We start from the raw sequence: 72,089 nt of genomic DNA on the forward strand, positions 1-72,089 counted from the left end.
TTTGCTATTACATGTAAAATACAGTTGATATATTTCACCCCCTTTTCATAGCGCAACTAACGGAAACAAAGGGAATTAATTAATGAGAGGAAGTCTCATGTTCAAAAAATTCGATAGTTGTGATGCTAAACGTTTTTCTAGTAAAGATCTATGTTAATACAATATAGATCATCTATAGAACTAATAGCAAAAAAATAGTTTGGTTCGATTTTTTGAACATCATATGTGTTGGTTTCAATTGCAACACATTATGATTTATAAGGTTATTTTTTATTATATTCCGAAATTTCTGTTGTGCTGGGGCTTATTCACAAGAAAAAAAGGTTTGATTATTTCCGAAGTAGCTCATAATAGTTTAAAGTTACTAATCAAAGAATAACTTTATATGTTTTAAAGATTACTTTAACTAGATTTTGCGTAGGCTTAACTCATTTAAAAATAACTTACCCCTTGTGTTGTTAACTATATCCCAATTAACTTATAATTTATAGTTCAACCTATATGTGATTTGAACCTACATTTTTGTGCTAGTATATGGTGCTCTGTGAGTTGAGCTAAGAAGTTCTTTCACAATCATCTTTACCTAATCCTCAAAACATTGACTTTCTTGTAGTAACAATGTGTGTCAAATAATTAACATAAGGACTCCCTTAATACAATAATAAGTACAATTTTATGTCTAGTTTAGAGTAGTCTTTAAAAAAAAGTTTATATGTAAGCCCTATAGGTAACGAGTGCTTATTGTGCAACCTCCAAATTGAACATTTTGGGGACAGGGAAGGCTTTGATTCAACATGTGTGGCCTTTAGGAATTAGGATACAACTGCAACCATTATCATTAGATGCCCCACTAACTAAAAATACAATAAAATGTAATGCTAAAAATTGCAACTAGTTAAAGTAAGTTAATAGTCCTCATATTAGACTTCTTTATTTAATACTTAGTATCAAAAAATCATCTAATAAAGGCAATTCAAATTTTGCAAGGATATCAAAATTTAATAGTTTCAGGTTTTGACGAACATATGCCACTCTAATATTAGCAATAAAAACCAGAGAAAATAAGAGAATAAGATCATAAAATCTATTTTTATGGAAAACTTTAATAGAATATTTAAATCTTATGAAAAACGGTTTTTTCAGCAAATACCGTCGACAAATTAAGATATTCACCATATACCCTCATTGTTTTAGAAATGCACCGTATACCCTTGAGTTTTCGAAAACGTGCACCAGATACCCTTTTTCTAATTGTCGTTAACCCACCGTTATCTTTATTTATAATTTTGCCATCATTAAACACTAACCCTAATTTAACCTAACCTAACCCTAATCTAATCTTAACCATTACTCTAATCCTACCCCTAAACCCTTCCTCTTACCCTGACCCTAACTCTTTGGCAACCCCCACCCCAACCCCTACCCATCCCTCTCCCCCACCGTCGGCCTTCCCTACCACCGGCCTTTACCACTTCCTGCGTGTCCATCACCGCCGGCCTCCCCTCACCCTTTCCTTGCTGATTTCCTTGGCAATTTCCTTGCCCCTACCCCTCACAGCCTATTTCCCAGCCGCCGACTTTCCAGCCTCGCCGATTTCACAACCCTTAGAACAAAAAACCCCCACCCCTCCCCCTCGAACGCCAAACCCCCACCCCTTCCCCTCGAACGCCAAACCTCTACCCCTCCCCTTCGAACGCCGGCAACCATAGCAAGGTGATTTCTGTTCGAATTCGAAGGGATGGCAACGGTGGAGCGATTGGGAAATCAACAGGGGGGGTGAACGAAGGGAAATCGACGGGGAGGGTGGGTGGAGTAGCGATCGAGGGGAGGGGAGGGGTGGGGGAGCGGAGTGGAGGGAGGGGTGGGGGAGCAGCGGTGGAGGGGAAACTAATGGTGGGGGTGGAAGAGCGGTAGTGGAGGGGAGGGAGGGGGTGGGGGCCTGGGCTGGGGTGGAGGGGAAGGGGAGAGGTTGGGGGTTGGTAATGGGGTTAGGGTTATGGGTTAGGGTACTGGTTTAGGTTTTAGATCAGAGTTAGAGTTAGAGTTAGGGTTAGATTAGAATTAGGGTTTATGGTTAATAATAGCGAAATGGTAAATAAAGCTAACAGTGAGCTAACGGTGAGTTAACAGAAGTTAGGAAAAGGGTCTCTGGTGCACGTGTTCGAAAACTCAAGGGTATACCGTGCATTTCTGAAACATTGAGGGTATATGGTGAATTTCTTAATTTGCCGAGGGTATTTGGTGAAAAAACATATGAAAAATTCAATCAAGGGTTCGCATTTTCACATATATGGAAAGTAATTTCGTTAAAACTTTAGCATGAGAGAAAAAAGGGACTAATACCAATTTGAAGAGAGATAAATCAAAGTATGACAAAAAAAATACTGAGTAGATCTTTAAATTTAAAAATTAAAATAAACGAGGAATTAAAAAGGCTTCAACAATGTCGATCAACTCAACGTAAAACTTATTTACTAGGTATGAGAGAAGTAAATTAATTGAAAAACTACATTATTAGATGAAAAAGAGGAATTAAAAAATCTTGAGGATATTGGGGAACAATAAAATTATATAGGGTAATAAGAAAATTTATGATATCAATTAACTTCATAAACACTTTTTTTGTGTCGAAATATAGGATAAAATAAAATTTAGGATGTTAACCAATAACATTAAAAAAGATGACTAATCGATATTTAAAACTTCAATTGCTTGTTCAAATATGAAGCGACTCAATCTATATGTCACATCATACTTTATGTATATTAACTTAAACAAGTATAATTAATAAATAAAAAGATATACTTAGAGTCATCACTATCCAACTGTTTTGATGGAAGGTCTCACTTGGACCAAAGAATCATATGAAGAATTAATTATTAATCATAAAAACACTTATTCTGCATTTTTAATGTAGTAATTCCATACTACCTCCGTTTCGTAAAGATCTTCCCTCTTTCCGTTTAAGTGCGTTTCCAAAACATCTTCCCTCTTTTACTTTATTCCTTATTTGGAAATTTTTTTCCTTTTTTACCCTCTCATGACCCTATCATATGGTCCATCATTACATTATTAATTCAATTTTACTCCCTTTCTCTCTCCTACTTTATCCCCCTTTTATTTGTTTATTTATCTTAACCCCTTTCTCTTTCCTACTTTATCCACCCCACACCTCACACAAATTAATTCTCATTGATATATGTAGTAACAGTAACAAGGAAGATCTTTAGGAAACGGAGGTAGTATAATCCTATAATAAAGGTCATTCCACATACACACAAAAGTAAAATGGTTATGTAGTTTGTCATAAAGAGGAAGTGATTCTATATTATCAATTGTAAGATAGGATTCCACCCCACACGAACAAAAAGGTAAAGTAACTATCCTTTCTCCAATTTTTATTCATTTGACACTTGTAAATGTTTTGCATTTCTTAATTTTCTTAAACTTTTATACTTTATCTGTTCCTAAATAAGTATGACATTCACTTTTTACATAACCTAATATTCGTATATGATCATTAATATTTTTAATGGTGCACAAGAAAATTATGAATAGTTGATAATTTTGAAAGCATGCATGAGACGAATCTAACCGGCCAGATCTATCCCACTTGACCATTTTTTAGGCTTATATAATAGTGAGAAAATAAATTCACAAGTATTTGATGAATAGTGCCAATTTACTCAACATAGTACCTTTTTAGAGACTGTGAAGTAAACTAATTGATTAACTCCATTATTCCAGCAGAAAGAGGATTTACAAAATCTTGAAGATATAGGGAAATAGAAAAATTATGATATTGATTAAACCATTAACATTTAATTGAAAATTCCATTAACACTTATTTAGGAGCCAATCGATTCTTAGACTTTAGTGGTCAAGATATAGGATAAAATGAAATTTTAGATTTTGATCACTAACATTCAAAACAAAAATATAAGCTACCATTATATAAAACTTCAATTTCTTGTTCAAATATGAGGCACTCAATATAAATTTCACAATCACTTTTTATGTATATTATTTTAGCGTGTATAATTAATAGCAGAGATTATATATTTAGCGTCAGTTTTCAATTGTCATTGATGGACGAATTGACTTGGACCAAGAGCATCACATGAAGAATCAATTAATAATTAAAAAAATATTTATTCTACAATTTTCATAAAGTAATTGCATATATTGGTTCAAAAAAGGTCATTCCACATACAAAAAAAAAACGAAATGGTTTGTATTTTCCCATCAAAAGAAAGTGATTCCATTGTATCGAAAGTAAGATAGGGTCACACCTGAAAAAATCAATAAAGAAAGAAAGTAAAATATATATATAATGAGTTTCATTTATTCTGTACTATACATATATAGCTTTGCTCAAAAATTTCTTCTCAAGTGTTAGTAATAATATTAGCAATTTTTTTTCAAATTTGCTCAATCACATATCTTTTCATGTAAAATATAGTATTAAGGTTTTTTTGTTTACTTCATAAAACCAATGTATGCTGAGGGTGCATATTGATTCATATCTGATATTATCACCTTAGAATCCACACCCATAGAACTATAAGAATGATGATTTTAAACATATGAACTATTAAAGATAAAATTATATCAAATTTTGACCTTGAAGATAATTAGTGAATTAAAATCTTAGAGAATGAATAAAAACTTTTCACATATTACTATCAATGATGCATTGCCTATTGTCAATCTTTTAAATTTTTGAGAATTATATGAGAACAATTCTAGATAGTTTTAACTAAAACTTAGCTTGTTATTTCAAAGTTTATAATCTATTAGTATTGAGAATATGATTGAAAAATGGTTTACACGTTAGTTTTAGATCTTCTAGAAATGTGATTGTTTCTAGTATTTGTATGTATTTGTATCTTTTGTTTCACTTGAATATGAGAGTGTGTAGGACGATTTTAATTTTAGTAGTGAGAATAATATTTATTAAAAGAGGGTTGTTCCTAAAATAAGAGTGTACACTATTTGCGTCGGATGTGAGGCGCCTATTTGCGTCGGACATGGGTGCGACGCCAAAGCCTTCGACGCAAATGACTTGGGATCTATCTGCGTCGCACAGGAAACGACGCAAATGGCTGAGCAATGTGCGTCGCACCTAAATGTGCGTCGCACCTAGGCAATGTGCGACGCACATTGCCCCTTCCCTTGGTGGAATTGAAGCAGGGCAAGGCAATGTGCGACGCACATTGTGGTTAATTTGCGTCGCACATTTTGCCTTGTGCGACGCAAATGTGTCATGAAATAATTTTTTTTTTGGTTTTTTTCAGATTTTCTGTTGGTTTGTTAACTAAAATTTAATGATTCAAAACTAAACAAACATTCATATTAATAATTGTGAGGGGAAATTTCGGCAGAGTCTCCTTTGTAATATGGATAACCCAAGAAATCGTTGGGAATATATATATATATATCAAAACCTGTTTCAATACATCTCAAATAATCCCAAGCAAGCAAACCAATGTTGTCATATACTCAACCAAGGTTGCAATAATAAACCGTCTACTACACTTACTACACTAACACTACTTGGCATTTTCTGCTAGCACGAGATGTTGAAAGAATTGCGCAAAATTGTCTCTGATTTCGTTGATATCTTCTATGGTGTATGGTTCAACGCTTTGAGGAAAATCCTATAGATATGTTAACTTAGTTAATAAACTTTAAAGTAATATAAATAAAGTAACCAATTTACAACTATACATACCTTCTTCAAATCATTTGACTCATAGAGATAGCGGACGATTTGAAACATGTTTTTCATAACGAAATAGCCGCATTCATCTCCTCCCGTTTGTTGAGCACACTACACCACATTGAAATACACATATTAGAATCGAAAAATTAAGAAATATTAAATAGAACTATAAAATGCATATCAAATACAAAACCATAAGACTTTTACCTTCATAGATATCCAAGACAATTTTGTTGCCTTTTTCATACCTTCAAGGAGCAGGAATGATGTATATGCGCTACAACAACAACAAATGATGTATATGCGCTAAGTACAATAAAAGAATTAAAATAATCATAAAGATAAAAGGGAATTATAAGAATTATTAACTTACATATGCAACGATTCCTTGATAGCTAAGGATCTATCTGATCTCCTAAGCGAATCAAATACATATACCGTTTTTTTGTGTTGAGAAAGGACGAGAAGAATCCAATGTTGACTAAAACATGCAACAAAATGTGATAAGTTAATATAAAGATAAAAGGGAAGTATACTTTTCAATGTACGGAAGTTGGAAAATAAACATATATACCTTTCAATGTATGGAAGCATGATGAATTTCATATTTCGATTGGTTCTCAATGTCCTTGCATAGTTGATCGCGGCATCTGGTTCATGGCGTAGCATGGTCTCCGAGATCATACTAGGACACATGAAACCAATATTTGAATCTCATTCCTATCACTTTCATCTGACAAGAACCTACACTCCAAATATTATAGTTAGATGCCAATAATAAAAATAAATATCAAATTTGATTAGTTTAGAGTTTGAGAAATCTCACATCATAAATACTTGCAAAACAGATACATTAAGCCATTCTCCCGTCAGTAGTTGGAAAACATCTTGTCGGGAGAGAATGATCATCAATCAGAAGGATAGTTGAAGCAGGAACTCCTACTAACTTCGATACTAAAAGGCTCATCTGCAGGTTTTTGGCAAAACAAACGATGCATCTCCTTGACCGCATCAGACATATCCTCAAGTGACACGCTAATCAATGAACTATGTGCTATGTGCAGACTCATCGGTGCAAGGATCATTAGCAACTGTTTTCTTTTTCTTTCTTCGCACTTCTTTAATATATGTTCCTAATTCAAATCGACTTCTTTTTAATTCATATTATATATAAAATAAAGATTGCTTGGTTATTTATATAAATCAAGATTTCTAAGTATATGCATTTAGATTTCTTATTATATCTAAATCATAATACTAAACATAAGTTACTGATTATCTGAGACCAAAATATCAACTCTTTAGGCCATTCTATGACAGAACCCTCGGCTTGACTGAGTTTCGTGATGAATGGAGTAGAGACTGGAACTGGAACATCTGCGTAATCCACATAAAACTCATCAACACTCATGTCATGGCAGTCGTAGTGTGTGATGATGGCTCCTGTCCTGGATGAACGGTACCCACAGCTACAATGATCGGTCCCGAGACATCCGCTATTGCCAAGCGACATGGAACTTGACTCTTAACATCCAATAAGAGAAAAATGACATCAATTAAGTGTTTTAGAAGCATAATATAATAATAGAAATATAAAATGACAATATATGCAAGTCCGCAAATGGATCATTGCCCCCATTGACAGCTAGTAGGAACGACTGGAGTGGAAGGAGTCGGTAATGGAAAACCCATTTGCGTCGCATAAGCCATAACCTTTGTTGAACCATACATCTATCTTCGAGTTCATCTCTTCAATAGTCTGCTCTCTAACTCTTTGACTCACTCTAGCCTCCAATGCCTGAATCTCTCATCATCCATGCCCTTACCCTTGGAGGCACTACTCCTCCGATCAGGATCTCCCCAAACAGATGTAATCCCAATGCTATGCCCAGCTGTTAGCACACGCCCAGGTCGGTCTTTCCTCTGCAGAGCACGTGAAAGAGCATCATCCATCCGACCTGGAACAAACTCTCCTTCAGCTTCTTTCTTTTTCCAATCATCCTGCGTTCAAGTTAAAAAAAAGTCGTATGATTAGTAGTAGACGAGTAAGGAGACAAGAAAAACGTTATAATATTTGAACAATGCTTACAATGGACTCTTTTATCTTTTGTGTTTCTTCATTAGGAAAGAATAATTTTCCATCCTTATCTTTTTTCGATCTCGCGAGAAGCCAAGGCAATGTCCGATCCGGCAAGGAGGTAATCAATGATGATGTAGAAGAGTCAACAGATGATGTTGTAGCAGAAGGGATATACCCTCTGCTTTGCCAAATGGGAATCATCTCCGCATATGATTTTTGGCCCAAAAAATGAGGATGCTTGTTAGCAGCCTGAGAGATTCTTGCTTTTGCACTTTTAGCCTAATATAGAATTTAGTAACTAGTCAATATTTAAAAACGTAATGAAATATAATTTCATATTATATATTACGTACCTGGAACTCCTTAGTGCTACATTTTTTTACAAACTGGTCCCATATCTCTCGCGTGATGTAAGGATACATCACGTATGGCTGCCTATCATGTTAGCCACCTTCCTCGTTTTAGTGATCCATCTAGTCACCAATCTTGACTTGAAATCTCTCCACCGTTATCACATGTAGTCAAGACATCTCGTTTCTTCAACACATCCTCTTCTATCCAAACTCTCTCTTCAATGACAAAAATAAACCAATTAATAATAAACGATTAAAATAATAAACATAATCTCAATTAGTTTATTAAAAGAATAAGATTACTTACTTTAGCATCTTCCCACAAAGTGTTTTTGGTGCCTTCTGGAACATCATCCCAAGGTCGTACAAGATAGACATTTGCTTCTACTGATCTCCCCACAATAAATCTTGTACTCACTAGCATAGCGCCCAATCGGACGTATCCACTCATCCCAAGCAAGAACTCTCTGAATGCCGGGTTTGGAACGTATCCCTTTTGTAGGACCTCTTGGCCTACTTTTCTTCTTCGTAACAGCTGCATCAGTAATCTGGGGCTGCTCATCAGATACATCACGCATTATCTCATCATCTGCCATCACTACACCTGAAACCATGTACATGTTAGATTAATCAATAAATTAATCTCTATTATATAAGGCAACTATAGGGGGACACCAAAATATTAAAATCCCATTCTACCCTTAATAAATTAAACAAATTACAACCAAAAGAATACAAGGAGAGAAGAAAAACGAAAAAAGGAAAACAAAAAATCTAAGAAAACAAAAGAATCGTAACTCAACCGCCTATTCTCACAACATTTAAAAAAAAATAAGAGTAAAAATCAATATTAAGCATATAAAACTAGTACACAATTATTGAACATGCAAAACGCAAAATAAATAATTAAAGATTATAAACATTAGTAGTTGTGTTAATATTACATAATTTACCTATTAATCAGCCATTTCTTTGCCAACGTAAAATCCTCATTGTGCTCGACGAATGTAATTTGTGTCTAGATCTTCCCCTAATGTACTTGGAATAACTACTGACGAAGCAATAACTTCATTGAATTGTGCATCGTAATCTTCTTCATCGTGTACATCATCAATTCCAAGTATTCTCCTTTTTCCTTCCATGACAACAAAACCATTTTGAATCGGCAGGGTCAACCATGTAGAATACTTGTTTTGCTTGTGATGCCAATACTAAGTTATCTTCATGATGTCCTAACCGGCTGAAATTGACTAATGTAAAAAACTCATGTTCATCTTTCTTCACACCACGACGAATATCAACCCACTTGCATTGGAACAGCGGAATCTTGAAGTCAACATAGTCAAGTTCTAATATCTCTTCAATGAACCCATAGTAAGACTTCATTGTCTCAACAACCGTTCTATCTGTTTTACTTTTATACTCTGATGACAAAGCCCCCATCGTAACACCACTGTTTTGCATCGTGGATTTGTCATCTTGTCGTTTAGTATAAAATGTATAACCATTGATGTCATACCCCTCATAGGAAAGAACTTGCGTCTTTGACCCATATGCCAACCATTTCAATATATCCGATACATCGTTAGGAGTATCAGATAATTGGTTCATAACTCGTTCTTTAAACCAATCAACGAACGTCCGATTATGCTCAATCATCAAGTCACGTTCATTAAACAATGGATACTGAACAACTAAGCACATTCATGTGCTCATTAAGTAAGGATGAACTTGTTTCAGATTTTGTAACACAATCAATTCTGCTTTTCTTTTCAACTCTCCATCAAGACACAATCTTTTTTCCCAATGGTACCACAACCTTCAAGCCTTCCTTCATGTCTAGATTTTGGCAAACCAATTGCTTGTGCACGTGCTAAATACTGACTTGCATATTCAGATACTTCCTCAGCAACTGTTCTTTGACACAATACTTGCTTCTGGTCTAGCTGGATTCATCACTTTACCCTTCAGAGTACCCATATGTCTTTCAAAAGGCCACATATACCTCATACAAACGGGCCCACAAAGTTTAATTTCTCTAACAAGATGGATTATCAAATGAGGCATGATGTCAAAGAATGATGGTGGAAAGTACATTTCAAATCGGCACATCGTCTCTATTACATCGGTTGCAAGTTATCTAGAATGTTAGGATCAATCACCTTGTAGAGATAGTTCTGAAGAAGAAGAAACACAACTTTGTGATTGTATATCTTACTTGGGAAGGCAAAATTCCTCGTATTGCAACAGGTAATATATGCTGCATCAAGATATGACAATCATGAGATTTCAAACCAACAAGTTTCAAGTCCTTCAGTGAAACAAGGTTTCGGAAATTTGACGAGTATCCAGCAGGAACCTTTAACCTATGCAGGGACTCACAAAAACTAGTTTTCTCCTTCTTAGACAAAGTGTAGCAAGCTGGTGGAAGATAATAGCGTTGTCCCCCTCCTGAGGTGCTAGTTCTGGTCTGCCCATCTCAGCCATGTCTTTCCTAGCTTTAACTCCATCCTTTGTCTTCCCGGGCATATTCAACAATGTCCGACAATGGCATCACAAACATTTTTCTCAATGTGCATTAAATCAAGACAATGTCTGACTTCCAAACATTCCCAATACGGAAGGTCCCAAAACTTAGATCTTTTCTTGTATAAGTTCTTTGAGACACTTTTGAAGGCTTGCCAAAAATTGTTTCAATATCCTTTACCCTATTAGAAACCTCTTTTCCACGTAAAGGTACAGGGGCTTCTCTCATCTCCACTTTTCCGTTGAACAACTTTTTCTTCTACGGAATGGATGATCTAAAGGAAGCCATGTACGATAATGCAGGTACACATTCTTCCCACAATGATGTAACCGCTTATCAATTAAATTTTTCATCACAAATAGGGCATGCCTTTGCTCCTTTAACCGTATACCCTGACAAATTCCCATAAGCCGGGAAATCATTAATCGTGCAAAATATCATGGCACGCAATGTGAAGTCAGTTTTCGCATACGCATCGAACATGGAAACACCTTCATCCCACAACAATTTCAGATCTTGAAGAAGCGGGTCAAGATACACATCTATATCGTTTCCGGGTTGCTTAGGACCGAAATAAGAAGCGATAGCATAATAAATTTACGCTTCATACATAACCAGGGAGGGAGATTATAAATTGTCAGTAGAACCGGCCAAGTGCTATGTTGGGTACCTAGTGTGCCAAATGGGTTCATCCCATCTGTACAAAGTCCAAGCCTAAGATTTCGAGGTTCTTTACCAAAACGGGAAACTTTCGGTCGATATTTCTCCATTGCGGAGAATCGGCCGGATGTCTAAGCATCCCATCTTTCTTCCTCTCGTCCGCATGCCATCTTAGTAATCTAGCATTATTTTCATCCGAAAATAAACGCCTAAATCTCGGAATGATTGGTAGATACCAAAGAACTTTCGCCGGAGTTTCTTTCTTCTCTCATCCCCTCATCATTATTCCTTTTTCTTGTATCGAGACTTTCCACACCTAGGACACTCACGCAAATCCTGGTACTCGTTTCAATACAAAAAAAAAAATCATTTTGACATGCATGTATCTTCTCATATTCCATACCTAATGGACACAACAATTTCTTTGCCTCGTAGGTAGAGTTGGGCATTTCATTCCCTTCAGGTAGCAATTCTTGTAAAAAAGTGAACAACTCACTTAGACTTTTATCTGTCCAACTATGCTTCGATTTCATATTGAACAATGTAGGATTCCAGAAAGTTTAGTGAAATTCTCACACCCCGGATACATAGGTTTTTCCGCTGCACTTAAAATATATATATATGCGGACGATCGGTTCTTTCATCCTCCAAATTGTGCAACATCTCATCTACTCTATCATGTTCATCATCTACCATGTCATTTTCATCATCTACCTATCATTCTCATTATAACCATCTCCTTCAATCTCAACCTCAACCTCATCAACATGCAAATCATCACACAAGCTAGTGGAGCTCATACCCACATCATAAAACTCTCCATGCCATGTCCACCTAGTATAGTTACTCTTAAACCCACGACGAATCAAATGATCTTTAATTTGATCCATATCACGATACCCCCTTGAGTTATTGCAATCACAACAAGGACACAAGACTAACTTTGACCCATTCTCCGATTGATGTTCTAACGCAACTCTGATAAATTCATTAACCCCTTGTAGAAATGTCGTCGAAATTCGATTACCATACATCCAGTTTCGATCCATATTCATACACTAGAGACACCAAACAAGAATACAATCGATCACATCATTCAAAGTAGTTTATCAAATGCAGTCATGACCATTTGGGTCCTTATCACTCCAACCTAACCCATCCTTGAGTTTCTCATCTCACTAGTGAATGAACATTTGGTTTTCAATTCTAAGAAAAATCCGGCAGCACTTCCCTACAGTTCTCCAAGTACACGATGAAGATAGTAGTTAAACTATCAACATATGTACCCAGAGAACGCTTAGGGAAATGAGCCGGATCTTTCTTAGAATCAAAAACCAAACATTCATTCACATCCTAAGTGAGATAAGAAACTCAAGACAATCCCAAACCGGGGACTATTCAAGACTTACTCCTAATGAGTAAGCCTCGAACGGGTATCTAGGCAAATGATGCACATTGCAATAAAACAACACAAACCAATCCATTCCTTAGATTTCCCTCCCCACCCCATTAAGGTATGTCCATATAGGTTTGGTTATGATCAACATATATTTTCCCAATCACATAATAAACCAAACAATTCACATATATACATTCCTAAATCCAAACTAATGGTTACATTAACATACATAAAAAAAATAACAAAAGCTATAATACATACCTCTGCTCTCAAGGAGCAGGAAGACAAGCACAAAGACGCGGGCTTGGAGGGAGCAAACCGATGAGGACTAAGGTGGCAACTAAACTACAATGTAAAGAAATGACATAAGTTTCAAATTCTAAATTGAGCATTCAAGAATTCTAACTCATAATTGAAGCACATGATTCTAAAAAGAGCATTCAAGAAACTATATACTACACAAACTATACAAATTCATAAGCTACGAATATCCGAAATTTAATCTCAAATTATTTCACACATGTTTATCATGATTTGAATTCTAATTTTAACCCCTTAACACAAATTAGAACTTAGATTATAAAACAACCCCTAAAAAAATTAAAATAACTTGAAAATACATGATTTATATACATTAATACAAAGAAAAACAAAAAAAAACCAAGAAATACCTACATTGCCGGCGGCGGGACCGACGGCGGCAAGTCAGTCCGTGAGAGAGAGAGAACCGGTACGGTGCAGCAGCAACGTCGCCGGCGAAGAGGGTACCGACGAGAGTAAGGAACGAGAATGAGAGAGACGGGGAGAAAGAGAGAGAGGAAGTCGCACCAGAATAGTAACGTCGCCGGAGAGGGGTGAGGGAGTTTGCCGGAGAAGTAACGTCGCCGGCAAGATAATGCCGGCGAGAAGTGTGTTTGTCGTTTGCACCGAGAGTGAGAGAAGAGAGAGTTAGGGCGAAGGGTTTTTTTGCATGGGCGAAGAGTTAGGGAGAAGCGAAGGTCACCGGCGAGATAATGCCGTTGGGAGAAACGACGGTCGCCGGCGAAGTTATGGAGGCCGGCAAGTGTGAGCGAGAGTAAGGGTGTGTCGCAGGAGAGAGAGAGAGAGTAAGGGTTTGTATTGATTTAGGGCTCGAAAAAAAAAAGCCGTTGCTGGGCTAAATTCTTATTTTCGAAAGCTCAATATGCGTCGCACGTGCCAGGGGTGCGACGCATATTACCTTTGTGCGTCGCACCCAACCCCTTGTGCAACGCACATTGTTCTCAAATCCCCTCCACCTGAGACGCACAATATGCGTCGCACAACGAGAAGATGCGACGCACATTGGTAATCTGCGTCGCACTTACATATGGTGCGACGCAGATTGCTCGTATGCTGATATGAATATTGATGTTTTGCGTCGACTGTTCTTTGGCATGCGACGCACAAAGCTAATTTGCGGCACTTCCGTGTCTGTGCGACGCAAATCCGGGGACGCAAATCATGCTTTTTCTACTAGTGTGTAAATATAATTGTACTATGGGAAATAGAAAACACAAAAGTGTCTTACTAAACAAAGGGAGTAATAATTTTTATTTATTTATGAATATTTAGGGTTGGGGACGTTGGTTACATGGTACATTATGGCCTTTTATCTCCTTCCACATCCTTGTCACTCTCAGCCTAATTTTGCATGTGCATATTACTTTCATCTTATAATTATGTATGGTGAGATTTGATCATAACCAAAGTTGTATTCGAGTTATTGATGATAAAAATTATACTGGCATGCAATCTTTTGTATAACATAACCCACATTGTTAATAGTTTGAGCATCATCGGTCATGTTAACCACATTATGGGAATTAATCAACATGTGATTCCAGTGTTCTTATTGAGGGAGGTGTAATAGTGCATAATTAAGAGTGTATGTATAACGTGATTAGTACTTATTTTAATATAAATAGAGTGTCGGCCATTCCTAAAAGAGTGATGAGTGTCACATTATCTTTACATTTTGTTTTTCTTTATCTATGTACCCAAAGATAAGATGGATATCTAATGGTTGTTTTTCATCTCCTTCAATTTGATACCTTTGTAGATTTGATTTATGGAATGTAAATAGGAAATAATGAAGCAACATAACATGAAATACTAAAACAAAATTTTTCTGAAATGGGACCAATGAATCAATAAAATATGAAGGATTCACCGAATACTATATAGACTTATAGAATTGTAATAGCTATACCAATGCCTCTTTTAGTGTAATAGTTTGAATTTTAAGCAAGTTTGATTAAAGGCTAGTTATATTTTATTAGCTTGATAATGTGATAATATTTATCTTTCTTAAATGTTATGAGAAATATGAATTTTATCTCTTGAATATAGATATTACTAATATTATATTAGTTTTGCAATCATAACCTTGTAATTATCTACTAAATGAGTTTTTCTAAATCATCTTAATTGTGTTTTGGGTTTTAATGAGCCATTTTTTAAGAATTTTAAGCTTTATTATGATCATATTATTTTATTAATGCGCCAACGGTTCCCTATTTTCCTTCACCAAATTTGACCACTTGTTCTTTCATATTCTCATTAATCATGTCTTTTGGACAGAGAAGCTGCCAAGCAATGGTACTTCATGAGTTGTCGAAAGTTCTAAGCTTAAGTCATCCATAATTTCCTAAATAGATTAAGCTATGTAAATTCAACATTTACATTAATTACCTGAATCGTCTATAATAGTGGTTGATCTAAAAACTAATTTAACCCAGGGATGGCTTAACATTAAACATTTATTATGGCGTAAATATTCAAAAAGAAATATTGAATAATATAGCTCATAAAAATTTTATTTAATAATTAAGAATATTAGTTAGAAATTTGATACCATATCAATATATATAACTCTAAGTCCCTAACCGTCCTAGAAAGTACATAATTGTATATATTATTCTATAAGCCTACAGTCTAACATAAATATAAGGAAGTGCAAAAATTATACATTGAACCAATTATATTGTAAAAGTACTAATATCACTCTTTCTATTGCATAATAAAGTTTATATTTATTATTTTTTCAAAGACAAACCTTATAGATCTTACAACACGAACGAGAGTATATGCAAAATGTATATTTGTAAAAGACAAAGATTATGTTTCAATTAATTCATGAAATGAATGAGCTTTTTAAGTTTTTTTATAGTATTAAACTCTTAATATATTCAAATCCAAAAACCACATGAATGAAATTGAAGTTTTATTATATTGTCACTTGAAATGGTATTACATTAACAGTCACCAAGTTTCAAATTGTTTTCATTATTTGAAGTAACGCAAAATTTTTGTTAGTATTGACAATATCCCTTGCCACACCTACATAATAGAAGTAGATTAGATTTTTTAGTTCTTTTTCTATTGCAACAATTACTACTTTGGGTAGTTTCATATCTATTGCAACATTCTCACTTTTGGTATAAAAAACAACTTTAGTTAACATTATTACCCTTACTTAATCTTACTAAAATCATTATTAATTACTCATCAACACACGATTTATAGTTAAATGGGTACTTTTACTTTGTTAAATGTTTATTTCTCTCTAATAGTCTTGAAATATACTTTTCCTTAAAGAATGCTATGTAGATATATATAAAAGTGAATGAAATAATATGGACATTAAATATTCCTTTCTCTAACTATACTTTTACTCCTTAAAAAACATTATACATAATATATTTTCCATTTGTTTTTTTGTCCTATTATTAACTTTCACACAATAATTTACATTGCAATTTTCATGTAGCAAGTTAAATCTTTCCACTATAATCACCAATTGTGCTATTAGACCCATAAGTTTCAATTAGAGTTTGAATCCCATTTTTTTTTAGTAACTAGTACTCACCCCCATCATGTTTTAAAAAGGCCTAAAGATTAAAAAAAGAATAAACTTTTGTTTGATCATATATTGTGTTACATTTATGATTTAACTATACTTCTACCCACAAAAATAATGCATATTTACATTCCCATTTTAAAATTACGCATAGTTATCCCATTCAATTATACTTTTTTTGTAGAAGATTAAGAGATAATACTATTTTCTTGAAATGCATAATTGTAATACTTTTGCCCATAATAAGCAAAATAAGTTTAAAAGATTCAATATGCCAACACCCTATAGAAAACAGTAACAAAATGTTTTATGTACATAAGATTTTTTTCAAAAATTTGTATAATTTCCAAATTATCATTATTGACCCTGTTCTTCTCAATTTATTTTGCTTATATAATCTTATTTGGACTTAGCTGAATCTATCTAAGAACTTATCTAAACTTATTACATCTTGTTAGTCCTTATTAGACCATATATGAACTTATTTAAAATTATTCTATGAGTATGTCAAATTTTATCTTTGCTTATTTTTTGCATTATAGAACTTATCTGAACTTGTTAAGCCATATTATTCAATACGTGAACTTATCATTTGAAAAATAAGTTGATCAGAGCTGAGTCGTTGTTCCTTAGATAGAATTATCTTTAGAATAATGAATGACATTTATATACAACTTTTATAGGGATACACAACTAACTACACAATAACACGATACCTATGTAAGCTTGAGTCACCGAAATTTCTTTAAACTCTGTCTATCTCTCAACCCCGTATATATAGCATGTAAACTTGTAACAGTAGATTAATCAATCGGACAAAATGAATTTCCTAAAAAAAATTTCCCACTTATTCGTTCTATATTATGGCATGAAGTTATATAACTTACCTGTGCAAAATGCATGGAGGAACTTTATTTATTTATTTATTTAACATAATACTTATACTTCAATGCTTCAAAAGTTAACGAATTAAGATAACGAAGTATATTCTATGATAATTGCTCACTTGGATAAAAGACTTAAATAAAAGTTGGACTTATCTTGAATAAATAACAATATATTCATATATATATTTTTTTACTTTCAACCATGTTTTTTTTAAATTATGAGATCACCATTCCATGTATATGCATCAAATCAGAAGCATTCACATTGACATAAAATGTAGCTTATCTTGTAAAGATATAAAATAACTACATGATTTTTTTTTCAAAAATAGAAGGTAAACTTGAGTTACATAAATCCAAATGCGTATAGTTATAAGTTGGTAGCATTATATTGCAATAATATTAAAAATGAATATTCTATATTTAATTGTTTAATATAAAATCTTAACTTATATTCCCTTCGTTTTCTATTATTGTTCCTATTTGAAATCTTTTTGTGAGATAAAATTGGTCAATAAGGAAGAACTTTTGGAAACGGAGTGAGTATCTTAAGGGGTTGTGTGGTTCACTATTTTTTGGGTTTCAAGAAACGAAATCAATTATCGATTCCTTTTTTTATTGTTTGGTTCAACCCCTCATCAATCCATTGCCATTACTTGATGGTAATGGATTTTCCCAATTTGTTACCTTCCCTTCCCCTCAAGTAACAAAATTCATTACTTGAAGTTAATGGTTACCCTTCATTTTCATTCCTTGGCTTGAACCAAACACTCAATAAAGGTAAACATCTTTGTTACCATTCCCCTCCTCTATTATCCATTCCCTTTGCATTCCATATCTTGAACCAAACGACCCCTAAGATTCAATTGCCCTTTGGGAAATTACGGTCAAGATTTCGGACATCTAGTTAGAAACTTTTACATTGGTACAAGTTAAAACGTAATTAAAATTAAGGAAAAACAATAACTTGGTAGTATGTATAACAAAATTAAATAGAAAAGTTATTCTTTTTATAACTTTTTATTTTTCAGATCCTAAAAGAGGAAATCACCAAAAGTATCTTTTAGTAAGTGATGAACAGTCAATCTCCCTTATATAATTTCCTTATTTTCTCTATGGTTTGTCACATGGAGAATCCCATTTGAAATTTTAAATGTCAATTTACTTGTATCTTTATATAGAGGATAAACATAATATATCTTTTAACTATACTCTTTTTTCTAAAGTACATATACATAAGTGTATATATACATAACACACATTTTCATTTGTTTCATACGACAACTAAGCCCAGTTTTATTATATGACTTTAATATATGGCAATAATACCCAAAACATATAGACACATGTATATTACACAAACTTGATGTTAAGTTTGTAGTTTTGCATTATTTCATCTAAGTTTAAAAGTTCATTAACTACATAATTTTCGTTGTGTATTTATTTTTATAAAGATCTTTATTTTCAAATGTAATAGTTTGTCTTCCTCTACCTATAACACAATTTGAATTACAAATTGAAAGACAATGAACAAAGTTGATTCCTCTTAATTTAATTTATTAAAACATAATTGAACCACATCCAAGAAACTTGTAAATGATTTATTAGTAACGTAATTTACTATTGAGATTCTGCTACATTTAAATATATATGATTTTGATGAGTTTATTACAAAAATCAATTCAAACTATAAAACAGAACTTGTTAATATAATCATACCTATGTATGTTAACATTAAATCATATTTTAGGGGGGGAAAATAAAGCAAAAACCAAGTTTATCCTTTCTCTCATGAGGCCAAGTTCATTCTCTCTCTTCACCTCTCTTTTGTGGCAAGCTCAAAAAAAGCCACAAAAATTGCAACAATGAGATGCCAATTTTCAAATTGAAAGTCAATCTAAATTTCATGCATGGATAAATTATGCACTCTTATTAAATTCCTAATTGGTTAATTGAAAGCTTGTGGAGACCTCCAAGCCCCTATTCTCTCTTCTCTGATGGGCAGAGATATTTGACGCTTTTCTGTCGGTGTTGCTGCGTCACCCTTCAGTTCGTCGCCATTGAATTAAATCTTCGGCCCTTTATTTTCTCCTATGCTCTCTACACGTATGGAAGACTTATCACCATGTTTTTTCAAGAATGGGTGGAAGATGATGGATTAACAAGGATTGACATGATTATTTTTTTTTTTGACAGAAAGACATGATACTTGTAGGATTTATGAAGATGTGATAGTTGTATAATTACCTTATTTAACACCTAATGGAAAGTGTAGCGAGTAAAAAGAAACGGAGGAAGTATAGATTGTGTTTATTTTTGTGTGTTAGGATGGCTAGCTTTGTCCTCCAAAGGACGATCTAGTTTAGGTTGACGTATCGTCGGTAAACCATACTCTGTAACGACCGCGTTGAAACTTATTGTGTGTTTCTCCGTCACTTCTCTGTAATTCCCTCTTAAGCTCCTCTCGAAGAGATTGTGCCATGGCTTCCATATCATGTGGGCGGGAGCATTAGAGAGTGACCTTGTGATTGTGGAAGAATTGTAGGCTTTTGTCACACCCAGATGAATACCACCAAAACCCCTCAAACGTCCATTGTGGTCCTTTCCGAAAGTCCCGTAAAGAGCATCTTTGTGGGCTTCGGGAGTGAACTTGCGGCTAACCTCTTTTTGCTTGAGCTACATCTACATAGATTATAGAAAAACAAGTGTTAGTTTTAAATGAGAGCGAGTGAATGAGAGCGAGTGTGCAAGGGGAGGGGGGGATTGTGCAACGGGAGTGGGGAAGCAAGAGAGGAGGGTGCTAGGGGGCAGGAGGTGGGGGCAGCAGTTTGGGAGGACAACAGCGGTGGGGAGGTTTGCAGGGTGGGGGGCAGCAAGGGGGAGGCCAGCAGGGTTGGGGGGGGGGGCAAGGGGGGAAGGTCTGCAGGGGTGGGGGCAGCAAGGGAAGAGGAGCGGGGGTGGGGAGGTCTGCAGGGGTGGGAGCAGCAGGGAGGAGGGAAGCAGGGCTGGGGGAGGTTTGCAAGGGTGGGTGGCAGCAATGGGGAGGGCTACAGGGGTGGGGGAGGTCTGCAGGTGTTGGGGTAGCAAGGGGGGGGGAAGCAAGGGTGGGGGCCAAAGGGGGAGGACATCAGGGGTGGGGGAGGTCTGTAGGGGTAGGGGCAGCAAGGGGGAAGGGGCAGGGTGGGGGAGGTCTGCAGGGGTGGGGGACAGCAAGGGGGAAGGCAGCAGGGGTGGAGGAGGTCTGCAGGGGTGGGGGGCATCAAGGGGGAGGGCAGCAGGGGTGGGGGAGGTCTGCAGGGGTGGGGGGCAGCAAGGGGTGGAGGGCAGCAGGGGTGGGGGAGGTTTGCAGGGGGGTCTAAGGTTGGGAGGGGAAAAAACCGTGGGAAGGAAAAAAACCGGGGGAGAAAAACAACCCGGGGGAGCAAAAACAAATCGGGGGAGCAAACTATGTAGCGGGGTTGAATAGAAAACCGGGGGAGCCAAAAAAAGACGGGGGGAGCAATTTAAAAGGAGCGAAGGTACTTACAACGGCGTTGGCTATCTTCAAGGTCCCCAGATCTGAAATGGTCATCTTATTGTCTGAATCACGCCTATGCATGGAGCACCACCAATCAGCGACATAGTCAACTTTGATAGATGTGGCATTGGAGGTAGAATCCATCGTCGTAGAAGGGTAAAATTTGTCGTCAATACACATCTGTCTCGCCCTCGCATAAGTGTAGGAACCTATATGATGGTAGCGGTTCCTCTATCTTGTACTCTGTGCATGTTTCTCACGCTAAGCCTATAAGATAACATGGTTAGTTCTAAAACACATCTAATTGTACTTAAACTAAATATGCAAATTATAATATAGCTTGAATCACAATATACTTACCACCATCTCAGGCGTAGTATTTTGGGAAACCAATGCCTCTCAATCTTCTCATTTTATACGCGTCCAAATCTCAAAAGGCATGCTATCCGGTTGTCGTGAATCTTCATCTCCCCCGTCCTTTCAATTTTACTTCTCTTTTCATTCCTCTTTCTCCGTTTCGTGATCCATCCACTGACTAGTTTGCTTTTGAAAGCTCTAAATCTTTCGGCCACCGCGGATCGAAAAAACGCCTTTTTAGCTTCATTAGGAGTAATATGGAACAAATTCTATAGTAACAAGAAATAAACTAGGAGTTAATTTCCTTATAAATATACATCAATGAAAATATGTGGCTAAATACAAAAAACAAAGTACATGGAACATGAAAAGCAAAAATCGACCAGAAATGACCTTTACTTACCCAAAATGGGTTTCATGTTCTCAAATGGGTTTCTAAGTATTGAATGCTTTTAGTTGCCTATAATGGTTGTATATGTTGTTATTAGAGCTAAATATGTCCTAACATGTTGCTAAATGCGTGAAAGTTAGTACATGGAATATGAAAAGCAAAAAGCGCCCCGATTTGGCTTTCATTTATGCAAAATGCGTTTTTAAACATGTGAAGTGAGTTTTTTTTACTCTAATGGCTATATATGTTGTATTATAGTTACATATGTCTTAACATGTGGATAAATACAAAAAACAAAGTACATGGAACATGAAAAGCAAAAATTCGCCCGAAATGACCTTTACCTACCTAAAATGGCGGGTTTCATGTTGCCAAAATGGGTTTCTAAGTATCTGAATCCTTTAAGTTGCCTATAATGGTTGTATATGTTGTTATTAGAGTTAAATATGTCCTAACATATTGCTAAACGCGTGAAACTTAGTACATGGAACATGAAAAGCAAAAAACTGCCTGATTTGGCTTTCATTTACGCAAAATGGGTTTCTAAGCATGTAAAGTTAGTTTTCTTGACTCTAATGGTTATATATGTTGTATTTATAGTTACATGTGTCTTAACATGTGGATAAGTATAAAAAAACAAAGTACATGGAACATGAAAAGCAAAAATTGGCCCGAAATGACCTTTACTTACCTAAAATGGGTTTCATGTTCCCAAAATGGGTTTCTAAGTATATGAATGCTTTTAGTTTCCTATAATGGTTGTATATGTTTTTATTAGAGCTAAATATGTCCTAACATGTTGCTAAAATGCGTGAACCTTAGTACATGGAACATGAAAAGCAAAAAGCGGCCTGATTTGGCTTTCATTTACGCAAAATGGGTTTCTAAGCATGTTAAGTGAGTTTTCTTGGCTCTCTAATGGTTATATATGTTGTATTTATAGTTACATACTCCCTCCGTTTCCTAAAGATCTTCCCACTTACTGTTCCTACAGGTACCAAGGAAAATCAAGTTGTGTGGGACATGGTGTGAGTAAAGTAGGAGAGAGAAAGGGGTTAAGATAAATAAACAAATAAAAAGGGGTTAATGTAGGAGAGAGAAAGGGAGTAAAATTGAATTAATAATGTAATGGTGGACCATATGATAGTGACATGAGAGGGTAAATAGGGAAATTTGTTTTGCCAGATAAGGAATAAAGCAAAAAAGGGAAGATCTTTTGGAAACACCCTTAAACGGAAAGAGGGAAGATCTTTAGGAAACGGAGGGAGTATGTCCTAACATGTGGCTAAATACAAAAACTAGAACATGAAAAACAAAAATAGGCTCGAATTGACCTTTACTTACCCAAACTGGATTTCTAAGTATATGTATGGCTTTTACTTGCATATAATGGTTGTATATGTAGTTACTATAGCTAAATATGTCCTAACATGTTGCTAATTATGTGAAACGAAGTACATGGAACATGCTTTGCTAAATGTTAAAAAGTTAACTTACACAAGTGTCTTCGCATATTGATTTCTTCATTGCCTTGGGCAGATCTTTCCACTTCACCAAAATGTTGAGTTTGTGCATACAAAACCCAACATGATGTCCATACTTTGCACGTCACTGACCACAAGGTTGACCCAAATCATAATACTCGAGGGTCATTTGGGTCTTAACATTCACACCCTTATTCGCACCCCTCCCTTTCCGCTTCTTTGTTGCAACACTCCTTGGAGTTTTGGTTGAAACTTGCAATTCTTTCCCGACTTTTTGGGTGGCACACTGAGCAATGAGACAGCTGGATAATATTCCCAAGCGTTGTTGTCAATGGGGGGAGCTTTATCGCCTATCTCCTCAAGGAGTTGAACCTTGCGCATTCCCTCATCTTGCAAGCGCTTCTCCTCATCATACGCTATATCTTCCGGTTCACCTTTATCCTCCTCCTTATCCACATCATACTCCTCATCATCCAATGACTTATCGTATTCATCGTCATTTTCTTCCTCCACAATCACATCATCTACGACGATGTTTGAAAATCCTGAAATATTTACAAAAAGATATTAGAAACGCGCAAGATCAAACAAAAACATGAAAGAAATTATAAACACGAAAGATAAAACAAGAACATGTGAAGCTTTAAGAAACGTGCATCCCTTCCCCCTCCACAATCCCCAACCCACCTGCCACTGCCTACTGTCCCCCTCCCTGCCATTGCCTACTGCCCCCCTCCCTGCCACCTGTCACTCCCCACCCCCTCCCTGCCCTGGCCACTGCACACTCACTCCCCGCTGCACTGTCTCCCCCCCCCCACACTGCCTCCCTCACAGCACAAACTCATTGACCCCTCCCAGCACTACCACTCCCCCTGCACTCCCCACACTCACTGCATACACCCCGTTCCTGACCTGCACTCCCCTTGCACTGCCTCCCTCCAGCACACACTCACTCCCCCCTACACACACTCACTGCACACACCTCCTCCCTGCCACCTGCCACTGCACACACACTAACTCCCCCTTGCACTGCCTCGCTCCTAGCACACACTCACTGCCTCCCCCCTACACCGCTTCGCCTTCTACACTGCCTCCCTCCCGGCACCCACTCACTGCCCCCACTCCCAGCACTACCACTTCCCTCTGCACTTTCCACACTCACTGCACACACCCCCTCCCTAACCTGCACTCCCCCCCGCACTGCCTCCCTCCCAACACACACTCACTCCCCCCCCCCTTACACAATCACTTCACACACCACCTCCCTCCAACCTGTCACTCCCCACCCTTTCCCCGCCCTGGCCACTACACACACTAACTCCCCCTTGAACTGCCTCGCTCCTAGCACACACACTCACTGCCTCCCCCCTACACCGCTTCCCCCTCTACACTGCCTCCCTCCCAGCACCCACTCACTGCCCCCACTCCCAGAACTACAACTTCCCCCTGCACTTTCCACACTCACTGCACACACCCCCTCCCTAACCTGCACTCCCCCCGCACTGCCTCCCTCCCAACACACACTCACTCCCCCCTTACACAATCACTTCACACACCCCCTCCCTGCCACCTGCCACTCCCCACCCCCTCCCTGCCCTCGCCACTGCATACACTAGCTCCCCCCTGCACTCCCTCCCTCCTAGCACACACTCACTGCCCCGCTCACACACTCACTGTCTCCCCCTCTGCACTGCCTCCCTCCCAGCACTACCACTCCCCCATGCACTCCCCACACTCACTGCACACACCCCTCCCTGACCTGCACTCCTCCCCTGCACTGCCTCCCTCCCAGCACACACTCACTCCCCCACTCACACAATCACTGCACACACACCCCCTCCCTGCCACCTGTCACTCCCCACCCTCTCCCTGCCCTGGCCACTGCACACACTAACTCCCCCATGCACTGCCTCCCTCCTAGCACACATCCATTGCCCCCCTCACACACTCACTGCCTCCCCCTCTACACTGCCTCCCTCCCAGCACACACTCACTACCCCCCTCCCAGCACTACCACTCCCCACCTGCACTCCCCACACTCACTACACACACCCCCTCCCTGCCACTTGGCACTCCCCACCCCTTCCCTGCCCTAGCCACTACACACACTCACTCCCCGTCTACACCGGCTCCCTCCAAGCACACACTCAATGCCCCCCTCACACACTCACTTTCTCTCCTGCACTGCCTCCCTCCCAGCATACACTCAGTGCACCCCCTCCCAGCACTACCACTCCCTCACTGCCCTGCCACATCTAGTCCTCACTCCCTCCTTGCCCTGCAACAGCCAGTCCCCACCCCCTCCCTGCCCTCTTATCACAACTCCCCACCTCCTCACTGCCCTCCATACCCTTCCATCCCTTCCCTGCCACAACCACTGTCCTGCGATGCCACTACCACTGTCCACCCCCTTGCACAGTCCCCCACCCCCGCTGAAATTTAGAAATAGGCTATAAACGAGTTTCATCTACCCAAATCAGTTTCTTCCATTCTGTGATCCAACTTTAAGTGACTCTACTGGTGATACATGTACTAATAAGAACAATACATGATATTACATGCGGCTAAAAGCGATAAATTAAAGAATTTTAGCTTGAAAAGCCGAAATCGGCCCACAATGACATCCACTTACCCAAAGTGGGTTTCAAAACTTGTGAAGCTAGTTTAGTTGATTACAATACATATATATATACTAATAAGAACTTTACATGACATTACATGCGGCTAAACACGCTAAATTAAATAATTTGAGCTTTAAAAGCCGAAATCTCCCCAAAATGACATCACTTACCCAAAGTGGGTTTCAAAACATGTAAATGATTACAATGCATATATGATACTAATAAGAACTTTACATGACTTACATGCGGCTCGAAGCGATATATTAAAGAAATTGAGCTTGAAAAGCCGAAATCGGCCCAAAATGACATCCACTTACCCAAAGTGGGTTTCAATACATGTGAAGCTAGTTTAGTTGATTGCAATACATATATAGATACTAATAAGAACTTTACATGACTTTACACGTGGCTAAAAGCGATATATTAAGAAATTGAGCTTGAAAAGCCGAAATCGGCCCAAAATGACATCCACCTACCCAAAGTGGGTTTCAATACATGTGAAGCTAGTTTAATTGATTGCAATACATATATAGACAATAATAAGAACTTTACATGGCATTACATGCGGCTAAAAGCGATAAATTAAAGAATTTTTGCTTGAAAAGCCAAAATCGGCTCGAAATGACATCCACTTACCCAAAGTGGGTTTCAATACATGTGTAGCTAGTTTAGTTGATTGCAATACATGTATAAATATTAATAATAACTCAACATGACATTCAATGAAACTAAAATTGAGAAATTAAGTCAAGTGACCTTGAAAGGCCAAAATCCGGAATTTGAAATTGAGAAGTCGAGCCTTTTGTCACCTTCCTATGAAGTTTCAACCATTATCCCTTCTCCATGATCTGCACGCATGTAATTTGTCGCTAACTCCACATCAGTGACATCGGCGTTGGGAATGTTGAAAGGCGAGGTGTTCAAAAGCATCATACTCCTCCTCATCCTCAACATCACCAACTCCATGTATACTTCTTTTTCCCGAGACAACAATTGACCACTTGTTATCAGAAGGGTCAGTTACATAGAATACTTGCTTAACTTGTGATGCAAGCACGAATGCTCTTCACTTTCACGCAACCGACCCAAGTCTACAAGAGTAAATCCACAAGGGTCATCTTTTCTTATGTAGCGGCGGTTATAATCAACCCACTTCCATTGAAATAAGCAGATCGTGAAACCGGAGTAGTCAACCTCCCAAATATCTTGAACCCCCCATAGTATATCAATGTAGCATCAATAGGAGACTTGTCTTTGGCACTTGCATACTTAAGAACTGCAATACAAATAAGTGTGCATGTATTCGTATTTCAACAGAACGTACCTTTACCCTCGAGTCTGCCCTCGTGTCGAGATGTAGGAAGTCCAATAGGATCAACGTTACTTAAGAACTCGGCCATAAAATTACCGACCTCTTCACTCACAATCCCCTGAATAATACTTCCTTCTGGTTGCGCTGGATTCCTTACTTTATCTTCAAAGAGCCCATATGCCTCTCAAAGGGATATCACCACCTCAAAAACGCCGGACCACATAGCTTAATCTCTCGAACTAGATGTACAACCAAATGGACCATAATGTCGAAGAAAGCAGGTGGGAAATATATCTCAAACTTGCACAAAGTCTCTATCACGCCAGCCTGGAGGGCATCAAGCTTCGACGGTTGTAACGTTTTGCTACATATCGTATTGAAAAAGAAGACAACTCTATTATGGTATGTCTCACGTGTTTGGGTAATATACCTCGAATTGCAATCGGTAAGAATGCTTGCATCATTACATGACAATCGTGAGACTTCATACTCGATAGCTTCAACTCACCGTCTAAGGTAACAAATCTTTCATGTTCAATGAGTACCCTGATGGAGCCTTAATGTTGTACAAAGACTCGCAAAAAAGGCGTTTCTCAGCTCTAGATAGAGTAGTGTAGCAAGCCGGAGGCAAATAGTTCCTATCATCAGTATTCACCTTTTTCTTTCCTTTTCCTTCAATTCTTGCAGCCGACCCTTCTTGAATTTTCTCTTTTTTTCCCTTTCCTTTTCCTTTTGCCAGACACTTTCTCTTTTTCTTTCTTTTCTTAGTGTCCCTCTTTTGAGCCCATAGTTCTGGTCGAACCCCCTCATTTTCCAGGTACATTGGCACTCCTTTGCTATCCTTTGTCTTATGTGGAATATTCATAAGTGTCCCCATAATTGTATCACATACATTTCTCTCTATGTGCATACGTCGAGACAATGTCTAACCTCTAGATCCTTCCAATATGGAAGTTTCCACATAATAGACTCCTTTTTCCAAAGTCCCTTACCACCATCACCCGCTCCTTTGTCGAATATCTTTCAATACCCTTGACCTGATCAAAAACCTAATACTGTCAATGGCCTACGAGCAACCCCTTCCTTAACTATTCCATCGAATGCCTTCTTCTTATTACGATAAGAATGGTCGCGTCGAAGGAACCTTCGGGTCCGCATATAAACTTCTTTGTGACAAGTAGAAATGTATTTAATTTCTATGTCATCGATGCAAATCGGGCATGTTTTCTTCCCTATGTTCTTGTACCCGGATAAGTTCCCACAAGCAAGAAAGTCATTAAGAGTGTATAAAAGCATGGCACGCAATGTGAATACCTCATAAGCATGTGCATCATACACAGAAACTCCTTCATCCCACATTTTTCTCAAATCATAACAAGTGGTTGGAGGTAGACATTATGTCGTTTCCAGGCTGTTTCGGCCCTGAAATAAGAATCGACAACATGATGTACTTGCTTTCATGCACAACCAAGGAGGAAGTTGTATATAACTAGAACAACCGGCCATGTACTATGTTGAGAACTAAGAGTGCTAATGGGTTCATCCATCCGTACATAAGCCAAGCCTCAAATTTTATCCTTGCACCAAGGTCTTATGCAGACGATTAATACCTTGACGCTCAGGAGCATCAGCCGGATGTTTGAGAAAACCGTCCTTTTTCCTTCGTTCTGCATGCCATCTCATGTTCTTAGCATCTTTCTTGATTGAAAACATGCGCTTGAATCGTGGTATAATCGGAACATACCACATCACCTTTGCTAGAGGCCCGTTATTATCACCAAACTTTGCGCGCCTATAACGCGACTTCCCACATTAAGGACACTCATCCATATTCGCATATTCATTTCGATATAGTACACAACCGTTCAGATAAGCATGTATCCTCTGGTACTCCAAACCGAAGGGACATGTCAGTTTCTTCGCATAGTAGTTCGACTTGGGTAGTTCATGGTCGTCCGACAACATATCACCAAATGCTTGCAGCAAGGAAGTGAAAGCTGAGTCACTTATACCGGTTTTTTTCTTGATGTGAAAGAGTGTTATCGCGACCGTCAGCTTGGTGTACCTCGTACAACCAGGATAAACGGTTTCCGAGACACCTCGGCCATGCACTCAAAAATATGAGGCCGTTTCCCAGCATGATCATCCACCCCCTACATCATCTCCTCGATATGGTCCCCATCATCATCATCATCATCATCATCCTACATATTCTCATATTCGTCCTCGAGGTTCTTGTCATTCTCAATGACATCAAACTCACCTCTTTCATGCACATCGTTAACAACGGCATTCCCACCATCATATATACCCTCCTCACCGTGCCAAACCCATATATGGTAGTCTTGACTAAACCCATGATGAAAGATATGCTCCCTCAACGACCCAATGTTACTAACCATGCCCATATTGCCACAATCAACTCAAGGACAATAAAACCCCTCAGTTCCAGTTGCAGCCTCATGACTTAATGTAGCATCAAAAAATTCAAATAACCCATCCATGAATTCACTTGTGTCACGACTAACATACATCCATGCATGATTCATTTCAATCAGACCTCTAATTAAACACAAGCAACAAGTACCTCACGTCAATAACGAACTTCATTACATGATTAGAGTTTATATATGAATGATATACATTCAATGAAATTATGCATGCTTTCCAAGGGTCCTTATCACTCCAACCTAACCCATCCTTAGATGTCGAATCTCACTAGTGAATGTATGTCTTCTTTTTGATTCTACGGAAAATCCGGCAGCATTTTCCTACAGTTCTCCAAGTACACGATGTAGATATATAGTTACTTATATCTACGTATGTACCCAGAGAACAAAAGTAGGGAAACGACGAGCCAATATTTTACTCTATAAAATCGAAATAAAGACATTCATTCACCACCTAAGTGAGATTAAACATCTAAGAACAGTCCCAAACCGGGGACTATTCAAGACTTACTCCTAATGAGTAAGTCTCGAACGGGTATCTAGGCATATGATATGATGATGCATATATACATATGTTTTTGAACAACAAAGCATTTTACATCTGATCTTAATTCAAGGATACATATATACATATTTGCACATATAAACAAATTTACACAAATCAACCAATTTACTAATATGAAATTAAAGAAAGTTAGTTATGAGCGACAACATACCCATATCAAGGTTGTAAATAGGGAAATGGAACTCAAACTATAAAAATAATAACCATATTCGTCCAACAACAAAGACCTAGTTTTTTTAACCTATAAATCAAACTAACAAACTAAAATTAAATTAACTCAAATCAATCAAAATTAAACCCTTTGACTATAATACAACCTAATTTCACTAACAATTATTCATAATATTACAATGAATTATAAACTTATGAGATTACAATTATAGTTATGAAATTTTAGTTACCTAGCTAGGAAAAGATGGAGGAGGAATAATGTAGTTGTTTAGGGAGGGGAGAAGGAAGAGCCACAATGGAGAGCAGCAGTGGGCAGTGGTGGCGCGAACCTAGGGCAGTAGTGGTGGCGCGCACAGCTGCTGGTGGAATCTTCAGGTGAGCAGGTGGCCCACGGTGGTGGTGCGCAAGAGTGAGGTGGTTGCCGGTGTGGTGTGGTGGTGCGTCGAGCTGGGGCAGTGGTGTGGAGTTGGCGATGGTGGTGGTGCGCAATGGAGAGCTGGGGCAATGGTAAGTGCTAGGGATTTTTTGAGCGTTCGCAAAATGAAACTAGACGCGGGATTTTTTTGGGAGGGGTTTACTAAGCCATTTTCGGATGCGGTCCAATGAACCGCATCAAGTTCATTAAAAAACCGCATCAGATTATGTTTGCTAAATTTCCCTCCCATTTTTTTGTTCATTTTCGGATGCGGTTTTACAAAAACCGCATCTGATACAAAGTGACATATAAGGTTTTCTCCATTGGTGTTTATGTTAATTAGCTAATTAGTACCCAAAATTATGGTTGATTAATAAGTAGCGTAAATATTGATAACTTAATTTTATTACCATGTTAAGAATTTTTTAAGAATTTTGGATACTATCAATTTAAATTAAGTGATTGATTGACAATTACCATTAACAGAGACAATAATTAAGATTGATTGATAATTTAAATTAATTTCCATGTTTAGTTGGTTAGTAAAATTTTCGAATATAACCAATATGGCAATTAAAAATTTCGGCCAAAAGTATATCAATTTGGGATTTTAATTACGTAATCGTAACCATAATTAACGTCAATCACGTTAATATATAAATGGGATATGCTTGATTTTCGAAAATCTCATATGATATCATGATATTAATTGCTTAAATTAAAAAATCAATCAACATAAATCATGATTTTTTTTTTGCATTTTTCATATTATTTTCGGCCATAATATTGTGAATTGCCACATGGACACCCGATTTGAGAGCTTTAGTTTCTGAAGCTCTAGAATTGCTCGGTAATTGTGAGCTTGCCACGTAGGATGTAGGATTTTGCTTTAGATAATAGTATAGATTATGTGAAATGAGGCTAGTAATTTCCTTATTCCTACCTCGTTCATACATAAGAAATATATCGTCTCGTCAACCACCATCTTCCTTTACCTTAATTTAAATTAACACTGATATATAGATTACTTTTAATTCAAACATGTCATAGTTCTAAATTATTCTTTTTTTAATGTGATTATATCATTATAATTATAAAGTATTGTGATCGCAGATTTATAATAACTTATTAGGACCTTTTTATACTACTATAGTTATTAACATTAAAAAATATAAATCAAGATTAATTTTACCAACAAAACATATATGTGCAGAAAAATAAAACCCACTGAACAATGAATCTAGAAAAAACAATTCAAGACAATACTATTGGAGGAGCCTGGTACCTTTAATTAACTTGCTTAAAATTGCTAAAACATTTAGAAATAAAGTATCTTACTTGACGTAGCGCCATGTCAACATATAAAGATGAGGTGATATGTGAAGGACTTCATTTATTTCTTACACGTTTTAATAATAGTTATAGACATCTTATTTGATGGGTTTGTATACTAGAGTATTACTACCAATATCTTTAAGAATAAAACGCCACAAAGATTCTAAGCTTCGTTAGCTTTTATCATTTTCAAAAATTTTGATATTTGTGAAGCTAAATGTTTTTCTATAAAAATATATGTTAATTCAATATAGATCATCTATAGAACTAGTAGGAAAATAATAGTTTGGGTAAGTTGTTTGAACATCATCTATATTAGTTTCAATTGTGACGCATTAGGATTTATAAGGTTATTTTGTATTATCTTCTGAACTTTCTATTGTCCAGGGGATCATTTGCAAAAAAAAAAATGGTTCGACTATTTTAAAAGTAGCTCGTAATAGTTTAAAGTTACTAATCAAAAAATAACTTTATATGTTCTAAAGGCGATTTTAACTAGATTTTGTGTAGCTTTAACTCATTTAAGAATAACTTACCCCTTGTTTTATTAATTATATCCCTCTTAACTTTTAAGCTATAGTTCAACCTCTATGGGATGGTGAACCTACATTTTTGTGCTAGTATACAGTGCTCCACAAGTTGAGCTAACAAGTTTTTGAACAATCATCTTTACCTAGGCCTCAAAACATTGACTTCTTGTAGTAACAATGTGTGTCAAATAATTAATATAAGGAATTCCTTATTACGATAATAAGTAGAACATTAAGTCTAGCTTAGAATAGTCTTTAAAATAAGGTTAAAATACAATATTACAAGTCCCATAGGTAACGAGTGCTATTGGGCAACCTCCAAATGGAACATTCTAGAACAGGAAAGGACTTGAATCAACATATGTGCCCTTTTATGAATTAGGATGCAACTAAAATCATTATCATTAAATGTCCCACTAACTAAAAATACAATAAAATGTAATGCTAAAAATTACAACTAGTTAAAGGAAGTTAATAGTCCTCGTATTAGGCTTCTCTATTTAATACTTAATATCAAAAAATAATCAAATGAAGGCAATCCAAATTTTGAAATACATAAAAATAAGGGTATCAAAATTTGATGGTTTCAGGTTTTGACGAACATATGCCACTCAAATATTCGCAATCAATAACAGAGAAAACAAGAGATCAGAATGAGATCATAAAATCTATGTCTATTGAAAAATTAAATAGAAGATCAAAATCTTACGAAAAATTCTATCAAGGATTTGCATTTTGGCATATCTAGAAAGTACTTTAGTTAAAAATTTTGCAGGAGAGAAAAACGGGACTAATACCAAATTAAAGAGAGATAAATCGAAGTATAACTAAAAAATACTCAATAGATCTTAAAATTTCAAAAATAAAATAAAAATGGGAATTAAAAAGGGTTGAATATTGTCGATTAACTCAACGTAATACTTATTTACTTAGGAACGAGGGAAGTAAATTAATTAATTAAATAACTACATTATTCTGGAAAAAAAGAGGAAATAAAAAAGCTTGAGGAAAATTTATGATATCAATTAACTTTATTAACACTTATTGAGTAATTGCCGAGATACAGGGTAAAATAAAATTTAGGATATTGACCAATTACATTGAAAAAAAAGAATATGATTGGTCGATATTTCAAAGTTCAATTTATTTTTTAAATCTCAAGGCACTCAATTACATGTCACATCACAATTCATGTATATTAACTTAGCAAGTATAATTAATAGTAGAAAAGATATACTTAGGTTCACGGTCTAACGTTTTTGATGGAAAGTCTCACTTGGACCAAGAAAATCATATGAAGAATTAATTAATAATCATAAAAAAATTATTTTGCACTTATGATGAAGTAATTCCATATGATCGTCTAATAAAGGTAATTCCACATACACACAAAAATGAAATGGTTATGTATTTTCTCATAAAGAGTAAGTGATTCTATATTATCAATTATTAGATAGTGTCCCACCCGAAAAATAGAAAAATAATAACGTAACTATCCTTTTTGCAATTCTTAGTGATTTGACACTTGTAAATCTTTTGAAATTATTAATTTTCTTAAGAATTTATACTTCCTCTTTCCTAAACAAGTATTACATTCACTTTTTTAAGTAACCTAATACTCCTATAGGATCATTAATATCATTAATGGTGCACAAGTAAAATTACAAAAAGTTGATATAATTTGAAAACATGCATTAAGACAAAGCTAACCACATCTATTCCACTTGACCTTTTTTTTATCTTTATGTAACAGCGAGCAAATTGATTCACAATTAGTTGAAGAATAGTGTCTATTTACTCAACATAGTACCTATTTAGAGACTGATGTATATTAATTCATTAACTCCATTATTCTAGCAAAAAGAGGAATAGGCTTGAATATTTAATCGAAAATTCCATTAACACTTATTCTGGAGCCATCGATTCTTAAACTTGAATGGTTACGATATAAGATAAAATAAAATTTTAGATATTGACCGCTAACATTCAAAAAAGAAAGAATATAAGCGACCAATATATAAAACTTTGAATTTTTGTTCAAATATGAGGCACTCAATATTTATTTCACAATCACTTTTTATGTATATAATTTTAGCGTGTATAATTGATAGTAGAGATTATATATTTAGGGCCATTTTCAAAGTGTCCATAATGAAAGAATTGACTTGGACCAAGAGCATCACATGAAGAATTAATTAATAGTTAAAAAAATTGTTATTCTAAACTTTTCATAAAGTAATTGCATATATTCCTTTAAAAAAGGTCATTCCACATAAACAAAAAAAAAATGAAATGGTTTTGTACTTTCCCATCAAGAGAAAGTGATTCCATTATCTTAAAAGTAAAATTGGGTAACACCCTAAAAAATTAAATAAGAAAAAAAGTAAAATAGGAAAAAATTAAAGTTTGTATCACTTTTCTTAATGATTAGCATATTCAACCTATTTATCACTTTTTTGTAATTTCTTAAATGAGTTGGAAAGAATAACTTTATATGTTTTAAAGACGGCTTACTAGATTTTTTTTACTTTCAACTCATTTAAGAATAACTTACCCCTTGTTTTGTTAATTATATCCCTCTTTACTTTTAATTTAGGCTTATGCTATATACAGCCCTTAGGGTTGCATATAAGACATAAATATACTAGTTAAAATGGAAATAAGTTGTGAATATATGAAAAAAATTTGCATGAATCGATATAATAAATGATCAATTAATGTAACTTATTATCATTTTTAGCTTCCACTACAACAAATTCCTTAGTTTCTCGACACTTTTGGCTCAACGCTTTTAGGGAGTGACGAGGCTGATTTTGAGCTCGACCCACTAATAACGTATCTAGACACTATTTGCTGTCGAGCATGTATTATTTTTTTAAAAAAAAAACAGAGTCAGTTTCCCTCATTTCACGGGCCACTAAAGGAAAACCTAACTCCTCATTCAATTCAACTCTCCAACACACGTTGCCCTTCATCTCCAACCTCTCTTCATCTGCATCTCAGGTCATCCACCTTTCGCTCTCCTCTTGGCTAATGTACGGAATCCACCAGTTGCTGCACTAGTTTGACGGCGAACCTTTTCCTTTCAAGGTGTTGATTGATCTTTCGACGAATCAGAGATTGAACCATCGACAACTCCCATGGAGAAGGCCCGACCTAAATCCCCGACTATGTAATTCATCTATCTTCGTTTTAGCTTAATTTCAGTATGAATTTTCTGCTCGTATGGTCAATATTTTCGTCAAATTTTTTTTTATTTTTTGGGCTTTAACTATGGATTTTCATGTTTCTATGCATCAGTTTCACTTTGTAACCTAATTTTCTATTTGTTTCTGAATGTTCTACTCATTTTGTTTTAGATGGGTGGTTATCTTATAATGGTAAGTTATAGAAATTCTATGCAGTTCTACTATATACTCAGACCTAAATTTTTGCATAAGATGGGCTCACAATTCAACTATTGCTTTGGAACTTCATTCATATCAACAAATTGTACTTTATTCTAGATTTCTAACTAGCATAGTTGAACACTCAGGTTTGATATGTTCAGTTTATTAGTTAATTTTGCGTACTTTTAATGGACAAATTTGTTCTCATTTTGATGTTATAGTGAACAAAACATGTAATTATGTGGCGTATTTGTTATTATACTATTTTATCTAATTTTTATTAGAGATAACTATACTGTCAATTTTAATAAAGCATTTTGTGATAACTATAATGTCATTTTGATACTTATGCTAATAATGTTGGTGTTTTCTGATGTATATTAAAATTTAGGGACAATATGAAGAATGCTTTTTCATTTGTGTTGAAATTTTTGTTAAAAATTCTAAATAGAATATTGTGAATTGCTTAATGGATCCGGTGTGTTCACAATTTAGAAGGTGATTCATTAGTTTAATTGGAGATTTGTACCTTGCTTTAGTATAAGAAGATTACAGTATCAAAGCTCTTTGAGTGTTGGCTAATGAAACCTTGATACTATAGATATTGTTACTTAAATTGAATGTATTAAAAGAAAATTCAGGTCTACTGTGTACTCAAACTGCTAATCTGATGTTGTGTGATTGTTGCACTTTACTTTTTAGTAATCTTTGATTTATCTCTGCATTTAAGGCAAAAATAGTTAGGCTGAACATTAGCGAAATTATTACTAAAACTAATCAACTACTTTTTTTGAGACCTCAAACTAATCTACTACTTCCCAATTCAGACTCGGGATGGCCAACCAATGTGAAATTTTATGCAAAGGAGGAGGTTATAATCAGAGGTATGAACTCATGAATGTTATTATGTGACTCTTTTTGTATCAATGATTCTCATCAAGTTATGGTGTTTTGGCTTCTCATATCATCTGAATAAAGTATTGTTATGGCTACTGCCACTCTTGGCTCATGTATAATGTACCCAATTCATTTTTTCCTCCTCTCCTGGCTTGCTGCCCACCCCTGCCACCCCCCTCCCCATGCTACCCCACTCCCGCCAACCTTTAGACCCCCCTCCCACAGCCTGCCACCCCCTGCTGTCATCCTCCCACCTACTGCCACCCCCACCTACTACTACTCTGCCACCCCCTCCCCTAGCTACTGCTAACCTGCTAACTGCTGCCACACCCTGCCACCCTGCTAGCGCCTGCAGCCCCCTCTCCTAGGTACTGCCCTCCCCCTGTAGCCCCCCCCTCTCTCTTTCTGCCAACCCTGCTAGCTGCTGCCCCCTCCCCCTTTCTGCCAACCCCTATCTATTGCCAACCTGCTCACACTTGACTCATTCTTGGTTTCATCTTTTCCTTGGAGCCTGTCAATGCTAAGGGAAGTGCGCTCTAATGATGTTTCTGACTTTTGCATACCTAGCACCATTTCCTTTTGCTTAAGCAGCAAAACCATCCAGTCGTTCTCTAGTTTCATCCTATCATTCTCCAGCCTCAATTTCTCAAGTTCACTGTCTTTTCTTGCTGTGAAACCTTAACCATTTAAGCCGCTGTTTCTCAATGTCAAGTGCCTCAGCCTGCAACCTAACCTTTTGCATTTCAAGTTGCAACATTCGATGATGAATCATTAATGTCTTTTTTTTTGTGCTTGCACAAGGTAGGGCCTTAAAGTCTTTCCCTTTTATGTTGTTTCTCTAATGCAGTTAAACATGACTAAAAGGGTGAAGTCTTGTTGTGCATTCCTCATCTTGTTTTTCTAGTCAAACTAAAGCATCAGCTGCTTTGTTGACAACTATCCTAGGAGATCCCTGCATTGCATTGCAATTATATTGTTAGTTGTGATTGATCATGTCCTTTTGTTTGATTACATCATAGCATACTTGCTGTCACTAGCTATCCTGATGGACTCCGTTTCCTCATTCATTTTGTAGGTACTTTTGTTATACCTGATAATTGGGTTCTTGATCGTGATTTAAAGACATCAAATTTGCTTATGAACAACCAGGGTGAGTTGAAGATATGTGACTTTGGGTTGGCTCGTCAATATGGAAGTCCATTGAAGCCATATACTCATTTGGTTGTCACACTTTGGTACAGGTGAGCAGCAAAATTCCACTTCTTGTGAGTACTTATATTTGTCAATTTGTATAGCTTATCTTTTATTTAGTTAATTATTCTTTTGTTTTTGTTTGTTTCATGTTCTATCTTTTGAATTTTTTGATTTCCTATGCATGTCCTATTTCTCTTATTTAGCTGACCTGTCTATGGAAAACTTGAACTGTAGTATCCCAATTTTTGTTCTCTAGTATCTGTGACCATTGATTATGATACAATTTATATTGTCACTCTCTTAAAACTGTTAACTCAGCCATTTTTCTGAGAAATTGTTTTGTGCTCCGAGCATATTGTCTATGTCCAGTTCATTAAGTTTGTGCGCTTTAGATGTTTAGGGATGGGTGATAATCGATTTGTCCAAGGGTTAACACTTCATTTATGCCTCTTATATTACTTTGTAGAGCGCCGGAGCTTTTGTTGGGGGTAAAAGAGTATTCAACCGCCGTTGATATGTGGTCACTTGGTTGCATTATGGCTGAGCTTCTATCAAAGGAGCCTCTCTTTAATGGAAAATCGGAATTCGATCAGCTTGACAAGGTACATCCATCCTTCAAGAAGTTATGTACTTCAAAATATGATCAGAACTGTTTGATAAATTTCATACAGATAGGGCTAGTTCTAGTTGTTGGTTGCTCCTTTATCTCATTTAATTATGGATTTTCTTATGATATTGTGCCTAGTGAACATACTCGTTCTGAATGAAAACCATTGGTTCAGTATTGGTTCTCACTCAAAGGACATGTACTTCTCATTTTACATCTTTTATAATTGGCTCTCACTATAATATATCACATTAATTATATAATTAAGATTACTTACGTCATTATTCTTTGTTTTTTTTCAAGGTTCAAGATGATGGTGAAGGAAAAGAAGCCAAGGATCCATCAAATTAGTACAACTCATAAAGCTATTAATGCTTTGAAAATGCCTTGTAAAAAATATATTTCTTTGGTTATGTTTTTTTTGTAAAGTTTGAAGAAGTTGATAGTAGACATTATGTAATTGACTTATTTTATTTGTGATCGAACTCAATATTTTACTGTGTATTTGATTAATCATTAGTTAATTAAGACAGATATTAATATTATTATATATTGGTCATTTCTACCTAAATATTTTTTTTATTGGAAAATTGCTTATAATATATTATATTTGATCCATACAATTAAATAGTGGCTATGATTATTATTAGATGTTTTTCTAGGCTAAAATCTCGATACTTTTTCGTGTTAAGAGTTCTTTTGGCTCCAAAAATTTATTTGTGGAGGTAAAATAATCTTGACACTGAAATGTGTCTAGAGCATATTGTGAGACGCAGAAAAGCGTTGAGAAACTCAACACAAAACAGCATCACAAGTCATAAGCATATTTCGAGACGCAGAAAAGCGTTAAGAAACTCAACACAAAACAGCGTCCTAAGTCATAACTTGACGCGTTTCTGCGTTGAGAATCTCAACGCAAGAAAGCGTCGAGAATTCTCCACGCCTAAAATCTCGACGCTTTTACAAAGCGTTGAGAATCAATTTCTCAACGCATTTTTCCGTCTAGAATATTGAGGAAAAGCGTTGAGAAAACACTCTTTTTCTAGTAGTGTTCTTATATATAGCCCTTAGGGCTGCATATAGCTTTTTCCTTTAATTTATAGTTCAACCTATATGGGACTTGAACCTACAATTTTGTGCTAGTATACATCTCTCCACGAGTTGAGCTAAAATGTTTTTGAACAATCATCATTACCTAGGCCTCAAAACATTGGCTTCTTGTAGTAACAATGTGTGTCAAAAATTTAATATAAGGAACTCCTTAATACGATAATAAGTACAATCTTAAGGCTAGTTTAGAATAGTTTTTAAAATAAATTTTAAATGCAACAATGCAAGCCCCACATGTAACAAGTGCTTATTTGGCAACCTCCAAGTGCAACATTCTAGGACACGGAAGGCTTTAATTCAACATGTGTGGCCTTTTAAGAATTCGGATGCAATTGCAACCATTATCATTAAATGTCCCACTAACTAAAAATACATAAAATATAATGCTAACAATTACAACTAGTTAAAGGAAGTTAATAGTCCTCGTATTAGGCTTCTCTATTTAATACTTAATATCAAAAAATAATCTAATAAAACCAATCCAAAATTTTAAATATATAAAAAATAAGCATATCAAAATTTGATAGTTTCAAGTTTTGACGAACATATGCCACTCAAATATTAGCAATCAAAAATAGAGAAAAACTAGAGAACGAAATCATAAAATCTATGTCTATGGAAAACTTATATAGAAGATTAAAATCTTACGAAAAATTCTTTCGAGGATTTGCATTTGACATATCTAGAAAGCACTTTAGTTAAAACATTCACATGAGAGAAAAAAAGGGACTAAGGGCCTGTTCTCCCCAGCTTATTTTCAGTTCAGTTCAGTTCAGTTCAGTTCAATTCAGTTCAGTTCAGTTCAATTCAGTTCAGTTCAGATCAGTTCAGTTCAGTTCACACCAGTTCAGTTTAGTTCAGTTCAGTTCAGCTCTTAACAATACTTTTACTCTCACATATCACTATTCATTTCAGTTCAGTTCAGTTCAATTCAGTTCAGTTCAGTTCAGATCAGTTCAGTTCAGTTCAATACAGTTCAGTTCAGTTCAATTCAGTTCAGTTCAATTCAGTTCAGTTCAGTTCAGTTCAGCTGTTTTATGCCGAAGAGAACAACCCTAATACCAAATTGAAGAGAGATAAATCGAAGTATAACAAAAAAACATACTTAGTAGATCATAGAATTTAAAAAATGAAACAAAAATGGGAATTCAAAAGGGTTGAATCTTGTCTATTAACTCAACGTAATACTTATTTACTTAGGAACGAGGGAAATAAATTAATTAAATAATTACGTTATTCTAGAAAAAAAGAGGAAATATTAAACTTTGAGGATATAGAGTAAAACCACTTATGATATCAATTAACTTTATTAACACTTATTGAGTAACTGTTGAGATATAGAGTAAAATAAAATTTAGAATATTGACCAATAGGATTAAAAAAAAGAATATGACTAGTCGATATTTAAAACTTCAATTTCTTGTTTAAATCATAAGGCACTCAATCGATATGTCACATCACAATTTACGTATATTAAATTACCATGTATAATTAATAATAAAAAAAAGATATACTCAGGGTCACTATCCAACTGTTTTTATGGAAGGTCTCACTTCGACCAAGAAAATCATATAAAGAGTTAATTACTAATCATAAAAAAAATATTTTGCACTTTTGATGAAATAATTCCATATAATCATCTAATAAAGGTCATTCCATATACACACAAAATGAACTGGTTATTTATTTTCTCATAGAGAGAAAGTGATTCTATATTATCAATTTTTAGATAGTGTTCCACCCTAAAAAAAAAAAAATTAATTATCCATTTTGCAATCCTTACTTGTAAATGCTTTGCAATTATTAATTTTCTTAAGATTTTATACTTTCTCTTTCCTAAATAAGTATTAGATTCACTTTTTACATAACCTAATACTCCTATAGGGTCATTAATATATTTAATGGTGCACAAGTAAAATTACAAGAAGTTGATAATTTTGAAAGCATGCATTGAGACAAAGCTAACCACATCTATTCCACTTGACCATTTTTTTTTTTATCTTTATGTAATAGTGAGCAAATGGATTCACAATTAGTTGAACAATAGTGTCTCTTTACTCAACGTAGTACCTTTTTAGAGACTGTGATGTAAATTAATTCATTAACTCCATTATTCTAGCAAAAATAGGAATAGGCTTGAACATTTAAACGAACATCCCATTAACACTTATTCAAGAGCCAATCGATTCTTAAACTTGAGTGAGCACGATATAAGATAAAATAAAACTTTAGATATTGACCGCTAACATTCAAAAAAGAAAGAACATAAGTGACCAATATATAAAAGTTCAATTTCTTGTTCAAATATGAGGCACTCAATATTTATTTCACAATCACTATTTATGTATATTATTTTAGCGTGTATACTTGATAGTAGATATTTTATATTTAGGGCCAGTTTCAAAGTGTCCATAATGAAAGAATTGACTTGGACCAAGAGCATCACATGAAGAATTAATGTTTAAAAAAATATATATTTCAAACTTTTCATAAAGTAATTGCATATCACTAGTAGAATAAATGTTTATTGCTGTGGTGATATTGCTGCGCTTTTACCCATACGCAGCAATATATCACGTAAAAAGAAAATATAAAATATAAAATAACGATATTGCTGCGATTAATGCCAAAAACCGCAGCAATAAGGTTTCAGCGGAATTTTTTTGAAACTTTTTGACCATTTGACGGGAAATATTGTTGCAGTTTCTGATCAAAACCGCAGCAATATAATAAAATAATATAAAAAAAAATTATTTAGATCTATTGCTGCGGTTCCTACTAAAAACCGCAGCAATAGGCTTTTAAAATCAATATTTAAAGAGGTCATTTAGGGTTTCAATCCTCTTTCTTTAAATTACACGCCTCACTCTCCTCTCACTCTCTCTCCTCTCTTCCTCTGCACGCCTCACTCTCCGTATCTCCCTCATCCTCATCTCACTCTCTCTCCTCTCAACCACGCCGGCGTCACCTTCTCACCCTCTCCTCTCAACCACGCCGGCATCACCCTCTCACCCTCTCCTCTCAACCACGCCGGCGTCACCATCTGACCCTCTCCTCTCAACCACGACGGCGTCACGAAACACGGACGCCTCATCTCACCCAATCAATCACGCCTTCGTCACGCAACCACGCACACCTCATCTCAACCACGCCGGCATCGCTTGTGAATAGATCTGACACGCCGCGATGACGCGCGACAAAGAGGAGAAGGATGGTTGCCGGACGATGCGCGATCGCTGCGAGGAACTTCGGATGGTTACCGGCAGACGACGCATGATCGCTGCGAGGAACTTCGGATGCTTGTCGGCCGACGACGCGCGAGATGGTTGCCGGCAATCCAGATCTAGTCTTGTTTTTTTTTTTAGTTAAATTAGACTAGGATTGTAATATTTTAGTTTTTATTTTTTTTATTTTTGTTTGTTAAGAATCAATGTAATGTTAGGGTTTCTGATTTTTTGTTATTTTTTAATTTGTGGTATTTTATTTTAAACTTACATTTTAGTTTCTTAATTTTGTAGTTTGTTAGGTTTTAGTTTTAATTTTTTTCTTTGTCTTTTTATTTCAGTTTTTGTTTGATTTTCTTAGATTTGTAACATATATTGTTGTAATTATGTTTATGTTATAATTGTATTATAAATATAAAAAAATTTATGGCTAGAGACATGAAAAAAAAAAAAAAAAATTTACCTGTCATGTGTCTATTGCTGCGGTTTTGGAAAGAAACTGCAGCAATTGACCTGTATTTTTAATATTAAAAAATAAGCATATTGCTGCGATTTTGCCTAGAAACCGTAGTAATATGTTGAGATTTTGTTGTGGTTTAAAACCGCAACAATATAATTATTACCTATTGCTACCTCCTTAATTATTGCGCACCCAAAACCGCAACAATAGGCCACTTTTTGACCGCATCAATAAGCATTTATTCTGTTAGTGTATATTCCTTTTAAAAAGGTCATTCCACATACGCAAACAAAATGATATGGTTCTGTACTTTCCCATCAAGAGAAAGTGATTCCATTCTCTCAAAAGTAAAATAGGATTACATCCCAAAAATTAAAAATAAAGAAAGCAAAATAGTGAAAAATTAAAATTCATATCACTTTTCTTAATGATTAGCATATTCAACCTATTTATTAAACAAATCTAACTTTAGCATAGCTCTAAATTATTCTTATTCTTATTTCTTTTGACTGTGATTTTAACATTATAATTGTAAAGTATTATGAAGATTTATAAAACTTATTAGGACCTTTTTACTAAATACTACTATAGTTAATGACATTGAAAAATCTAATTAAGATTAATTACACCAACATGACATATATGTGCAGAAAGTAGTACCCTCTAAACGAAAAATCTATAAAAAGAATTCAAGACAATACTATTGAAGGAGGCTGGTAGCTTTAATTAACTTGTTTAAAATACGAAAATATTTTTAAAATAAAGTATCTTATATGACGTAGCGCCATGTCAACATATAAAGATAAGGTGATATGTGACGGACTTCATTTATTTTTTTCACGTTTTAATAATAGTTATAGACATCTTATTTGATGGGACTTATATACTAGAGTATTACTACATTTATCTTTGAATATAATACGCCACAAAGATTCTAAGCTCCGTTATCTATTACCATTTTCTATACATTATAATTGGTCCTCTAAGCATACTTTGATAGAAAGGAAAAGATAATACATATAAGAAAGCATCACATGTGAATTTCATAGTGCAGCTAACGAAACAAAGGGAATTAATTAATGAGAGGAAGTCTCATGTTCAAAATTTTCGATAGTTGTGATGCTAAATCTTTTCCTATAAAAACATATATATGTTAATACAATATAGATCATCTATAGAACTAGTAGCAAAAAAATAGTTTGGGTCGGTTGTTTGAACATCGTCTATATTAGTTTCAATTGTGACGCATTACAATTTATAAGGTTATTTTTTACTATCTTTGAACTTTCAATTGCCTAGGGGATCATTTGCAAAAAAAAAAGGGTTCAATTATTTTAAAAGTAGCTCGTAATAGTTTAAAGTTACTAATCAAAGAATAACTTTATATGTTCTAAAGGCGATTTTAACTAGATTTTGTGTAACTTTAACTCGTTTAAGAATAACTTACCCCTTGTTTTGTTAATTAGATCCCTTTTAATTAAGTTTTAATATATAGTTCAGTGTATATGACATTTGAACCTACATTTTTGTCCTAATATAGAGTGCTCCACGTGTTGAGATAATAAGTTTTTGAACAATCATCTTTACCGAGGCCTCAAAAATTGGTTTCTTGTAGTAACAATGTATGTCAAATAATTAATATAAGGAATTTCTTCATACAATAATAAGTACAAACTTAAGTCTAGTTTAGAATAGTCTTTAAAATAAAGTTTAAATGCAACAATGCAAGCCCTATAGGTAACAAGTGCTTATTGGGCAACCTCAAAGTGGAACATTTTAGGACATGGAAGGCTTTGAGTCAACATGTGTGGCCTTTTAGGAATTAGGATGCAACTGCAACCATTATCATTAAATGTCCCACTTATTAAACTACAATAATGTATAATGCTAAAAATTAAGACTAGGTAAAGCAAGGTAATAGTCCTTGCCTTAGGCTTATCTATTTAATACTTAGTATAAAAAAATCATGTATTAAAGATAATCTAAATTTTGCAATGCATAAAAAATAAGGATATCAAAATTTGATTGTTTCGTGTTTTGACGAACATGTGCCACTCAAATATTAGCAATCAAAAACAGAGAAAATAAGAGAATGAGATCATAATATCTGTGTCTATGAATAAATTTAATAGAAGATTAAAATATCACGAAATATTCTATCAAGGATTTGCATTTTGGCATATATGGAAAGTACTTTAGGTAAAACTTTCGCATGATCGAGAGAAAAAAGGGACTAATACCTAATTGAAAAGAGAGAAATCAAATTGTAACAAAAAAATACTCAGTACATATTTGAATTTAAAAAATAAAATAAAAATGGGAATTAAAAAGGGTTGAATATTGTCGATCAACTAAACTTTAATACTTATTTACTTAGGAACGAGGGAAGTAAATTAATTAATTAAATAGCTACATTGTTCTGGAAAAAAGAGGAAATAGAAAAGCTTGAGGATATAGGATAAAAGAAAATTTATGATATCAGTTAACTTTATTAATACTTATTGAGTAATTGCCGAGATATAGGGCAAAATAAAATTTAGGATATTGACCAATTACATTGAAAAAAAAGAATAGGACTGTCGATATTTAAAAGTTTCATTTCTTTTTTAAATCTCAAGGCACTCAATCTATATGTCACATCACAATTCATGTATATCAACTTACCAAGTATAATCAATAGTAAAAAAATATACTTAGGTTCAAAGTCCAACTTTTTTGGTAGAAAGTCTCACTTGGACCAAGAGAATCATATGACGAATTAAGTATTAATCATAAAAAAATTATTTCGCACTTTTGATGAAATAATTTCATATGATTGTCTAATAAAGGTCATTCCACATACACACAAAAATGAAATAGTTATGTATGTTCTCATAAAGAGAAAGTGATTTTATATTTTAGCGTGTATAGTTAATAATAGAGATTATATATTTAAGGACCAATATATAGAACTTCAATTTCTTGTTCAAATATGAGGCACAAAATATTTATTTCACAATCACATTTTATGTATATTATTTCAGCGTGTATAGTTAATAGTAGAGATTATATATTTAGGGCCACTTTCCAACTGTCCCTAATGGGAGAATTGACTTGGACCAAGAGCATCACATGAAGAATTAAATAATAGGGAAAAATTAAAGTTTGTATCACTTTTTTTAATAATTAGCATTATAAACCTATTTATTAAAGAAATCTGGCTCCAAATTATTCTTACTTTTATTTCTTTTGTTTCTGATTGAAATATTGTAATTGTAAAGTATTAATTATGATGATTTATAAAACTTATTAGGACCCTTTTACTAATTACTACAATAGTTAATTACATTGAAAAATCTAATTGAGATTAATCTCTCCAACATGACATATATGTGCAGAAAAGCAGTATGCTTTAAATAAAAAATCTATAAGAATTCAAGACAATACTATTGAAGGAGGTTGGTAGCTTAATTAACTTGTTTAAAATTGCTAAAATATTTCTAAAATAAGGTATCTTATCTGATGTAGAGCCATGTCAACATATAAAGATAAGGTGATATGTGACAGACTTCATTTATTTCTTACACGTTTTAATAATAGTTATAGACATCTTATTTTATGGAACTTGTATACTATAGTATTACTACCACTATCTTTGAATATAATACGCCACAAAGATTCTAAGCTTTGTTAGCTTTTAGCATTTTCTATACATTGTAATTAGTCTCTGAGCATACCTTGATAGAAAGAAAAAGAAAATACGGATAAGAAAGCATCACATGCGAATTTCACAAAGAAAAAGAAAACCAAAAATTTGAAAGCATCAGATGCTAATGGTTGAATTGAGGATGAGCATGGCCACATGGATCGACTATGTGTCCCCTGATTTGCTACTTTGGTGTCCTATAAATAAGTAAAGATTTGGAGGATATTTTTTCAATCATCAACTACAACATCAATTTTATTGGTTCAATATCACCAAAATAAGGTAAGTATATAATATTTAAATTAATATTTGTAATTCTGTCGTACCATGAAATGATATTCAAATGACTTGACTCTCATAATATTGTCTCATATCTTTTACAAGTATTCTTATTCGTTAATACTAGTCCAGATTGAAGCGTCATAATAAATATTTACCATTGAGTTTCTTTAATAAGCAAAATGATTGGCATATATGTCACATAATCATAGTGCAAAGTAAGAATTTAGTTTCGTTTAATGGTAAATGGGTACACTCTAATCATGTACTACCGTATTCTTATGATTACACTTATACTCTATCTATGTTTTCTATATTTTATAATTGAGATCTTGACATTATTCACAATTAGAGAGAATATTTTAATTTTTTATTAATATTTAAGGAAAAATTATAGTAATGTCGGGTCTTATTTGATTCGTCTTAATGAGTATTTTATTAATATATAATCATCATAATTTTTACTAATATGTAGTGAAAGATATTTAAGGTTGAATAAGTGTAGTGGAAAAATAGTCAAATTAGGAAAGATAAATTAATACAGTGAAAGTATTTTTTTTTTCAAAATATTTGCAGTCTTTTGTTAATAATTAGTTGATTAGCTAAATCTTTTACATCATTGTCGTTATTATATTTCTATCTTTCTATCTACACAATAATACATTTTTCCTTATAACGTGCACAATAGGTTTACACTACCTCCTATGTTTGTTGTCTTAATATTTGTGTCTATATATTATGAAAGCCACCATAAAACCGGATCAAAGTAAGTCTGTCCAAATTCAAATCAATGATAGGGAAAAATTACTTATATTATTATTGGATTATCCTTTATCTTACTTTTCTTAGTTGTTAGGAAAATGGCATCCTACCAAGCACCAAAATCATCATCACGAATCAATGAGAAGCACAGAGATGCCATAGATGAGTTGAAGAAGGAGCTCGGGGCAAATGAAAGCTCCTTAAGCGATGTGCGAAATGCAAAAGCTCAGGCTACCACAAAGGCCTCTATGTTGAATAATGGCGTGGGAACCATAAAATTCCAGGAGAAGAAAGATTGGTCTGGTTCGATCGTCGGATCTATCCCTCCTACTGTTCAACTAAACAAGTCTGGTAAGTTTTCTCACAAAGGCACCCCTCCTAAGGACTCAAATGGATCCATGGGAGCTGTGGTGTACGTTGGTTCCAATGTGCAAGGTGGGCCAGATAATTATGCTTGGATCATGGCTTGGAGCACTCCTGGTGATGGAACCGAAAACAAGGCAAATTCTCTTCATCCATCTTTGTGTTATCATATTTCATCTTAATTATAGTCACTGCCATCGCATAACTTAGGGTATTCCCAATCCAATCATATATATATGTGCCCAAGTGTATAATACACGCATGCTTAATGGTGAACCCTAGTTTTGATAATGACAAAGAAACAAAGGAACAAACTAAGTAGTGAACTAATGAGTTATTTAAGTGTATGGTGTTTAAGGTATCAATAAAAGGAACTGGAAGAATACGAAGTCAAGGAAGAAGTCAAGAGAGGTTTTCAAAGGCTAAGTAAAGAAGTTTCTATGTTGATACTGGAGCAAGCATTGGATCAAGAAGAATAGAAGCTAGGCGTTTTATTTTCAAGTTCCAATGTAAAGGAACAAAGAAAGAATGGTAAGGAACAGTAGCAGTCTATTTGAGAATGAGAGTTTAATTTGTTCCTTTGTAAGGAACAAACGAAGTGGCACTAAACGAATATGTTAAAGGAACTTAGTTAATAAAAGGAACTAGACTTAGGCATGCAACATTATAATGGTTAAAAAGATATTTGAGTAAGTCATGCCTAAATTATAAGAAATTAGTTATATCTAATTTCAAATGATAAAATCAGTTTTAAAAAGAAAATCTGCTTTAGGAAAAAGATTTTATTTTTCGGAAAACTAAGAAAATAAATATCCGGTTTTTAGAAAGATTTTGTTTAAAAGATATTATTTTCTTAAAGATTAAAAATTCAGTTTTAAAGATAAAAAGTGTTTTTATAAAAACTGATTTTCGGATAAAGCTCAAGGAACTCCTATCTAGTTTTAATCCCACGTTCTTCATGATTATCACTATAAATATAGAAATCTAGATAAGTTCCAAAATGTGTCTGACTAAGTAATTAAGTGAGTTTAACTAATTAAGTGTCAGTGCCTTCATTCTCTCATAATAGCCATTTGTTCTTTGCCTTCTTACTCTAATTCCACTAAGCTTATTTCGATCAATTGTATTTTGGTTTTTGGGGTAAGGGAACTTTGAGTGAAGTTCTGTAAGAGAGAGGCTTTGAGTGAAGCTTGTATGTGTGAGAAAACTTCGAGTGAAGTTGAGAGGAACTCTGTTAAGGGAACAGTGGCTCAGGAACTTGAGTTTAGGAACTCAAGGTGTGGCTCGAGTTAGAATTAGGTTGTAACAAAGTTGTTTGGCCTAATTAGTGAAAGTGTTGAGTTTAAAATCCCTAGTGGTCGAGGTTGTTTCTTCTTGTTGGGCCCAAGAAGTTTTTCCTCGTAAAAATCCCTTGTGTTCCTTTAGCTTGTTTATTCGTTTAAGTTTTAATTTCCGCAAAAAGTTACGTTTATTTCTACACCTACAATTCACCCCCCCTCTTGTAGTGTTCCTAGGAAATAACAATTGGTATCAGAGCTAGAACTCACGTAAGATAGGAAACCCTATTGAGAAAAAGATCCAAGGAACAATGAATACCACCGAGAAATATGAAGAAGGTTATTCCACTCAAAGGCCTCCTATGTTCAATGGGAAGTACTACAACTATTGGAAGAACCGCATGGAGATATTCATCAAGCTGAAAACTATCAGGTATGGAGAGTCATTGAAGTTGGTGATTTCGAAGTCACAACTACAAATGACAAAAATGAGGTAACTCTAAAACCCCTCTCTGATTATGACAAATCTGATTTTGAAAAAATGGAAGTAAATGCCATGGCTATTAAATTGTTGCATTGTGGACTTGGACCCCATGAACATAATAGGATCATGGGATGCAAATCCGCAAAGCAAATATGGGATTTACTAGAAGTAACCCACGAAGGAACTAATGAAGTTAAAAGATCGAAAATTGATTTACTTATGAATCAATATGAACTGTTCTGCATGAAATCCAAAGAAAGCATCCGAGACATGTTTACTCGTTTTACTAACATTATTAATGAGTTGGCTTCTCTTGAAAGTTTATTTTCATCTGATGAACAGGTTCGAAAGGTTCTTAGGAGTCTTCCTAAGGACAGATGGATGGCTAAAGTCACTGCTCTTAAGAAACAAAAGACTTCACTAAGTTCAACTTAGAACAGCTGGCAGGGTCACTTATGACTCATGAGCTTCACCTTGATACTGAATATGGTGAAAGCTCCAAATCAAAATCAATTGCTCTCAAAGCAGATGATGAAGATGATTCGAAGAAGAGAAGAAGAAGCAGCCCTCATGGTTCGAAAATTTCGAAAGATGTACAGGAACATGAAGAATGGAAACTTCAAAGGTAAAACTAAGAAATTTTCTAACAAAGCTGCTTGTCATAAATGTGGTAGTACAGATCACTTCATCAAGGAATGTCCTCTTTGGGAAAATGACAAAACCAAAGAAAGGAACAAGGAACGCTTTGCTGAAAGGAACAAAGAATCAAAAGCACCTTTCTCTAAGGCAAATGTGCGCAAAGCTATGATAGCTGCTTGGGGAGATTCAGAGACGGAAGAAGAAGAGGAACAACCAACTGAAGAAACAGCAAACCTTTGCCTCATGGCAAACACTGAAACAACAGAGAAAAAAAGATGAAGAAAAGTTGAGGTAAGTCAACATGGTCTTGAGTCAGACTTAGATGGTAAAACTAGGCCTGAAATATATGATCTTCTTTATGATGCAATTCTTGAATGTAGAGATGAACGTGAAAAAACGTAAACAAACGGAACAAGCTTAAAGTCTGCAAGGAACACATAGAATGGCTTAAGAAAATGAGAACAGATGTCGAAACAAGATTTTTTGATTATTTGATAAAAACTTAAAAATCAAAGAATGTTATGAAAGTTTGAAAAAGAAAATTATCTAATTAATTTAGAGATTTCACACTTGAAGGAATTTGTCCCTGTTCTGAGTTCCTTTGATATAAGATCAACCCCTTTGAAAGGATACAGATCTGAGATTGAAAAAATGAATAAAGAGAAAATATTTTAAAGGAACAGATCTGTAATCTTAAAAAGGAACTGGTTGTCGCAAGGAACAGAGGCAAAATCATGAAAGTTCCTAAGTGGATTGAGAAACCACAGACCAAGAGGAAGGAAGGTCTTGGTTTTGAAAACTACAAGAAAAGGAACAAGACAAAGAAATATGTTGATCTACCTAGTGAAAGTTTTGTATGTATTGTGGCAAGGTAGGTCATTACATAAATCAATGTCAATTAAAATCTGAAATGATTGGAAAAACTTGACAATAAGTAAGAAAAAAATGGGCTGTCAAAACAAATCCTAGTCAAGAACAGGAACCCACGAAAAATGGGGTTCCTACAACTAACACACTAGTTGATTTTTGCAGGTTGGAGTGAGGGGGAACAACACATGGTATCTCGATAGTGGTTGTTCCAAGCACATGACAGGAGACAAAACGAAGTTTCTCTCATCACAACACCTATGAAGGTGGAAGTGTAACATTTGGTGATAATAAGAAAGGTAACATAGTTGCTATGGGTAAGGTTGGTAAGTCACCATTACACTCCATTGAAAATGTATTTTTAGTTGAAGGTCTAAAACATAATCTATTAAGCATTTCTCAATTCTGTGACAAAGGAAATACTGTAAAATTTGATAAAGAAAAATGCTTGATCATCAACATTAAAACAACAAGGTTATCTTGGAAGGAACAAGGAAAGGGAACACATACATTGTGGATCTAGACCTTGTTCCTCAAATCAATTTAACTTGTCTTAGTGTTATTGAAGATGATTCACTTCTCTGGCACAAGCGTCTAGGACATGCTAGCTTTTCATTACTTGAGAAACTTGAAGATGATTCACTTCTCTGGCACAAGCGAGGTAAGCAAGTAAGATCGTCTTTCAAATCTAAAACGATTGTAAGTACCACTAAACCATTAGAATTAATTTATATGGACTTATGTGGACCCATGAGAATTCAAAGCAGAAGTGGAAAGAGGTATGTACTTGTAATTGTTGATGACTACTCTAGGTACACTTGGGTTATTTTTCTCACTAGTAAAGATGAAACTTATGATGAGTTCCTTGTCTTTGCTAAAAGAGTTCAAAACTTAAGTGGACATAAAATAATGCACATTAGATCAGATCATGGCAAGGAATTCGAAAATTATAAATTTGATGACTTAAGCAGAGATAATGGCCTAGATCATAATTTTTCTGCCCCTAGAACACCACAACAAAATGGTGTTGTAGAAAGGAAAAATAGAACTTTGGAGGAAATGTCTAGAACCATGTTGATTGCTAGTGAACTTCCAAGGAACTTTTGGGCTGAAGCTGTTAATACTGCTTGTCACATAATAAATCGTGCCATGATGAGACCTATCATTAATAAAACTCCTTATGAACTTTATTTTGGAAAGAAACCAAATATCACATATTTTAAAACATTTGGGTGCAAATGTTATGTGCATAATAATGGAAAAGATAATCTTGGAAAATTTGATGCAAGGAGTGATGAAGCAACATTTTTAGGATACTCCTCACATAGTAAAGCTTATAGAGTATATAACAAAAGAACTATGTGTGTTGAAGAAAGCATTCATGTAATCTTTGATGAATCTGACAATATATCCAAGCATACAGGTTGATGACTATGAGATAGGGTTAGCACAACCAAGTACAAGGAACGCAGATTCACAAGAAGAAGAAGAAGTGAAAGAGGAAAGGAACGAGGAATTTGAAAATAATGACATCAATGATGTTCCTGTTCCTCAAGGAGGAGAAGATGCTCCTGTTCCTCAAATGAAGGAACTGAGTCCACCGAGGCTAACAGAGGAACAACTGAGCAGAGTTCCTCATCTACTCAAGGAACTCATGAGGAACAACATGTTCCTATAAGAGAGTTTCAACCAAAACCTTGGAGATTACAAAATCACATCCTATGGAACTCATAATCAGCGACATATCCAAAGGTACGCAAACTAGATCTCAGTTAAGGAACTTTTGTGCATTTCATGCGTTCCTATCAATGATGGAACCAAGAAATCATGAAGAAGCCTTAACTGACTCTGATTGGATTACTGCAATGCAAGCTGAATTAAATGAGTTTGAAAGAAACAAGGTATGGCATCTAGTTCCTTCATCTAAACAACAAAAAGTAATTGGCTTAAAATGGGTGTTTAGAAACAAACTAGATGAATATGGAACCATTGTAAGAAACAAAGCTAGACTTGTAGTAAAAGGTTATAATCAACAAGAAGGAATGGATTATGAAGAAACCTTTGCTCCTGTAGCTAGATTAGAAGCCATTAGAATTTTAATTGCATTTGCTGCTTACATGGGATTTAAATTATATCAAATGGATGTTAAGTGTGCATTTTTAAATGGCTATCTAAACGAAGATGTATATGTTGAACAACCCCCTGGTTTGAAAATAATAATCTCCCAAATCATGTCTACAAGCTTGATAAAGCTCTTTATGGGTTAAAACAAGCACCTAGATCATGGTATGAGAGATTATCAAAGTTCCTTTTAGAAAACAATTTTAAAAGAGGAAAGGTTGATAAAACCTTGTTCCTAAAATCTAAAGGAACTGATATTTTCTTGTTCAAATATATGTTGATGACATCATATTCGGAGCTACTAATGAAACATTGTGCAAAGAATTCTCAAGTCTCATGAGCAATGAATTTGAAATGAGTATGATGGGTGAGTTAAATTTCTTTCTTGGACTACAAATCAAACAAACTGAAAAGGATAATTGTTCACCAACAAAAATACATAAAGGAACTATTAAAGAAATATGGCCTCGAAAATTCAAAGATAAATCACACTCCTATGGGAACTTCAACTAGATTAGATGAAGACTCCATAGGAACAAGTGTTGATCAAACAAAATATAGAGGAATGATTGGTTCACTTTTGTATCTAACTGCTAGTCGTCCAGACATAGCTTTCAGTGTTGGTTTGTGTGCTAGATTTCAAGCAAATCCAAAGGAGTCTCACCTCACTGCTGTGAAGAGAATTCTTAGATATCTTAAAGGAACAGATGATCTTGGACTCTACTATCCAAGAAGTGATACATTCGAACTAAAAGGATATGCAGATGCAGATTATGCTGGAGATCTTGTAAATAGGAAAAGCACCTCAGGTATGGCACAATTCCTTGGTCATAGTTTAGTTTCTTGGAGTACCAAGAAACAAACACAGTTGCTTTATCCACTGCTGAAGCAGAATATGTAGCAGCTGCTGCATGTTGCTCTCAAATGCTTTGGATAAAACAACAACTTAGTGACTATGGAATAAACTTTGAATGTGTTCCTATTTATTGTGACAATACAAGTGCTATAGTATATCTAAAGATCCAGTGCATCATTCTAGAGTAAAGCATATACATATCAGACATCACTTTTTAAGAGAAAATGTTGAAAAAGGTTTGATTAAACTTGAGTTTTGTCAAACTGATTATCAGATTGCTGATATTCTAACTAAGCCTTTGCAAAGGATAGATATATGAAAAATTAAGGCTTGAGTTAGGTTAATAAAAATTAAGTGATTGTTCCTATGTCATTCCCCCATGTTTGAATCAATTTGAGTGACTTTGTGTGCTAAAAATAATTGTGTTTAATTGCCTAAGACCATTGCAAATTGGAATGTTGCAAAACATAAACATGAATTCAAAGAAATTAAACAACTCACAAATGTCACATAATACTCCCCTTACTGTTCCTAAGGTAAGAAACATGCATGATATGAAGGACATTGATATGTAGCATTAGTTGTTCCTATAGCACAAGTTCCTTAGCATTTATTTTCTTTCAAAAATTAAAATCATAAAAATCCGAAAAATCCGAAAAATCCCAAAAATAAGGGGAACCAGATTAAATTAAATCTTGGTTCTTATTTATTATCTTTTCGTTTTGTTTTCCTTTTTATTTTTATTTTTATTTTTTTGCTTTATTTCTTTCCCGCGTGTCATAATTACTATTACATGCAAAACTCCTTCTTAATTCATCTAAGAAACCGTGTTCCTCTCAACTCTTCATCTTCACCATAGCCGAAACCTCATCACACCCTTTGAACTCCATAAAAACCTCCAAACCTTCACAAATCATGGCAAAAACTTCAAGAAACTCCTCCTTTTCCACATCAAAAAACCGACACTTCAAAAATGGAAATTCTTCATCTCCAACCAAAACCCTTGAAACCGACATAATTCAAGAAAACCCCATAGAGGAACAGCAATTAGAATCTCCTAGAAGGAGTATGCGTAGAAGAAAATTAATTGGGGAAGACGATGAAGAAGAAACCCCGGAACAATCTCAGGGGGAAGAAGAAGAATCACTCCGTTCCTTCCAAAGGAACTGTTTCTTCTCTTCCAAGAAACGGGTCGAACGAAGTGAATCTAGGTATGTTTGGGTTTTTGCGTCGATTTAGAATGGGCAATAAATAGAATTTCAGAATTAACCTCCATTCTAAAGGAACAAGGCATGGAATTCTTGTTTGAATTCGCCTTTTAAATGCTCTTGTTCCTCTAGCTATGGATGATTTGTGCAAATTTGTTAATACTAATGGAACTTGCACAACTGAGGTTAGAGGAAAGAAAATAAGGTTTAATCAAGCCCTTTGGCAAAGTATGGGAAGTTCCTTGCAAAGGAACTGATTTGTACTTTAAACGGAAAGGAACTGTTTCCTTTCCGAATTTTCCTCAAGACAAAATCTTAGAATATTTTGGAGGAACAACTGGTCAAAACAAACTAAACCATAATCTACTCTCTCCCCTTCACAAAGTACTATTTAATTTGGTTTGGAGAGCACTCATTCCTCGAACTGAAAAGAGGAATGAAGTGGGTCTCTTGGATATGTGTTACATGTTTTGCTTGGACCACCACATACAAATCAATTTCCCTTCCCTCTTCATTCAACATTAACTCACTGTATTGAGAACAATGTGTATTGGGTACGGTGCCTTGATAACTCTTACTTCATCACTTTGAAGTAAGACTTACGGTTGGACCACATAGGATCAAACAAGGGAACATCTTGAATGAGAAGACCCTAAATGGACTTGGCTTGTCTGTCCAAGAAGGTGTCTCATTCAAGGAGATGGCTCCAGTTCCTCAGGAAAAGAAAACTGCCTAAACTGACTTAGAAGAAGATAATGATGTTATCTTGGATGAACCCTGTTCCTAACCGGAGGAACCGAAACCTAAGAGGCGCAAACACATTGCCATAAGCCTAAACCTCTGTTCCTCGAGAGTGAGAAGAGCACTCGTAGAAAATTGCTCAGTTTCTGTTCCTTCCAACAAGGACTCTCCTTAGTCCTTTCGGATAATGAGGAACAGGAACCCTCACTCTCAAGGAACCTACTCCACACCATCTCCAAACTCTCTGTTCCTTTCACAAAAACCCTCCATTTCACCTTCATCCTTCTCTGTTCCTTCCAGTTTTGAGCAGTTGAAGGATGAAATAAAAGGCCCAAATCCTTTTGCTTCCACCTCCACAACTCTTCCACCCACACCACCATTCCTTCCTCCCATTTATCACCCTTCACCTTCTGTTTCCATTCCGGAACAGATGACCTTCCATCAACCCCTCCAGTTCCTTCACAAAATCCCCATCTGCCTCAGTTCCAAGGGTAAGGAACAGGAACTCCGGATGATGCTAACTGGGTAATGAATGTTTGTCTTCCTGCCAACATATGATAAATTTTAAATCATCTTCATTGGACTTTGGATGCCAAAACTGATACAATGTAAGTCTTATGAAGACTTGAGTGATACGTGGTTGGCAACAAAAGAAGATGGACTCTATGGCCGTGCCTTGGAGGAGTGAAGGAACAGGTCGGACTCAACATGGGGTGGTGATGAAAAAATTAGAGGATGTGGTTGAAGAAGAAGTTGTAGAGGAACACCATTCCCCTTCCCTTTCTTAGTTTTTTTTGTTGTTTTGTTGTTCCTGTTTCTTTATCAAGGAACACAACTTTGTTTATCCTTTTTCTTTTCTTTCTTTGTTTTTTTATGGAACAAGTGCTATATAATCAATGACTTTTGCTATTATGTCTATGTTTCTAAATGATTTGCATAATTTCTTCCTTGGAATGGCTAGTATTATGTGATTGATGTTTGAGCAAGTTTACTCTTTGATTTCTAACTTAACCACAATGGTGCTTGTATATTGGTCTTAAGGTGTTAAATCAATTCATCAATAATGCAGAGTCTATTCTTTTTGAGGATGACAAAGGGGGAAAAGATTTAAGGAACAAACTGTACATAAATACATAAACTTGAAAAAATTGAAAATTGAAAAAATTAAAAAATGGATAAGGTAAATGAAAAATCAAAAATAGGTTAAGGTAAATGAAAAATCAAAATTCAGTTACTTACATAATTGTGTTTTATTTTTCATTTTCTTCTTTATGTTTTTATTATATTCACTTATATTATTTGTTATTTTCCTTAGTTTGTACCTTTGTTGTCATCATCAAAAAGGGGGAAATTGTTGAACCCTAGTTTTGATAATGACAAAGAAACAAAGGAACAAACTAAGTAGTGAACTAATGAGTTATTTAAGTGTATGGTGTTTAAGGTATCAATGAAAGGAACTGGGAGAATACGAAGTCAAGAAGAAGTCAAGAGAGGATTTCAAAGGCTAAGTAAAGAAGTTTCTATGTTGATACTGGAGCAAGCATTGGATCAAGAAGAATAGAAGCTAGGCGTTTTATTTTCTAGTTCCAATGTAAAGGAACAAAGAAAGAATGGTAAGGAACAGTGGCAGTTATTTGAGAATGAGAGTTTGTTCCTTTTAAGGAACAAACTCAGTGGCACTAAACGAATATGTTAAAGGAACTTAGTTAATAAAAGGAACTAGACTTAGGCGTGCAACATTATAACGGTTAAAAAGATATTGAGTAAGTCATGCCTAAATTATAGGAAATTAGTTATATCTAATTTCAAATGATAAAATCAGTTTTAAAAAGAAAATCTGCTTTAGGAAAAAGATTTTATTTTTCGAAAAACTAAGAAAATAAATATCCGATTTTTAGAAAGATTTTTTTTAAAGATATTATTTTCTTAAAGATTAAAAATTCAGTTTTAAAGATAAAAAGTGTTTTTATAAAACTGATTTTCGGATAAGCTCAAGGAACTCCTATTACTTAGGAGTAATGGCTGAAAATATTACGTTCATTTTAGTCATGGGATCATGGGACATGATGATAAACGTGTTCCTTAGGGGAAGGAACATCATGGGTAAATGGACTTAAAATGTACTCTATTTAATCCCACGTTCTTCATGATTACACTATAAATATAGAAGTCTAGATAAGTTCCAAATGTGTCTGACTAAGTAATTAAGTGAGTTTAACTAATTAAGTGTCAGTGCCTTCATTCTCTCATAATAGCCATTTGTTCTTTGCCTTCTTACTCTAATTCCACTAAGCTTATTTCGATCAATTGTATTTTGGTTTTTGGGGTAAGGGAACTTTGAGTGAAGTTCTGTAAGAGAAGGCTTTGAGTGAAGCTTGTATGTGTGAGAAAACTTCGAGTGAAGTTGAGAGGAACTGCTGTTAAGGGAACAGTGGCTCAGGAACTTGAGTTTAGGAACTCAAGGTGTGGCTCGAGTTAGAATTAGGTTGTAACAAGTTGTTTGGCCTAATTAGTGAAAGTGTTGAGTTTAAAATCCCTAGTGGTCGAGGTTGTTTCTTCTTGTTGGGCCCAAGAAGTTTTTCCTCGTAAAAATCCCTTGTGTTCCTTTAGCTTGTTTATTCGTTTAAGTTTTAATTTCCGCAAAAAGTTACGTTTATTTCTACACCTACAATTCACCCCCCCCCTCTCTTATAGTGTTCCTAGGGAAATAACACTTAATATTTACACGTATGTTCAACTTTTTAGATTAAAGAATGTTAATGTAATTCTATGCGTTTCAGATCTATGTAGAAACTGGACCTAGTACCATGTATCCTTCTGGCTCTATTGATTGGGACACAATCAAATCTAGTCTGCAAAACTCAAGCACTGAAAGTCATTATTTTGATGAAGACAGCCAAACTGAGGTGTCAGCTCAAATTGCTAAAAATGGCAATAATCCTCTAGCTGCTGCAATCTTTGATGTCACCCTTGTTTAAATTACTAATGTATCATCTTAAGAACTAAGGTCCAACTCCTTTCATGCACAGAGGTAAGCTTGGGTGCATGCAACCACTTTTTTTTTCTATTTCTTATAACCACGCAATAAAATAAATAAGGACTTGATACCCTTAGTTCATGAGCTTGTAACTTTATGCTCGTCACTTCGAGTTTTTAATCTATATACTACTTGTATACAGTTATATTTTTGTGTCATTGTTTCTTAAAGTCTATAAGTTTTTATTTCTTTTCATTTATAAATTTGATTCTTCAACATCGATTACAATGCTGATGATAACAATCAGCCAATACCACAGAATAAGTTCCTACCTAGGTGTATGTCATAATCAATTAGGTAAAAGCTGAGCAAGAGTTATATGTATTGCATAAAGTTAGTCATAAGTAATTCTGGAGTAAAACCTATGTTACTTTGACACCTACATTATTTTCCTCATCGATTGTTTGTCGTGTTGTGTCCGTCACGATATGACATGAGACAACACCTGGATACTTCATCTTAAACAAAAGAGTTTACTGTTTTCTACAAGGTAGACCAGTCGCACACTTGGACAATCGTATACGTGTGAATATCATGAATTTTAGATAACATCACACTATAACCTTGCCATAACCTTACCTCATAACCAAATGCTAAGCAGCTGGTAAAATATATTAATAAGCATTACCACATGTAAAATATAGTTGATATATTTCACCCCTTTTCCATAGCGCAACTAAAGAAAAAAAAGGGAATTAATTAATGAGAGGAAGTCTCATGTTCAAAAATTTCTCTAGTTTTTTTTCTTTGACAACCGAGAAGCGTACAAGGAAAGAAAGAAACATAAATGAAAAACTAAGAAGACTTAACCAACACTTGTGCGGTTCGTCTTACACCATTCTGCAAGTTGATGGGCCATCGTTACCTGTGTCCGAGAGACCTTTTGTAGATGTGATGTTTTGACCCATCGATTTAATCCGGTGTATTGTCCATTTCAGCGTTATGTCCCTAGTATGATCCGCCTGGAGGAGTTGTACAAGCACTAAAGAATCGGTTAGGATTTTAATGCTGAGTAGTCCCACATTCTTCACCCATATTAAGGAGTGTAGGCAAGCCGTTGCTTCCATGGCCAAAGCTGAGAGAGCAAAGCAAAATAAACCTTTTTGCACTTGTACGAAATTGGGATCAAAATTAGTAGCCCAAGCTGCCCCTCCTACATTCGTATTTCTATCCCAAGACCCATCAATTTGGATAGTTAGTGGCCTCACTGCAGTATGTTGTTGGCCTAGTTAAACACTGGAGAAACCAGGTAGGGTATTAGGGTCACGGGGATTCCGAGTAGGGTCATGAGTGCAAGCTATAAAAGTGTGATGTTGCTTATCACTTTCTTGTAGTTGGATAACAATCGCAGGAATTGTTGGGCGATGATTCCTAAATACCTGGTCATTACGAGATTTCCAGATTGACCAAAGAGCTCCCACAAACGTCGAAGGCCGAGAAGGAAGCCTATCCTCCTTATGGAAGTAGATCGTCCAATAACTATGCCATTCGTGAAACGGCAAGTGATTCCCTGTATTGAGTTGGCTCCCCAAACTCACCCGGTCCCAAATCTCACAAGCCAGAGGGCACCAGCGAAACAAGTGCTGAGTATCTTCTATATCGGCCAAATAGATTGGACACTCACTTCAACTCCCTATCTGACAATTATAAAGGTTATGGTTTGTGGCCAACCCATTGTGCCACAGTTTCCAGAGAATCAGTTTCCGTTTTGGCATGATGCGCAATCCCCAAAGAATACGAAAAAAATTTGTATCGATGTGAGATGTCATGCCCCTGATTTCATTTTGTTGTTGGAGTACAATTGCATATCTCGATTTTGTTGTGAAGTCACCCGATTTAGAATAAGGCCAATACTCCTCATCCCTTTGATCCATAGCCTCTGATAACTCAATAGCTTGTATTTGACGCGCATATTGAGGCACGAATAGTCTGGTGATACTCCGGAAATCCCATCCTTGTTGATTACCAAGCATCAGATCACCCACCTTTAAATTACGTGATTCGGTTAACGGATTGCGATCTCGAAAAATTGGTCGAGAGCCATTCATCCATAGGTATGTAGTAACCCCTATCCTACTTCCATCTCCTACCTTCCCGTTTGTATGTTGGGAAAGTAAAGTATTGGCTAGTAGTATAACTTTTCGGCCCTAGGAGAACTGTGGATGACTACGCTCTGATGAACTAATCGAGGAACTAGATCTCTGGTAGACCTTGGAGAGGAGCAAGTGTGGATTTTGCTTGATGCGCCAATCCTTTTCATTAGCAAAGCTTTGTTAAAAATTCCAATGTTGCGAATAGCAATCCCCCCTTGACCGCGAGTGCTTTGGATGATATCGCATTTTTTCCAGTGAATGCCTTTACCTTGTGCATCTTTCCAGAAAAACATAGCTAACATGCTATCGATTTTTTTAGCTATTGTAGTGGGAATTTTGAAGACTCCTAGTTGGTTCATGATAGCACCGATAAGGATGGAGTTAATGATGAGCACCTTTGCCGGTTGCGATAAATGGAAGTGGTTCTAGCTAGTAATACGCTTCGAGATCTTATCCATCAGAGGAGTGAACTGTTGAACTTTGGTTGACTCGAAATCAATTGGGACGCCGAGGTAATCACCAATTGATGTTTGTGAATCCATGCGCAAGATAGCTTTATAAGCACTCTGACTTTCTGGTGGAGTATTAGGGCTGAACTTGACGAAAGATTTTTGTGAATTCAATATCTGACCCGATATTGTACAAAATCTATTTATGACTATAACTACTTCCCGACAAGAATCATGTGAAGCTCTGAAGAAGAACATTGAGTCATCCGCGAAGAAAAGGTGGGATATCGTAGGCCCCCGATCCGATTTCGAATACGGATGCCTTGAAACTGTCAGATATCAATGGTCAGACTTGTCATACGTGATAGTATGTCCATGCAAAACAAAAAGAGATACGGCGAAAGAGGGTCGCCTTGACGCAACCCACAGGTAGGAGTAAAAGGTTGTGTTGTGTGACCATTAATCAGAACTCGATATGACACTATTGATATACATTCCTGTATCATGTTCACCCAATGCTCTAGGAATCCATACACTCGAAGCACCCATAAAATAAACACCCAGCTTACTATGTCGTATGCCTTATTCATGTCCAGTTTGAGCGCGGCTAGTTGTTTCGGACCTCTGCGTTGTTTGTTTATAATATGGGTAAGTTCATGTGCAATCAGGATGTTATTGTCCATATGTCTTCCCGGAACAAATGCATTATGATAATCATCAATTAATAATGGGAGCAATGGTTTCAAGCGTTCAACCATAAAATTTCTATAGTTTTGATGCTAAATGTTTTTCTATAAAAATATATTGTTAATACAATATATAGATCATCTATAGAACTAGTAGTAAAATAATAGTTTGGGTCGGTTGTTTGAACATCATCTATATTGGTTTCAATTTCGACGCATTAGGATTTATAAGGTTTTTTTTTTACTCTCGTCTGAACTTTCTATTGCCCTGGCATCGTTCGCAAAAAAAAAATGGTTCGATGATTTTCAGAGTAGCTCATAATAGTTTAAAGTTACTAATCAAAGAATAACTTTATATGTTTTAAAGACCGTTTTAACTAGATTTATTTAAATTTCAACTCATTTAAGAATAACATACCCCTTGTTTTGTTAATTATATCCCACTTTACTTTTAATTTAGGCTTATGCTATATGCAGCCCTTAGGGTTGCATATAACACATAAATACACTAGTTAAAATGGAAATAAGTTGTGAATATATGAAAAAAATTTGCATCAATCGATGTAGTAAATGATCAATTTAATGTAACTTATTTTCATTTTTAGTTTCTTATATACAGCCCTTAGAGCTGCATATAGCTTTTTTCTTTAATTTATAGTTCAACCTATATGGGACTTGAACCTACAATTTTGTGCTACTATACATCGCTCCACGAGTTGAGCTAAAATGTTTTTGAACAATCATCATTACCTAGGCCTCAAAACATTGGCTTCTTGCAATAACAATGTGTGTCAAAAATTTAATATAAGAAATTCCTTAATACGATCATAAGTACAATCTTAAGTCTAGTTTAGAATAGTCTTTTTAAATGCAACCATGCAAGCCCCACAGGTAACAAGTGCTTATTGGGCAACCTCCAAGTGGAACATTCTAGGACACGGAAGGCTTTGATTCAACATGTATGGCCTTTTAAGAATTAGGATGCAATTGCAACCATTATCATTAAATGTCCCACTAACTAAAAATACATTAAAGTATAATGCTAAAAGTTGCAACAAGTTAAAGGAAGTTAATAGTCCTCGTATTAGGCTTCTCTATTTAATACTTAATATCAAAAAATAATCTAATAAAACCAATCCAAAATTTTAAATACATAAAAAAAAGGATATTAAAATTCATATCCCACTCAAATATTAGCAATCAAAAATAGAGAAAAACTAGATAATGAGACCATAAAATCTATGTCTATGGAAAAATTAAATAGAAGATTAAAATCTTACGAAAAATTGTAACGAGGATTTGCAATTGACATATCTGGAAAGCACATTAGTTATAACATAAGCATGAGAGAAAAAAAGGGACTAATACCAAACTGAAGAGAGATAAATCGAAGTATAACAAAAACATACTTAGTAGATCTTAGAATTTAAAAAATAAAATAAAAATAGGAATTAAAAAGGGTTGAATATTGTCGATTAACTCAACGTAATACTTATTTACTTAGGAACGAGGGAAATAAATTAATTAAATAACAATTATGTTATTCCAGAAAAAATAGGAAATATCAAAGCTTAAGGATATAGGGTAAAAGAACTTATGATATCAATTAACTTTATTAACACTTATTGAGTAACTTTCGAGATATAGAGTAAAATAAAATTTAGAATATTGACCAATAGCATTAAGAAAAAAGAATATGACTAGTCGATATTTAAAACTTCAATTTCTTGTTTAAATCATAAGGCACTCAATCTATATGTCACATCACAATTTATGTATATTAAATTATCACGTATAATAAATAATAAAAAAAGATATACTCAGGGTCACTATCCAACTGTTTTCATGGAAGGTTTCACTTGGACCAAGAAATTATATGAAGAGTTAATTACTAATCATAAAAAAAAAATTATTTTTCACTTTTGATGAAATAATCATATAATCGTCTAATAAAGGTCATTTCACATACACAAAAAATGAACTGGTTATTTTTTTTTCCTCATAAAGAGAAAGTGATTCTATATTATCAAGTTTTAGATAGTGTCCCACCCAAAAAGGGAAAAAAAAAAGTAACTATCCTTTTTGCAATTCTTAGTGATTTGACACTTGTAAATGTTTTGCAATTATTAATTTTCTTAAGAATTTATACTTTCTCTTTCCTAAATAAGTATTAGATTCACTTTGTACGTAACCTAATACTATTATAGGGTCATTATTATCTTTACTGGTGCACAAGTAAAATTACAAGAAGTTGATAATTTTGAAAGCATGCAGTGAGACAAAGCTAACCACATCTATTCCACTTGACCATTTTTTTTATCTTTATGTAATAGTGAGCAAATGGATTCACAATTAGTTGAACAATAGTGTATATTTACTCAACATAGTATCTTTTTAGAGACTGTGATGTAAATTAATTCATTAACTCCATTATTATAGCAATAACAGAAATGGGCTTTAAGATTTAATCGAAAATTCCATTAGCACTTACTCCCTCCATTTCCAAAAGATCTTCCTTATTACTATTCCTACAGATACCAAGGAGGATCCATTTGTGTGGGGTGGGTAACGTAGGAGAGAGAAATTGGTTATGATAAATAAACAAATAAAAGGGGTTAAAGTATGAGAGACAAAGGGAGTAAAATTGAATTAATAATGTAATGGTGGATCATATGATAGGGACATGAGAGGGTAAAAAAGGAAAAAATATTTCAAATAAGGAATAAAGTAAAAGAGGGAAGATTTTTTGGAAACACACTTAAACAGAAAGAGGGAAGATCTTTAGGAAATGGAGGGAGTATTCAGGAGCCAACCAATTCTTAAACTTGAGTGGTCACGATATAAGATTAAATAAAACTTTAGATATTGACCGCTATTTTTCAAAACAGAAAGAACATAAGCGACCAATATATAAAAGTTCAATTTCTTGTTCAAATATGAGGCACTCAATATTTATTTCACAATCACTTCTTTTGTATATTATTTTAGCGTGTATAATTGATAGTAGAGATTATATATTTTGGGCCAGTTTCAGAGTGTCCATAATGGAAAAATTGACTTGGACCAAGAGCATCACATGAAGAATGAATGTTTCAAAAATATATTCCAAACTTTTCATAAAGTAATTGCATATATTCCTTAAAAAAAGGTCATTCCATATACGCAAACAAAATAATATGGTTCCATACTTTCCCACCAAGAGAAAATGATTCCATTCTCTCAAAAGTAAACTAGAATTACATCCCAAAAATTAAAAAAGAAAGAAAGTAAAATAGGGAAAAATTAAAGCTCATATCACTTTTCTTAATGATTAGCATTATTCAACCTATTTTTTAAACAAATCATACTTTTCCATAGCTCTAAATTATTCTTATTCTTTTTTCTTTTGACTGTGATTATAACATTATAATTGTAAATTATTATGAAGATTTATAAAACTTATTAGGACCTTTTTACTAATTACTACTATAGTTAATTACATCGAAAAATCTAATTAAGATTAATTTCACCAACATGACATATATGTGCAGAAAGTAGTACCCTCTAAATGAAGAATCTATAAAAAGAATTCAAGACAATACTATTGAAGGAGGCTGGTAGCTTTAATTAACTTGTTTCAAATGCGAAAACATTTTTAAAATAAAGTATCTTATATGACGTAGCGTCATGTCTACATATAAAGATAATATGTCACGGACTTCATTTATTTCTTACACGTTTCAATAATAGTTATAGACATCTTATTTGATGGGACTTATATACTAGAGTATTACTACATTTATCTTTGAATATAATACGCCACAAAGATTCTAAGCTCCGTTAGCTATTACCATTTTCTACACATTATAATTGGTCCTTTGAGCATACTTTGATAGAAAGGAAAAGATAATACATATAAGAAAGCATCACATGTGAATTTCATAGTGCAGCTAAAGAAACAAATGGAATTAATTAATGAGAGGAAGTCTCATGTTCAAAACTTTCGATAGTTGTGATGCTAAATGTTTTCCTATAAAAACATATATAAATGTTAATAAAATATAGATCATCTATAGAACTAGTAGCAAAATAATCGTTTGGGTCGGTTGTTTGCCCAAGGGATCATTTGCAAAAAAAAGGGTTCGATTATTTTAAAAGTAGCTCGTAATAGTTTAAAGTTACTAATCAAAGAATAACTTTATATGTTCTAAAGGCGATTTTAACTAGATTTTGTGTAACTTTAACTCGTTTAAGAATAACTTACCCCTTGTTTTGTTAATTAGATCCCTTTTAATTAACTTTTAATATATTGTTCAGCGTATATGAGATTTGAACCTACATTTTTGTGCTAGTATAGAGTGCTCCACGTGTTGAGATAATAAGTTTTTGAACAATCATCTTTACCTAGGCCTCAAATATTGGCTTCTTGTAGTAACATTGTATGTCAAATAATTAATATAAGGAATTTCTTAATACAATACAAAGTACAAACTTAAGTCTGGTTTAGAATAGTCTTTAAAATAAAGTTTAAATGCAACAATGCAAGTCCTATAGGTAACAAGTGCTTATTGGGCAACCTCAAAGTGGAACATTCTGGGACATGGAAGGCTTTCGGTCAACATGTGTGACCTTTTAGGAATTAGGATGCAACTGCAACCTTTATTATTGAATGTCCCACTAACTAAAAATACAATAATATGTAATGCTAAAAATTAAGACTAGTTAAAGCAAGGTAATAGTCCTTGTTTTAGGCTTCTCTATTTAATATTTAGTATCAAAAAATCAACTAATAAAGATAAACCAAATTTTTCGATACATAAAAAATAAGGATATCAAAATTTGATTGTTTCGTGTTTTGACGAACATATGCCACTCAAATATTAGCAATGAAAAACAGAGAAAATAAGAGAATGAGATCATAATATCTATGTCTATGAATAACTTTAATAGAAGATTAAAATCTTACGAAATATTCTATCAAGGATTTGCATTTTGGCATATCTGGAAAGTAAAACTTTCGCATAATCGAGAGAAAAAAGGGACTAATACCTAATTGAAAAGAGATAAATTAAAGTATAAAAATACTCAGTACATCTTTGAATTTAAAAAAAAAATTGGGAATTAAAAAGGGTTGAATATTGTCGATCAACTAAACTTGAATACTTATTTACTTAGGAACGACGGAAGTAAATTAATTAAATAACTACATTGTTCTTAAAAAAGAGTAAATAAAAAAGCTTGAGGAAATAGGATAGAAGAAAATTTTTGATATCAATTTACTTCATTAATACTTATTGAGTAATTGCTGAGATATAGGGTAAAATAACATTTAGGATATTGACCAATTACATTGAAAAAAAAAAAGAATGTGAATGGTCGATATTTAAAAGTCTAATTTTTTTTTTAAATCTCAATGCACTCAATCTATGTGTCACATCACAATTCGTGTATATCAACTTACCAAGTATAATTAATAGTAAAAAAGATATACTTAGGTTCACCGTGTAACTTTTTTGGTGGAAAGTATAACTTGGACCAAGAAAATCATATGACGAATTAACTATTAATCATAAAAAAAAGTATTTCGCATTTTTGAGGAAATAATTTCATATGATTGTCTAGTAAAGGTCACTAAACATACACACAAAAATGAAATGGTTATGTATTTTCTCATAAAGAGAAAGAGATTTTATATTTTAGCGTGTATTTTATAATAGAGATTATATATTTAAGGACCAATATATAGAACTTCAATTTCTTGTCAAATATAGGCACAAAATATTTATTTCACAATCACATTTTATGTATATTATTTCAGCGTGTATAGTTAATAGTAGAGAATATATATTTAGGGCCACTTTCCAACTGTCCCTAATGGGAGAATTAACTTGGACCAAGAGCATCACATGAAGAATTAAATAATAAACTAAAAACTTTTTATTCTAAACTTTTCATAAAGTGATTGCATATATTCCTTTTAAAAAAGGTCATTCCACGTACCAAAAAAAAAAAATGAAATGGTTCTGTACTTTCCTATCAAGAGAAAGTGATTACATTCTCTCAAAAGTAAAATAGGGTTACACCCCAAAAAATTAAATAAGAAAGAAAGTAAAATAGGGAAAAATTAAAGTCCGTATCACTTTTCTTCATAATTAGCATATTCAACCTATTCATTAAAGAAATATAGCTCTAAATTATTTTTACTATTATTTCTTTTGTTTCTGACTATAAGATTATAATTGTAAAGTATTATTAAGATTTATAAAACTTATTAGGACTTTTTTACTAATTACGACAATAGTTAATTACATTGACAAATCTAATTAAGATTAATTTCTCCAACATGACATATATGTGGAGAAAAGCAGTACCCTCTAAACCAAAAATCTATAAGAATTGAAGACAATACTATTGAAGGAGATTGGTAGCTTAATTAACTTGTTTAAAATTGCTAGAACATTTCTAAAGTAAGGTCTTATCTGATGTAGCGCCATTTCAACATATAAAGATAAGGTGATATGTGACATACTTCATTTATTTCTTACACGTTTTAATAATATTTATAGACATCTTATTTTATGGAACTTGAATACTATAGTATTACTGCCACTATCTTTGAATATAATACGCCACAAAGATTCTAAGCTTTGTTAGCTTTTATCATTTTTTATACATTGTAATTAGTCTCTGAGCATACCTTGATAGAAAGAAAAAGAAAATACGGATAAGAAAGCATCAGATGCAAATTTCACAAAGAAAAAGAAAACCAGAAATTTGAAAGCATCAGATGCTAATGGTTGAATTGAGGATGAGCATGGCCACATGGATCGACTATGTGTCCCCTTATTTGCTAATTTGGTGTCCTATAAATAAGGAAAGAGTAGGAGGATATTTTTTCAATCATCAACTGCAACATCAATTTTATAGGCTCAGTATCACCAGAAAAGGTAAGTATATAATATTTAAATAATATTTGTAATTCGTCGTACCATGAAATGATATTCAAATGATTGTCTCTCATAATATTCTCATATCTTTTACAAGTATTCTTATTCGTTAATACTAGTCCAGATTGAAGCGTCATAATAAATATTTACCATTGAGTTTCTTTAATAAGCAAAATGATTGGCATATATGGTACATAATCATAGTGCAAAGTAAGAATTTACTTTCGTTTAATGGTAAATGGGTGCACTCTAATCATGTACTACCGTATTCTTATGATTACACTTGAACTCTATCTATATATTTTATCTTTTATAATTGAGTTCTTGACACTATTAACAATTAGAGAGAATCTTTTAAATTTTTTTAATGTTAAGGAAAAATTATTAGTAATGTCGGGTCTTATTTGATTCGTCGTATAATGAGTATTTTATTAATATATAATCATCATAATTTTTACTAATATATAGTGAAAGATATTTAAGGTTGAATAAGTGTATTGGAAAAATAGTCAAATTAGGAAAAATAAAAAAAAAAATACAGAGAAAGTATTTTTTTCCAAAATATTTGCAGTCTTTTGTTAATAATTAGTTGATTAGCTAAATCTTGTTCATCACTGTCATTATTATATCTCTATTTTTCTATCTACACAATACTACATTTTTCCTTATAACGTGCACAATAGGTTTACACTGCCTCCCATGTTTGTTGTCTTAATATTCGTGTCTATATATTATGAAAGTCACCATAAAACCGGATCAAAGTAAGTCTGTCCAAATTCTAATCAATGATAGGGAAAAATTACTTATATTATTATTAGATTATCCTTTCTCTTACATTTTCTTAATTGTTAGGAAAATGGCATCCTACCAAGCACCAAAATCATCATCACGAATCAATGAGAAGCACAGGGCTGCAATAGATGAGCTGAAGAAGGAGCTCGGGGCAAATGAAAGCCCCTTAAGCGATGCGCGAAATGCAAAAGCTCAGGCTACCACAAAGGCCTCTATGTTGAATAATGGCGTGGGAACCATAAAATTCCAGGAGAAGAAAGATTGGTCCGGTTCGATCGTCGGATCTATCCCTCCTACAATTCAAATAAACAAGTCTGGTAAGTTTTCTCACAGAGGCACCCCTCCTAAGGACTCAAATGGATCCATGGAGCTTGGTGTACGTTGGTCCCAATGTGCAAGTGGGCCAGATAATTGTGCCTGGATCATGGCTTGGAGCACTCCTGGTGATGGCACTGAAAACAAGGCAAATTCTCTTTATCCATCTTTATTGTTATCATATTTCATCTTACTTATAGTCACTGTCATCGCATAACTTAGGGTATTCCTAATCCAATCATAAATATATGTGCCCAAGTGTATATACAAGCATATGCTTAATATTTACACGTATGTTCAACTTTTTAGATTAAAGAATGTTAATGTAATTCTATGTGTTTCAGATCTATGTAGAAACTGACCTAGTACCAAGTATCCTTCTGGCCTATTGATTGGACACAATCAAATCTAGTCTGCAAAACTCAAGCAATGAAAGTCATTATTTTGACGAAGACAGCCAAACTGAGGTGTCAGCTCAAATTGCTAAAAATGGCAATAATCCTCTAGCTGCTGCAGTCTTTGATGTCACCCTTGTTTAAATTACTAATGTATCATCTTAAGAACTAAGGTCCAGCTCCTTACATGCACATAGGTAAGCTTGGGTGCATGCAACCACTTTTTTTTTTTTTCTATTTCTTATAACCACGCAATAAAATAAATAAGGACTTGATACCCTTAGTTCATGAGCTTGTAACTTATGCTCGTCACTTCGAGTTTTTAATCTATATACTACTTGTATGCAGTTATATTTTTGTGTCGTTGTTTCTTAAAGTCCATAAGTTTTTATTTCTTTTCATTTATAAATTTGATTCTTCAGCATCGATTACAATGCTGATGATAAAAATCAGCCAATACCACAGAATAAGTTCCTACTAGGTGTATGTCATAATTAATTAGGTAAAAGATGAGCAAGAGTTATATGTATTGCATAAAGATAGTCATAAGTAATTGTGGAGTAAAACATGTGTT

The 72,089-nt window shown here is 34.6% G+C and overlaps 4 protein-coding genes across 4 annotated transcripts; 3 read left to right on the forward strand and 1 right to left on the reverse strand.

Moving 5' to 3' along the window:
- Window positions 1–7,504: 7,504 nt before the first annotated feature.
- On the reverse strand, window positions 7,505–8,241 carry LOC130591788 (uncharacterized). Its single transcript, XM_057395700.1, has 3 exons — window positions 8,159–8,241; window positions 7,815–8,084; window positions 7,505–7,726 (listed from the first exon to the last, which is right to left on the reverse strand). The coding sequence occupies exons 1-3, from the start codon at window positions 8,225–8,227 to the stop codon at window positions 7,505–7,507; spliced, it is 561 nt and encodes a 186-aa protein (XP_057251683.1). The 5' UTR covers window positions 8,228–8,241.
- Window positions 8,242–30,674: 22,433 nt separating this feature from the next.
- LOC125498817 (cyclin-dependent kinase G-2-like) lies at window positions 30,675–39,013 on the forward strand. The gene is made up of 3 exons (XM_057395701.1): window positions 30,675–30,754; window positions 37,965–38,186; window positions 38,606–39,013. The coding sequence occupies exons 1-3, from the start codon at window positions 30,675–30,677 to the stop codon at window positions 38,904–38,906; spliced, it is 603 nt and encodes a 200-aa protein (XP_057251684.1). The 3' UTR covers window positions 38,907–39,013.
- A 9,351-nt stretch (window positions 39,014–48,364) lies between these two features.
- Window positions 48,365–59,800, forward strand: LOC125498816 (jasmonate-induced protein homolog). The gene is made up of 2 exons (XM_048647105.1): window positions 48,365–48,766; window positions 59,603–59,800. The coding sequence occupies exons 1-2, from the start codon at window positions 48,365–48,367 to the stop codon at window positions 59,798–59,800; spliced, it is 600 nt and encodes a 199-aa protein (XP_048503062.1).
- Window positions 59,801–70,869: 11,069 nt separating this feature from the next.
- LOC125498400 (jasmonate-induced protein homolog) lies at window positions 70,870–71,337 on the forward strand. Its single transcript, XM_057395702.1, has one exon. It carries the CDS (start codon window positions 70,870–70,872, stop codon window positions 71,335–71,337), a length of 468 nt encoding a protein of 155 aa, XP_057251685.1.
- Window positions 71,338–72,089: the final 752 nt, after the last annotated feature.

The sequence above is a fragment of the Beta vulgaris genome, chromosome 6 (assembly GCF_026745355.1).
Source record: "Beta vulgaris subsp. vulgaris cultivar EL10 chromosome 6, EL10.2, whole genome shotgun sequence".
Taxonomy (NCBI): domain Eukaryota; kingdom Viridiplantae; phylum Streptophyta; class Magnoliopsida; order Caryophyllales; family Amaranthaceae; genus Beta; species Beta vulgaris.

Excerpts from the sequence above, each read along its gene's own strand:
- LOC130591788 (XM_057395700.1), bottom strand. The coding sequence starts at position 8,227 with ATGTATCCTTACATCACGCGAGAGATATGGGACCAGTTTGTAAAAAAA. Across the intron at positions 8,085-8,158 it reads GTAGCACTAAGGAGTTCCAG|GCTAAAAGTGCAAAAGCAAG; the intron begins GTACGTAATATA and ends ATTCTATATTAG. Across the intron at positions 7,727-7,814 it reads AAAAGATAAAAGAGTCCATT|GATGATTGGAAAAAGAAAGA; the intron begins GTAAGCATTGTT and ends ACTTGAACGCAG.
- LOC125498817 (XM_057395701.1), top strand. The coding sequence starts at position 30,675 with ATGGAGAGCAGCAGTGGGCAGTGGTGGCGCGAACCTAGGGCAGTAGTG. Across the intron at positions 30,755-37,964 it reads GCTGCTGGTGGAATCTTCAG|CATACTTGCTGTCACTAGCT; the intron begins GTGAGCAGGTGG and ends ATTACATCATAG. Across the intron at positions 38,187-38,605 it reads GTTGTCACACTTTGGTACAG|AGCGCCGGAGCTTTTGTTGG; the intron begins GTGAGCAGCAAA and ends ATTACTTTGTAG.
- LOC125498816 (XM_048647105.1), top strand. The coding sequence starts at position 48,365 with ATGGCATCCTACCAAGCACCAAAATCATCATCACGAATCAATGAGAAG. Across the intron at positions 48,767-59,602 it reads GTGATGGAACCGAAAACAAG|ATCTATGTAGAAACTGGACC; the intron begins GCAAATTCTCTT and ends TATGCGTTTCAG.
- LOC125498400 (XM_057395702.1), top strand. The coding sequence starts at position 70,870 with ATGGCATCCTACCAAGCACCAAAATCATCATCACGAATCAATGAGAAG.